The sequence below is a fragment of the Parasteatoda tepidariorum genome, chromosome 10, assembly GCF_982258835.1.
Source record: "Parasteatoda tepidariorum strain Cologne lab strain chromosome 10, Ptep-v5.0, whole genome shotgun sequence".
NCBI classification, from domain to species: Eukaryota; Metazoa; Arthropoda; class Arachnida; order Araneae; family Theridiidae; genus Parasteatoda; species Parasteatoda tepidariorum.
In genome coordinates, this window is record NC_141764.1 from 74,966,705 (window position 1) to 75,028,707 (window position 62,003).

Sequence of the window (62,003 nt, forward strand, 5' to 3'; positions counted from 1 at the left end):
TTGCTCAAAAAATCTCCTACTCAATTTTTAAATGGGATAATTTTATTTTAATAAAATTAAACTGATTCGCTTTACGTACCTAGTCGTGAACTTAAAATTATTTCAGTAAGTATAAATTTTTATTCTGAAGTATGGGTACGCCGAAAGTAACTTTTTTTTTAAAAAAAATAAATAAATTTCACTATTTATTTTTTGAAAATTTTGCTTAAATTTGTTTAAAAAAATTTTTTTAACAGTGCGCAAAAAAAAACTCCTATTCGATTTTTAAGCGTCATATTTTTTTAAAAATAAAATTAAACTGATTTGCTATACATATTTAGTCATGAACTTACGATGTCAGAATTTTAAACATTACATTTTATTTTTTTATTAAATTATTGTTACTTAGTGAAATACCATTTTTTTGTCGAAACAGTATTCGTAATGAAAAGTAAACATAATGCTATTTCAATCTCGTATTAGACAAATGAGCAGATTTTTTTTCTTTTTTTCTTTATTGTTGTCAATTGAATTATTTGTCCTATTTTTGATTCCTTTTTTCCTTTTTTTAAAAAAATACTTATTTCTAAACCTCTAATGCACAGTGCCCAAATAAGTAAACTAAAACACCTAAATAAGTGTTGATCTAATGATCGGATTTTTACATGCTAGGACTCAATCTTAATGTTTTAAAGGGGTGACCTCAGTTATGCTAATTAGTTAGTCTAAAATATAGGGATAGGCATTGTTTGGGATGTATGATCCCATTAGTTCCCAAAGGCAGGGATCGGAAATTTGGACGCCTTAGTTTTCCTTTTGCTTTTTGCGTATTTTGACATATTTCGCGAACTTTTTAAGCTTGTTAAAAATTCCTTGCACCAGAAAAATAAATGCCAAGGCAATGCCATGCAAAAAGTAGTTTTTAATAACTATTTATAATTATTTTCTTAAATAATCGAAAAAGTTTTGAATTATGAGGTTTAAAATCTTTAGCAACATTTTAAAGAGGGTAATTCCCGAGAGATGGAATTTTAGAAAAGTCAGAAATTTAAAATTTGATTTCTCTGGAACCATTTTACTGATTTTGCTCTAACTTTGCAATTCTATTTTACAATATAAAATTGCATCCTTCAAAATAATTAAACATTATTATATACATTACAATTCAAGATTTTGTCTACCATTATTAAATACAATATTAAAAAATAATAAATTATAATTAAAAATTATTTTTAGCTTGCAAATAATGTTCGGATAAATGACTTTCATAACTTCGCGCAAAAAGTTTTTAAATCGCCTAAAAAGTTCTGGAGATATGGCAAAATACGCAAAAAGTAAAATTAACATTGAGGAGTCACAACTTAAGACCTTTTCTTGACCAAACCATTGGGACCATATTTCCTAGATTGTGGCTATTCCCAATAATTTAGGGATCAGATATGCGTCAGAAAAAAGGTATGCTTATTCAAAAAAAGTACGCTTTTGTGTCTGATTTCGTAATTTAAAATATCGTTTGCATAAATTAATTAGCACATTTGAGGTCTCCCCTAAAAGTCATTAAGTCCGAGAACGTAAAGATCCGATCATTAAAATCATAAGTTATTCAGGATGGTCCGTTTATTTTTTGCTCACTGCACTTATTTGTTTAAGCATACGAAGTATACATGCAATATTGTGAGCTGATAGGGAAAATTTTGACTCTTCCTTCATTTTATGCAATTACCAGAACAACCAGATTGGTGGTCGCTTTGAGACAGACTTGCGAAAAAGTAAAAATTGTTCTTTTTATTGCTACAAAAAATATTTATTCGCTTGTGATGACAAGCATGTGTTTGCTTATTACACATATAATGCTTAAAATATCAAATTTATCCTAAATGTCTAATTTTAATATCAAACTTTTTGTAAGAAATGTAAACCACTTACTCACCTCTTACTTTACGAACATATACGCCATTGCGCGTTGACGAGGCTCTAAACACCTCACGTTATTTTTTATGTTGCACACATTTTATGCGTACAACTTAATAAATATGATAATTACCATGTTTACAGCATATATATATTTAATTCCAAGATTGTAATTTGAGATAAGATTGATAATATGATGAATGATTGTATTTTGGTGATAGATATTATTCAAATGACAGATATTATTCTGATTGTTGATTTTATTCTGATGGATGATTGATTGATTTTTCTCCTTTGAACCAACAGGATTTTGATAATGATCCGAAGCTTCTCCAACTCACAACCGATTTCCTTGAAGAGCTTGTACATAATAACACTTTACTTCCCGCAGAGACTAAAGCCGCTTCTCAACTGCTTCAGATGATTTCTAAACAAGACCAAGAAAAACAGACAGTGGACCTTGATTTACTTCTAGCAACTCCCATGGTACTCCATTCTTTCTTTTAACATTTGAAATTTCAATTTTACATTTTCCTATTTTAACATAACTATTATACTTAAAAAAACATAGTAAAAAATAACAGAGTATGTACCAAGTTTTTGACTCTGTGAGAACACAAAAGCATGGCAAACAAAAGCATGGCAATTTTTAACGAAGTGATTTGGTAATGACCTTTGATAAGATCTGTAATAAAATAGAGTTTTAATACCACGCTGTTCGGTAGTTAATATGGTAAATTTTGGTTTTATCTTGATACCCTAAAGCAGCGGTAACAAATTTCTTTCGATTATGGGACCTCTGAAGATTTAACTTCTTCTGGTAGTTAATATAGTAACATTTGGTTTTATCATGATACCCTAGAGCAGTGGTTACAAATTTCTTCCGACTATGGAACCCCTAAAGATTTAACTTCTTCTGGTAGTTAATATGGTAACATTTGGTTTTATCATGATACTCTAGAGCAGTGGTTACAAATTTCTTTCAACTGTGGAACTTCAGAAGATTTAACTTCCTCTGGTAGTTAATATAGTAACATTTGGTTTCATCATGATACCTTGGAGCAGTGGTTACAAATTTCTTCCGACTATGGAACCCCTAAAGATTTAACTTCTTTTGGTAGCTTATATAGTAACATTTGGTTATATTATGATACTCTAGAGCAGCGGCTCCTAATTTATTTCGACTGTGGAACCGCAGAAGATTCAACTTCCTCTGGCGGAAACTCGACATTATGAAAAAAGAAGCTCATTAGAAGCTGTGAATAAATGTGAAAAAAAAAAGAAATACCAATTATTTTAAAAATTAATGTGAGGAAAGAAAATAATTGTGAAAATAAATGTGTAGAATGAAAATTAGCGGAATTATGGTTTTTGAAAAAGAACTGTTATAAACGTTGAGAATAGTTAACTGAGAAACATTTACCTAAATTTAGTTATTTTATTTCGAATTTTTGCTCGATGATTTATTGAATTTTTTTTTATATAAATGCATATTCTTTTAATATTTTATTCAATATGTCATTGATTTTTTTTTTTTTTTTGAATTTTGTAATTTTATATAAATAAGATCATAGTAACAGCAGAAACATTAATTAAATGAAGGGTTATTGATTGGCTATAAATATTCAATCAACAATCCATAATTTGATTTGTTTGAATGCTTGACCTAGAGTCGCGGTGGCTCAGGGGATAAAGCGTCCATCTTCCAATGAGGTCACCTACGTTCGAAACAGAGTGATGGCTTATTCAGCTCTCGAAAACAGAATTATTATAATAAAAATTCTGCTCCCGGCTGGGACCGACCACAGTGCTGACGTAAAAGTATCCTCAGTGGTGGAGCGATCATGGATTAAAATCCCCATCCCGTCGCACAGTGGGCCAGCATCCAAGGTTTCGTGGCCGAAATTAGTATTTCGATAACATTTGTTTCAAAATTTGGAGGTTTTTATGTGCAGGTAAATTGAATTGATAGTTGAAATTTCGAAATACACTAAAAATTCCAAAAAAAAACAAACAAAATGGAGGCTGAAATATGGCGAGCAAAAATAAAAAAAAAATAATATAGTACGTTTAAATAATTAAATATAGCTTTGAAAATATAATAAATTTCGTAATTTTATATTAAAAATGAAAAGCAAATTATATTTCCGAAGTAATATTACAAAATAAATTGAATTAATTACAAAATAACGCAGAAACATGAAAAAAAGCATAAATTTTGCTTTTTGGTACATTTAGTTCACCTTTGCAATATAGGTAAAATGAGACAGATTTTTTCGAAAGAAGAAACATCAAAGAAGACAGCAAAAAAAATAATTACCTAGTGAAACTTTCTGGAGATAAGTTTCGAAAGTTATTCAAACATTATAAAATGTCAAATGATAAGATATAAACTACAAGTTTGTCTAGAGTACCAACTAATCCAACAAATTGAAAAATTGTACGATAATTTCAGACTAATTACTCTGATAAAAATGCATGAGTAAGGGAAAATCCCTATATATATTTCTGAAATATAAATTTAAAGGTTACATTTAAAAAAAAAATTTTTAACATATTTTTCACTACATTAGACTCTTGTCGGTCCAAAAAGTAAATTCTAATGTGTGGAATGATTATGAATACTTAATTTGGGCGATATTAAAACTGCCTACACATGTTTCAGTTGAAAATTTAATTTTGACTTTTGACCAAAGATCATGGTCTTCTGGCCCACTGTGCGTCGGGATAAATGTGGGAGGTTTTAATGATTTCCCTGCCCATCTAATATAAATGTGGGTTTATTCCATCAAAAAGTTCTTCGTGAAAGCTAGTTTGTACCAATTCTTGATTCAAAAGTTCCCTTGTCCTCTGGGTTGGATTCAAAATTACAAGGCTACGGAGCTAAATGTTGACAGTGGTAAACTTGAACATGTTTGGCTTGAGCTGTTCCACACCTGTTAAAAAATCTAAAGTAAAATAAATGATATAAAGTGATTATCAGTGCTTAATGATAAAAACAGAAATATAATTCAACTGCATCATGATCATAAAAATTGAAATATTAGCTTTATTTACTGTATGATATATTAACTTGAAGTAATGTATGAATTATTGATTTCTATTATTGTACTTTAATTTAATTATTGTGATTAGACTTTCGTTAAATTAAAGATAGGTGGAAGTCTTAGAAATAATAGAAATAAATGAATAATTTTTAAACATGGAGATAAATAAATAGATCAAGCCTACAAAATTTTCAACAAATTTTAGCGTAAATATTTCTAATGCTACACAGGTTAGTGGAAGCCGATGAGCAAATTCTACTAATAGAAGTCTGTCTTCAAAAATGTCACTTAATTTGATCTCGAAAATTAATCTGACTGTTGTAAAAATATATATAATCCTGCAGTGTTTTACATAATTTAGAGATTTTTCCAGAGCAGAGAATTATATAAACAATAGGGGAGAGTGGGGTCAATTGTAACAGGGTACGATTGTAACAGAGCAAAAATTTCGAGTGTCGGGTTCTAGATTTGGTTCCTAGGTGGTGGACAAGGTGTATTTAACAAATCTACATGTACACCCCTGATGGCAACCATTTTTATGTACTTTTGAAAGAGTTACATCACAAAAGATATTTTCACGTCACATAAGTATTTTTTTTGGTATTAGAATATTTTATTGCAACAAAGTAATTTTGTTTAAACAAATAAAAATTAGTAACCGAATATGTAAGTGGACACCTTAATTAACATTTCAATAAAAAAAGATTAGTTTTGCTAATTAACTAGCATTGTTTTTAACAAATGAAGCTGAAATGGCGTCTTGGGGACAATTGTAACAATAAGTAAAGGGACGATTGTAACAGCTGAAAATAAATAATCTTATGTTTACAAACCATTACTTAACTCTTTAAGAACCACCAATAGTTTCCTATAGCATTTATATTATGTTGAATGTGCATTATTTTATTTGTCACCTTTCACAGCATAAATTAAAATTTTTAACCCCTTAAAGTTAAAAGTTTAACCCTTTAGGTCTCTGCTCATTATTATTTTTATTCCTAAAATATCACTACTATTTTGATCAATAAAAAAATATATCACAACTATGATAATATGGATAATTAACTATGTTTTAGTTGAATTTATGAACTGTTACAATTGACCCCGTAAGTGGGGACAATTGTATCAAGTGCACGACTGTCAAAAATTGTTATTAACTAATATAATAACATTTAAAATAAGGTATTTAATTTTTTTTTCTAGTAGAGGATAGTCTACTTTACTCGTCTGTCAATTAATACTAATAATATATTGGATTTTTTGTTAGTTAAAAATAGTTAAGTAAAAAATGTTACAATTGACACCATTCTCCCCTACAGATAGCGCATTTGAATAGGAGATGACGTGATTTACGATGATATTTAAAAAGAGATTTGCGTAACTAACATGAGATTATGATGATATTTAAGTAAATTTAAATATTTGAGTGAACATGATTATATAAAGTTAAGTATTATGAATTATTTCCTAATAACATATGAGATATTGGGCTCTATTATTATACTTTAACTTAATTGTTGTACTTAGACTTCCGTTAAGTTAAAGTTAGGCGAGAGTCTTAGAAATAATAGAAATAATTGAATGATTTATTAAACAATAAGATAAATAAGTAGATCAAGAAAATATAAATAAATAGATCAAGCCTACAAAATGTTTAGCAAATTTTAGTGTAAATATATTTCTAAAGGTACACAGCTTAGTGGAAGCCGAAGAGCAATTCTTATAACAAATTCTTACATTTAAAAATGTCACTTAATTTAATCTCTAAAATTGATCTGATTGTTGTAAAAATCTATAATCCTGCACTGTTTTACATAATTTAGAGATTTTTCAAGAGCAGAGAATTATATAAACAATACAGATAGCGCATTTGAATAGGAGATGACGCGATTCACGATGATATTTAAAAAGAGATTTAAGTAACTAACATGAGATTATGATGATATTTAAGTAAATTTAAATATTTGAGTGAACTTGATTATTATTATTGATTATGATTGATATACTGATATTATGATTGATATATGGAACATGATTATGAATTATTTGCTACAAAAAAAAAATAAGTACGTTGCTTTCATGGGAGAATTTAGTTGAATCAAAAAGAATTAGGCACTGCTTCCTATTTCTCCTTGACAAAGCATTTTTAAAACAATTTCAGCACTTTCTGTCCAAAATTTTGTTTAAAACTCTATTCTGTGATAATTTTAAAGGAAATATTCAAATAAAATGATTACTTTTTTTAAAAATTTAGACTGCTAGTAAAGAAAATATAGAATCACTATCAGCTTTAGAAATTGCTGAAGGAATGACATATCTGGATCATAAAATTTTTATTTCCATTCGAAGCGAGTAAGTTGTCTTGAAATTTTATATTTTTCTTTACGATGTTTTTTTTAAAATTTATATAGTATTGATTTCTTTTCTTTCCTTAATAGACACATTTTATTTGGAGTTTTTAAGTAACACTTAGCTAGTTCTAAAATAAGCATTTTAGTTGTTTTCATAATGTATTTTGTTTGTTGTTGTCCGTACTCTTTTTATTAAAAATAAATTTTGTTGATTGTTTTTTTTTTTTAAATTTCCTCTGTAAAAGTTATATTAGATTGGTTTTTTATTAATTGAGTCATTCAAAGCTATTTGTTCTTTTTAATTTGAATTTCAAGATTTTCTTAGATGTTTTAATAAATGCATTTTTGTTTTTTGATGTTTTTAAATGATACTTACTCTGTAAAAAATGTTGGTGCATCATTGCCATCATTTTTGGTGCCAATGACAAGCTGAATATATATTTTTAAGTAGAGATTTGTGGATTAATTATATAAAAACTAAACAAATTGAAAAATTTATAGTGTTTTTATTATTGGTAGAAGAACTATATAGATTGGATACTTTCAACAATTATTTGAAAGAATAAGTGCGAATATATTACTAAAAATGCGTCTTTTTATTAAACAAAATGTTTTTGCAATGAAACTATTAAACTTATTCTAATACTCGTGAAAATATATGTTATCGTTAAACAAATGCACAAAAATTGAGAAAAAATAAATAAATTAAAGCAGTTAAAAATTAAATAAAATTATAACTACATAGTAAAATTTTTCATTTCGTCTGAACACCAAAAGTGAGGGGAACTGCAAACCAAAATACATCACAGTAAGGTTATAATAAATCTACAATATTCAATGTTTGTACTTATTTTTGCAAAAAAAAAAATCCAAGGGTTTTTAATATTGCATTTTGTGGGTTCTTTTACTTTTTTTTAAAATAAAAAATACGTTTTGTTGTTTGTTTTTCAATTATTTTCTCCTTTAAAATTTATATTTGGTTGATTTTTTTAAATTTTCATACAGTTAAAATTTAATTTATAACTGTTACAATAGGTCATTATTGAAATTATTTATTGTTGCTAACTGCTTTTGTGCATTATCATTTTTACATAGTTATAATAATTATTTGCTTATATCCATTATTATTAAATAATTCCTACTATTAAAGCGATGATTGAGTAGAACTGTTATTATCGCTGGATTAATTGATTTTTTTTAATGATACACACTGACATTTCAATATTTTTTTGCAAATTAAATATTTAAATTTATGTATATTTTTAATTTAGTTTTATAATTTTTTTTATACATTACAAACTTTTTAAGTTTGGAATTTTTCTAAAATTCTTAGTGTTCGTAAGTATCTATTCTAAACTACTTAATCCTTTGAGACAGAATTTTTATTACACATGTTTTTCACTTTCTTTTTCATTCTTTTGCATTAATTTAGATCAAACTAAGTACAAAATATTATATTTAGCTTCAGTTTATTATTATGAAATTCAGCATAAAACACCGAGGTTCTTTTCCGCTTTTCAGACAAAATCTTTTAATCATGACTGACTTCCAAACCATAATGTTTTAAATTTGAACTTGTTATAACTGAAACATTTAGTTATAACTGAAAGAAAAAATGATTAATCATTGAAATTCTTTAATTTACGAAATCAATAATTGATAAAAAAAATTTTAACGTTATAAAACATGAAATTAAAACGTGAAATAAAGAAAATTGAACTACTTATTTCTGGATTTCATATTTAAGTACAAATGCAATTTTGATAACTTTCAGACTGTTTTTTTAAATTTCAAAAATTCAGAAATATATTTTTGCTTGTAATTTGAGTGTCAGAAGAGAATATGTACAAATAATACAAATGGGACACCTGTGTCATTAATTTACAAACTAACTGTGTCATTAACTACAAATTTACAATAAATTTCAAATTAATTTGCGGGAAAATTCATTTCAGAAGTCGACTTACAAAAAAAGGTAATTGGATTTATTTTCTGAAAGCTTTAATCTACAATATTTCGGTGTAATCTAAAATATTTTTAAGTAGATTTTTAACGTTTTTTTAGTCAAAATTAAAGATGTTTTTCTATTCGAAACGTGATCCTAACATTTTTTAAAAAAAAGCTTAAAATGGAGTTGAAATTACATTTTAGTCTAAAAATGTAGTGACGCTAGACGAAGATAAAGAAAACAAAATAAATATACACCGAAGAGCCATTACATTATGACCACCCTTCATCTATAACAATGGGCTCGCCCAGGTTTTCATGGTTTCTCGCCCAGGAACAATGTTTTCATGGGGCACATTAGGACCGATCATCCTCATAGAACAATCCCTGACGTCTGTAAGCTGCTTGAACGTAGTTACTGACCAGGTTCACCCATTAATGCAACAGTTCTTCCTGCGGGGGATGGTGTTTACCAACAGAATAATGCACCATGTCATAAGGATCGAATCGTCATGGATTAGTTCGAGGAATATTCCAGCTACTTTCAAGTCATATCTTGACCCCAAATTCACCTGACCTTAATCCAATCGAGCATTTGTGGTCCTACTTGGAAAACCAAATTCATGCTTCCACGCTACCCCCTCGCAATGTGAGAGAATTGCATGACCAGTTGGTGAGCGCTTGGTACCAGATACCTTTGACTACCTATCAGCCCCTTGTGGAATCAATGCTACGGTGGGTGCTAGCAGTTTTGAGGGCTGAAGGTGGTTCTACATGTTATTAGCAGTGTGGTCATAATGTAATGGCTCTTCGGTGTATATAGCACCATCTTTACCTTCGCTCCATAATAATTTTTACGAATCAAAATCTTCCTTTTTTCATTTCTGAGCCCTCTGCCATCTTTTTTTATATCATACTGATACCATTTTAAGTTATATTGGGAGAATACAATTCTTTGAAAAAAGGTAGGTGTTGCCAGTTTAAAATTCTAAAATTCTGCCTGTATTTCCGTAAAAGGAAAATTTGTAAGTTTTGAGCACATATTTGGCAATATACCTAAACATAAAATTACATCTATTCCTTGCCGAAGACCCGGGACACCATCAAATTTATTTTATAATTTTCTTACGAATTTTTTCATATTAATAATTTATCTTAATGATAATTTTGCAATAATAAATCTTTCGTAAAATAGCATTTGAAAAATGAAAAAAACATTTCCTAGATATTTTTCTTAACATTTTATACGGATTTTTAAATTATGATGTGTTTTCTTATATATTAACTTTATAACTAATAATTTTTATTGTGGTCAAATTTTATTTAAAAAAAATTAAAATTACTCAACTCATCCTTGTTGCTCTTCTATTTTTAGAGAATTCCTTGGTCAAGCATGGATGAAAGACAGTAAAACTACAAAAGCCCCGAATATTTTATTAATGACTCGGAGGTTCAACGACGTGAGCATTAAACATTCTTCCATCTGAATTATCAAAAATCAGTGATATTTTTTTGATCTGTTCTATTTTTGTTGTGTTATTTTCTTTTCTGCATTTTTATGAATTATTGCACATAAAAAACTTCGACTAGAACACGGAAAATTTCTGACAGTAAAGTTTCCAGAGAGTTTCCGTATGCTACGGAAAAAGGACGATGTCAGAAATTTACGCTTCACAGAAAATATTTGTATGCGCCAGATATTTTCCATAAGTCTGGCTATGGTGGAGAAATTTGGAATAAAATGGCTGTTTATAGTCATGCTTTAAAAAAGTGTTTATATAAAATTCATTGAAATCAAAAGTACTTGAAATAAAAAAAGTAACTTATGCGCTGAGAGATTAAAAAAAGCAAGAAGATAAAAAATCGTCATACTATTACTGAGATGAATTCTGTTTGATTAAATGTGGTACTAGGTACTAAATAAAATAAAATTGTAAAACATAAGCTAAGTGCTAAAAAGAATTAATGGGAAAAGGATAAGTTATTTAGGAGAAGAGAAAAAATTCACTGTACTATTATTGACGCCAATGATGCTTAATAAATTTTGGTAATAGGTTCTAATGAAATACAAAAAACAACCCATGTGCATAAAAGCACTGTTAATAAAGAAAAGATATTTATTAGTTTAGGAGAAACGTAGGAAATCGCCGTACCGTTATTGACCCCAATACTTCTAAATTAATTTTAATAATAGTTACCGATTGAAGTGAAAAAAAAAGCTATGTACCAAAAGCAAAAGTAATTTAGAAATGGTACTAATCTGTTTAAGAAAAGGGTGAAAGTTCACCAAATTTATATTGACTTCAATGATGCTTAGTTAATTTTGGCAGTAGGCACTTTTGGTTATTGTTAATTGATGCCAAATTTATTAATATTAATATATTTGGTATATGAATTAAAACTGCATCGATACTTTGCAGTTTTAACATCGATACTGAGGGAAACTCTTTTCTTACTGAACTGTGGGAAAGGTCGAATGATATAAGTACCAGGAAAAATCACGTGATTGTGGCATATTTTACCACGTGACTATGATGAGTCAACAGCATGTAATCATCATGGCCTCGAACTACAACATCATGCCAAATGATGCTTAATGATAATGATAAATGATAATGACAGTTAATCTTTACTTTTATAGGATGAACAATTAAAAACATGTTTTGCTTAAGTTAATAACGTAAAATCACCGGTATGAGAAAAAAACACTAGTGCATAAAAAATGCAGTTTTTTTAGATTTATTGTTGGCACATGTCTTTCAGTTTTCTATTTGATTTTGTAGTGTTACTCGCTATTGATTTATTGATAGTTTACTTTTTTTTCACCCTGTACAGAGAACGGTTATTCTAATAGTTTATTAAAGCTGAATTAAGTCCATTTTAAATTAATACTATATTAAAACACATTAATGAAAAGACAATAGGGGGTAACATTTTTCAAGCTCATCTACACTTAGTTTTAAAATGATATACTATATGGACCTCATTATCATAATATGCAACTGATTTGTCACAAATATACTAAAAAAATGACACTCTAATTTTTTACTACTCACTAATCCTTATTTTTCTTTTCTTACACGAAAAACACAAAAATGAAATGCATTCATTCTATATTATATCAATATTTTCTCACATTGTTAAATAATAATATAACTGTGCGTTTTATGACTTATATTCGTTTGTTCTTTAGGTTAGTCGCCTTGTCGTATCCGAAATTATGCGTGCAGCAATGATGTCTTCTCGAGTCACAATAATCGAGAAATGGGCAGCTGTAGCCGACATCTGCCGCTGTCTGCACAATTTCAACGGCGTCCTGCAGATTTGTGCCGCTTTCATGAATAGTTCAGTCTTTAGGCTGAAAAAGACTTGGGAAAAAGTTTCTAAAACAGTAAATAGATTATTTTTTATATATTTTATAGACAGTGTGTTCTCTAACCATCACCCTTATTACTAATTTTTAATTTTTAGTACGCAAAGAAAATGTTGACTCCATCTGATCTTACATTATTTCAAGTTGGACTAATATTGATAATAGAAGTTAATAGAAGTTTTAGAAGTTATAATAGTTTATAGAGAGCCGCGATGACTCAGGGGATAGATCGTTCGTCTTCCAATAAGGTGAACCGGGTTCGAATCCCAGTCGATACGAATTCCGCATCCGGCTTGCACCGTGACCACAGTGCTGACGTGAAATATCCTCAGTGGTTGACGAATCAAGGGTTAGACTTCCCTTGTTAGCCAGGCTGACCATGGAAGGTTCTCATAGTCTTCCTCTCCATGTAACGCAAATGCCGGTTAGCTCTATCAAAAAGTCCTCCACAAAAGCAAATTTCTCCCAATACTCGATCCAGGAGTTCCCTTGTCTTCTGGAATGGGTTTAAAATTGCAAGGCTGCGTAGGTGTTCAGCGACGGTTATAATACAAAATAAAATAGTTTATAGAAGTTAAATTAAAATCCTGAAAGGGATTTTTTTGGTTTAAAATTAAAGGGTGACTTCATTAATAACTTGAAGTAAATTTTCATTTGCCATTTATTTTTTAAGCACCGTAGTATTTCTTTGATATTGTGACGTAAGACTCCATCATTCATATTGATTAAAACTGGGCACGTAAATTTATACGTAATTATCATTCGCTCTGCATGTTAAAGCTAAGAAAGAAAAAATAAGCTGCTTTACTTTTAATGGATATAAACATACTTTATAATTAAGTTGCATTGATAATTTGAACTTCAATTTCCATAAAATAATTTAATGTTTTATGGTCGCCGCAAGTAAAACTTTTTTATACCTGGTGTTGTATTACTATAAGCAGCAATATAAGCCACACCGTGTAAATTGGTATACACTAGATTATTGTGCTTTTATTTCAAGAGATACTTAAAGACATGATCTTCACTTCTTTTCTTTTTTAGGAAATAATTAGTTTCTTCTTTTTCTTTATTTCCTCTTAGGAGTTTAAATGATAATTCTTATAAATAATTTCTGTTACTTTCAGTATTTTATTATACGAAATTTAAGGAATCATGACTGCAGAAATCGAGAGTACAATCATCAAAACATACATTATTACCTCAGAGCCTTATAGATATTATTTTAAAAACAATTCGTATTAACTCCACCAAGTTTCATTAGATAATCAAACTGGTTGTGATATTTTACATCTCATTATACTCACAAATTTCAATGGTGTTTATTCTTAACTTAAATATTTATTTTCAAATCCTAAATATGCCTACTTTTTGTATTGATCTTAGATAAAGATTTTAAATACATGTATTAGCTTTGGCGATCGGTCAGGACCAGACACCCTGCATATTTCGAGTTAAACTTGCGTTTATTGCTCGCAAAACCACTTAGTGATACATTTATGGAAACTATTAAAGAATGTTAACGTTGATTTCTAATTTTTCAGACAAAGCAAAGCATTGACAAACTTCAAGCCTTGGTTTCAGCCGACGGAAGATTTCGAAATATGAGAGATGCGTTGCACAGGTAAATGCAATTTAAATATCTGACTATAGTTTAAATGTCAAGAAGTGATTGATTTTGGAAAATACGACAATAAAAATTGTTTCTAAATTTATTAAAACATAAAAAATTTAAAATTTTTAAATATAAGAGAGTTATAATAGAAATTATATATATATATATATATATATATATATAAACTTTTTAAAACCGTGAGCTGGTCAGGTACGTTGGTAATATTAAACAGCTCTGCTCGTATTAATCCAGATGGTTAGTCAAACACAGATAAATGAAAATTGATGCGGTCAGTTTTGAAAGTGGGTATGTAACATTTTTTTCGCAAATAAATGTTTTGTTGGCTTCGGAATATCAATCACTGTTTATCAAACACCGAGTAATTTTCTAAACTGCTTAAAGAAGATAATACAACAATTTGAAAGCAATTAAAAAGAAATTTCCACAATTGACACAGTATTTTTGGATTTTTCTGGAAAGTGCAGATTCGTAGCATAGCCCCTCTTAACATTGACAGCTTCAATTATACTTCACTTTTCGTAAAATTTCTTATAAACTGCACTTTTTTCTTGTGAAGAACTAGTGACTTATTTTATTTGTAAAAAATATCACCTGATTGTGAGGAAATAAATATTAACATTAAAGTCTGATGAAAAATAAACTTATTTACTTATTAAAAGACATTCTAAGATAAGGTTTGACAGATCGTATGAGGACAATATGCTTTTCTATAAAAATAAGTTAACGAATTAAAATAACCCTTTACTATCACAAATTTTACTTTATTTTCACTAATACAATGAAACGTTATTGTACAGTAAATTGTTATTACAATAATAGTGACACTTTGCCCTCATAAAATTTATGATATACACTTTTATCCCGTGAATCTACCAATCTGTGGATTTATACTTAGGTTACTACAAATTATTAGAACTCTCGTACTCTTTTCTTAAGGTATAAATTTTGACTTCGATTTAAAAATTTGTATATAGCTAATAATCAAAAATGATTGCACAGCAATTGTGAAGAATTTTGAGTCAGGCTAACAACTTACAGAATCTCCTAGTACTTAATAAATACTTAATATTTCAAATACTTTGCGATATTTCGCTAATGCATAAGGTGATTATCTGAAGAATTTACTCTGCTATACGGTATTATAATCCCGCACTAATATTATTATTAAAACATAAACTGTAAGTGGGACTCAAATCAAATAGAAACGAATGTGAATACTCACTCATAAAAAATATTCTTAGCCAAAATTGACAACACTGTTCTTTCATGTAGATACAACCATCTTTACTATAGGAAATTAGGATAATGAAAGCAAGATAGGTCAACACAATCTTTTCTTCATTGCTCTGGAGTTCAGCATAGTTAAAGTATGTTCATTCTACTGTGGAAATAGAGTCAAGTAAAGAAGCGAAGAGCTAGGCTATTCTCGGTAGCTGAAAGTGTTGGAACATACGAAATTTGCCGTTACTGTCGTTAGATCGTTTCGTACGGCAAACACTGCATGTTCCTAGAAAGTGTGTACAATCGTTGAACGATGCTGAAATTCGTCATAAAATCAAATTGCTGGGGAATACTGTCAGGATTATCCTTTTGCAAGATAATGATCGTCCCCATACGGTTGATTGATGAGGAATGAGACTCACAGATCTGACTGGGAAACACTTTTACATCATCCGTACAGTTCAGATTTTACTTTTTGCAGCTTCCACACTTTTTGAGACCTTTAGTGAAACATTCTTGGAAGTTGTTTTCATTCGGGAAACTAAGTTCAAGGGCGGACGAGGTTGTGAAATTGATGTCGACGTAATTCTTCTTTAAGATCTGAATTGTTTACTCCATCTTTCAGTGGCATAAATTTGTTATTGATTTTAGCAATTACTTTGCGACCTTAAGTAATATTTTCGTGAGATTTGGTTTCAATCGGGTAATGAAATGCAAGAGCGGACGATGTTGTAAATCTGACATCGACTTACTACTTCTAAAAGACTGGAATTGCATTTCGCAGAAGAATGAACTTGCTAAAGTTTTTAGCAATTACTTTGCGACCTTAAGTAAGATATTCGTGGGAGTTGGTTTCAATCGGGCAAAAATTACAATAGTGGACGAGGTTGTGAATCTGCCATCGATTTACTTCTTTAAGACCTGAATTGATCCCCCTTCTCCCATTGGCATAAATTTGTTATATACTTAAGCAATTACATTGGGACCTTAAATAAGACATTCGTTTGTGTTGATTTCAATCGGGCAAAAAATTACAATAGTGGAAGAGGTTGTGAATCTGCAATCGACTTACTTCTTCTTCAAGACCTGAATTGATCACCCTATCGCCCATTGGCATAAACTTGTTATAAACTTTAGCAATTACATTGGGACCTTAAATAAGACATTCGTGGGCGTTGGTTTCAATCGGGCAAAAATTACAAGAGTGAACGAGGTTGTGAATCTGCCAACTATTTACTTCTTTAAGACCTGAATTGATCCCCCTATCTCCCATTGGCATAAATTTGTTATATACTTTAGCAATTACATTGGGACCTTAAGTAAGACATTCGTGGGCGTTGTTTTCAATAGGACAAAAAATTACAAGAGTGGACGAGGTTGTGAATCTGCCATCGACTTACTTCTTCTTTAAGATCTGAGCTGATCACCCTATTGCCAATTGGCATAAATTTGTTATATACTTTAGCAATTACATTGGGACCTTAAGTAAGAAATTTGTGGCTGTTTGTTTCATTCGTGTAATGAGGAGCAAGAATGGACTAGGTTGTGAGTCTGCCATCGACTTACTTCTTTCTCTGGAACTGTATTTCCCAATGGAATAAACTTGTTAAATTTTTTAGCAATTGTTTCTGAATGGAAAAAATCTTATAATTCCATTTCTTTGTCTGATCATTTGAACGTGCCTTATAGGAACTGGAATTTGGAAATAGTATTTAATAAAATTGCTTACCTTAATTGTTTGACTTCCTCTAATGTTCTGTGATTTATTTAGATGTGATCCTCCTTGCATACCTTATTTGGGTATGTATTTAACAGATCTATCCTTTATTGAAGAAGGTACACCAAATTTTACCGATGAAGGATTGCTCAATTTTTCAAAAATGAGAATGGTAAGTAAATTTCAGAAATTTAAAAAATTAAAGCATTCGCAACTTTCATATAACATCGCTTTACAACAATGCTTTGCTTGCTTGCCTTTTCTGGAATGCTTATTAATTGTTGGACATAGGTTCTTTTTACATTTCGTTTGTAGTTTTTAATGAATTAAATGACAAATTTATAAGGTCATTTTTAGTATTTTATGCTAGATTGTTTAAAAAAAAATTCTTTTTAAAGCAACGAGTGCAACGGTAACTGATTTTGGAGAGTAGGATTTGCTGACATTAGTATTAAATTAGTTTTCTACTCATAATGTTCACCACAGTTAACAATTAAGTCCAGTATGTATCACTACTGCTAAACCATCTAAGAGAGCCAGGTGAGCTCAAGCAATGTGGAACTCAGCTCCTAATGAGGCAACCTAGGTACAAGTCCCGAGAATGACTGATCAATTCTTAAATTGCGCTCGGAACATACCCACAACAGTAATTACGAAAACTATTTCCATTAAAAGTGGAATAAGAAGTTAGAATTCTCACTTTGTTGAGAAAACCATTGAATGTTTTTTTGAGGTTTTCCTTTAATTGTATCGAAAATGTGGGTTAGTTTCATCAAAAAGAACTCCATGAAGGTGAGATTTTCCCAATGTTTGACTCAGGAGTTTTTTTGCCACTTAGATTGGATTCAAAATTAGGAAGTTATGAAAATGAACACTGATATCAACAAATTCAAAAGAAAAAGCTCTTCAAACGTCGGTGATTAGATAAAATTTTATCATTATTATGGGAGTGTTAATTATCATTATTATGAGCTTTTTAATTTCGTTAAAAATTCGGAAACTGTTTCTGTTCAAGTTTTTAATTTTTTATTATTTTTTTAACCTAAATAAATGCAACTTTTTATTGTAATTGTTTTACTAGCTACTAATCTGTCAACAATGTAGTTTCAATAGGTGGGTCTAGCTGTTAATTTCGGGTCCATAACCGTATTACGTGAAGGCAGTTAATAAACGGTTTTCCTCACAGTTAACAGTTTGAATACGTTTTCATTTATGGTTATTTAACAGTTTTAATTGAATATGGTAAACTAACAATTAAGCAAATTGCTATTTAGCAATTTTTTCCAAGTAATTTCTAACAGTGTACGAGTATTAGCTTTCTAGCAGTAGCCGGAGTATCAACTTCCTGTTTCTTATTCCAACTTCTCACTGAAACACGAGATAAAGCAATATTTGTTGATACCATGGTAACGGGGAGGGGTTAAATGAAGAGAAAGGGCAATTTACATAACCTTGAAATGCATATTCTATTTACAAAGACTATAGTAGGCGACAAACATTCAAATCTATTATATTATGTCAACTTTGAAATTTTATTATGCTTACAAAAAACAGAAAAATATTTTTTTTAAAGTTAGTCAAACCTTTCACGCTTATCCCTTATAGCCTATTTAGTTTTATTAATGAATGTTTTTTTTATACAGATTGCTCATGTTATCCGAGAAATTCGGCACTTCCAACAAACACCATACAAAATAGAAATGAGTCCAAAAGTAAGTAAAAAAAATATTTTATTAGAGAGATTTCGCAAATTAACGTTAGCTTCCTTACGTAAGATTTCAAGTAATTGCGCTTGCATTCTTCTAGTGCGCATGCGTCCGTTCTGGTAAACTGCGCTTTTGCCCGTGAAAAAATATCAAACTTACGTGAGTGAAAATAAAAGATTTTGAAAAATTCCGTTTATTTAAAAACGCTAACTTAGTGAAATATCATTTTAACTTTGACCGCAAAATCAAAACAAACATTTATAATGGACGTAGACTATCTCTTTAAAGCTGCGGCATACAATGCAAGATGCCTTGCTCTGAAGAAAACTGCGGTTCTGTGAGCAGAACAATTTGGTAGACTATAAATTTTGATGAATTCAGTGATAAAGAATGAAGCTTATCATTATTATTAATAACAATATTTAAAAACATATTATTGAACTTCTATTGATTATATAATTTCTATTGATTATATAATTTCTTTTAACTGAATTGTATAATTAAAATAAATATTACTTAAAATTTTAAAATAGCAAAAATATATCTAATTTCTTAAGAAACTACCTCAATTAGACAACAATAGTGTTAAACAAAAAATAAATAAAATTATTTTTTTTATTGAATAAACTAGTTGTTGTAAGACTACACGATTCCCTTCTCAATTTCATCAATGCACTTCTTTAAATTTGCATTCCACGTCCATGTTCTTAGTTCGAATGTAGATTTAGACAGAAAACAACATTTATCAGCTATAAATAGAGTGCTTGTAGCTTTGTTCTTGTAGCGTAAATCAAGTCAACATTACGTGAAGATATGTAGTATCTAAAATAAACACGAGCATGCGCAGTTGCTTCAATCTTATGAGCAGGAGTGTACGAAAGATAACGTAAAAGTGCGAAATCTCTGTATTACTTAGCTTTTGCAAGCCGCTTTGCCCACTAATTTTTCTCGTAATTAATGCACTATTTAAAAACGATAATAGATAACGAAAAGGAACGATAGGAAAGATAACGAAAAGCTAAAACAAGTAAAAAAAATTCACGAGGAAGAGTTGAAAGTTTATAAGTGAATAGTGCAAACAAAGTGTTCTATATTATATTTTATAGCAAACAAAGAATATCATAGAATATCATATATAAAGGAAACAAAGAATATCATATGTAGAATATCAGCAAACAAAGTGTTCTGTCTATATTATATTTTAATTTCATTAATGCGGGTTCAATAATAATAATTTTATTCATTGTTAGTGTTTTTTAATGAAAAAAGTATGAATCGTGCTGTTACGCTTTTTAAGGGTCTTAAAGACGTGCTCGAAGAGCAAAAGAAAGCACTGATGACAGTTATGAAAGACGTAATATTGGAAGGCGCAAAACGTGCCGTCATTCATGCTGTTTTTCAAAAAGCATAATTATTCTTTCGTTTCTTCAGGTTTTTCTATTGCATGCCATTTATTTCAATTTAATTTGTTTCAATAACTTATTATTTCCTAAAATATTTAATTTTTAATAGTGGAATTAGTTTTAAGAATTTAAATTATTTATTAAAATCTTTAAGATTTTACGCACGAACACATTTCAAATGGATGTAACTTAGTAGCGAGCGAAGCTACCATGGTTTGCAAAGCAGACCATATAAGAATGCATAGCAATTAGGATCATATGCGCATTAGCATTAGATGCAATCTTAATTGCATAGCAGTTAAGATTGCATAGCAATTAGGAAGTTTCAGTCAGCAGGGGAAGATCCCCGCAAGTTACATATATTATTGAATCTAGTTTATTTGGCATTTATGTATCAAAAGCATATGAATACTAGCATTATATGATGTATAAATGCTTTATTGTACTGTGTTTTCTCAATTACACTCTTCATACTCATTGTTTCATTCATCGGCATATAAATACGCTAATTAGGAGGCGATATTGAAGTGTATTATCCAAAAAGTTTTTGAGCAATATGTTATCCAAAATGCTTCTGTACAATGTATTATTTAAAATGTTTCAGCTATAAAATTTTAAATGAAGCTATTGCGAGATTTGAACTGTGAAATGTTTGAGCTTCTTTTTCAAATTATTATTTTTTTAAAAACGGCTAAAAAATAATCTAGCTTAAAAATTTTTAGCTTTATTATAAACATGCAAACTTTTATTACAATTCAACGTTTAATATTAAAGGAATCATTTAATCATAGTTATAACCGAAATCACTTCGAATACGAAGTAATTTTGGTTCATTATTTGATATGATTTAATATATATATTGAATTCGCATTAAATCATTTATATATCTGCAAAAAACATATCTGTTTTTCTGTCTTCTTGACAAAGCAAACTAAAAATTCAAGACAAAAAGTTCTTGTTATTAGTCATTACTGTATTTGTCAGCTTTTTAATAAATAGAGGGCGCCATATATTATGCACCATCTATAGTGAATCCGATACTTTTTCAAATACTTTATTCTGATTTGAATGGAGAAATCAGAATATAGTTTGGCAACAAAAAGATTCGAACTATATGTCAAAAGGGTCCTCTTGAATACATTATGTATCTAATAAATGTTAGTTACTTAAACGGCTGTTTTCATTGTTGAAAAAATAAGTAATATTTCTTTAACAAATAGGTAGCAGTATTTGAAATAAACAAAGAATAATTTCATTTACGGTGTTTTGAGGAAATTTTCAAGGTTAAAGGTTTGATAAGAAGATTCGATTCATGTTATAAATTGATATTAGTACAGTTTTTATAGACTGAAAAATAATATTTCAATTTTCAGTAATTTTAAATGTTACAAAAGTTATGTTTAAGAAATGGTTTTCTAAACATTTGTGCAATGAGGGTAGTAATAAATATTCGATGTATCTGTCACCTCTGAAGTGTAGTAATCAGTTAAACTACAGATCACCTGGACACTTTAACGGATCATCCTAGTCATCCGTTAATTACTATTTTTCCTTTTTTTAATTCCTATTAAGTCATGTTATTATTTGATCATTTTCTTAGCATTTATTTAAGCTACTTTTCGTTTTTACGGCATCTTTACATGATCTAAATTACGGTATTTTTAATACAATGTTATTTACACAAGAGAATTTTGAATTTAAATAATCACTTTCTGACTTCACTATGCCGTCGTAAAATAACGTCGATTTTTAATCGTTTTCTCAACAATTGTTGCAGTTAAAATCTCGATTATTTAAGCACGATATTATTACTACCGACGAGCAAGCAATGGAGCTTTTAAATATTTAAACTTTCATGCCAGTATAAATATTTTAATATTCGCTATTTGTTAAACTGTTCTACCGTAAATTACTCGACCTCCCTCGCACGTCGTCGGGTTACCAATGCGGAGGAGCCACCCCCTTTGCGAAGAATCAAATTTGTGATGTCATGTCTTCGGATCATCCTCAGGAATGTTTCCCTGATCGTCGCCGATAGCTGATTGTGCAGAGCTAGTGCGACGTAAATAAAGTACCTACCTATCATTCAGTGATCATTTTACTGCAATCAGTCACACAACAATGATTATTTTGAATTCTCTGCATCACATAATGTATTGCGATGGCACTTTAAATAAAAGCTTGCATGAACCCTGATTTTGCTAGTAGTAATATTAGCACTAGCTGTAGTAACTTTGCTACTCATTTTGAAAAATGAAAACATGCCCTTGGCACTCCCCTATCACAAATTAAACGGAACTGATTTTGAATATTTCTTGTCCCAGGTCACGCACTATCTTCTGGACCCTAGTCGTTTAATGCCTGATGAAGAGCTTTATCAGTTGTCACTTTGCCTGGAACCTAGATTGTCACGACTGAGCACCAAAATTACGACGCCTGGAACTGGATTCATGGGGTTCTCTTCATCAACGGCCACTGGTGGACAAGGGTCGTGAGCAGTTCTCACCCAATTAATTCTCACTCATCCTTCCCTCTCACGTTAAAAAGAAAAATATACAAAAAAGAGAAGTCAGATATTAAAAACCCGCTTTATTCACGTGATATTTAATATCAGCATTCCCTGGAGAAAAAAAATTGCCTTCGTATATCATCCCTTTTGGAGTTTTTAAATGTGTCAAAAAGTTTGGACTCTGACCAAGGGGTGGAGATGACCTGCCAGAGGAGATTCGTCTGTAGATGACAAAGAAGGTTACAGTTAAAACTAGAAGAAGGTAGGGCGTTTATTGTTTTTGTTCTTTTTTTTAAAAAAAAAGCCCAAGTGGATTTTTTTAATTGTTACATCAATGTACTAATTTCATTACCTGTTTGAATTTCTTTGTTATTTTGTGTCTGGCATGATCTGAAGGTTCTAGAACATATTTTTGGTTGTTACGGGCAGAGAACTCACCTTGAAGTTTAAATTTGAAGTATCATTGCGAAAACTTTGGTTCTGGTATTACTGTAAGCTGTTCAGAGTATATATGTTAACTATGTGTCAATGAAAAGTATCAGTTTCGAGAAATTACAACAGAGCTGTTAACCTGAAAAAGTCATATCCTTGAAGCTTTCCCAATATGACTGAATACTCTATGTAATATAGTGCTATATCTACTATCTGATATCAAGTCAGATATGTTGTACATATATATATTAAATACGTCAGTACCTTCCTATGTCTTCTGAAAAATCTCATATATATGTTTGAATGGTTTATTAATTTTTTTTATTTCATTGAGCGTTAACCGCTCGCTAAAATGATACGGTAAATGTTATGAAAGTATAATCATGATAAGATTAAGTTATTTTTAATTACTAAACTAATCATTTCAAAAATAAACGAGGTAGTGCAATATCTTTCAAATCATCATTTCCATTAAATAAAATAATTATACTTGAAAAGATTTTCCTCGTGCGAAAAACGCATGAAAAGGAGAAAATTGTTTTTGTTTAGGGAATTCTTTAAATCCAATTTAACAAAGAGCAAATTAAAAAGAGAAATTGACGTAAAAGGAGAAATTAATGTAAAAGGTATTTAAATAGAAAAATAAGATTCCCGAAGCGTGTGTACCGTTTCTCCTTAAAATAAAAGTAGATTTTTTTTAAAGGTGTGTATTAGCTAAAATAAACCTTGTTATTAGAGAGATAATGCACTCTCATGTATCATTACGTACGCTCACTTGCGTAGGCAGTGCAGTAACCACAAAACATCCTCTGCAGAGCTTCTGTGGAAGATGCGTGGTGAGATGCTAAGAATGCAGGAAATCTCTCTGTAATTTACATTAATGGAAAACGCAAATTCGTATCTAAACCTGTGACGCATGCGTAATGGGATGGTAGAATCCAATTGGACAAACACAAAGCACCAAGCAGCCAATGGTCTAAACACATTTCTTAAAGCACTAGAGTTCACCTCTTAGAATAAAAACGGGTAATTTGCGTCAACGCCCGTGTGGTTTATTATTCACTGCAGAAAGCTTTTACGGATGACGTTCTTGCACACCTTCCACGCCTAGAATCCTCTATGTAACCAGCAAAGGATCCTCATTTCATTGTTAGTGCAACCGATGAAAAATTCTTATATTCCACATGCATCTTACAAAAATACTCTAGGTACAGTCTCTAGCATTACCATCAGCTGATTTGTACTTGAGATGAGACAGACTCAGACAAAGCTCGTAATTTTAATCAACTTCGAGTTTCATTCAGTTCTGGGCCAGACATTGAATGTCGTTTCCTGACGGGTCGACATGAGAGAAAGGCAAATATAGGTAGTGTGGCAACCTTACGTTCAAATGACACAGTGTGGAGTCTAGTAGTAAAAAGTAATATTTGCTGTACCGTGAATGATCTGCAAAAATACGTTCTAACAACGACAGTATTCGTTAAATGTATTTTTTCCGCCGTACAGGGTGTCTCAGTTTAACGTTTCAGAACTCCTAAGAGGGTCAGGGTGCATCCTGACGACTCGAAATCATATAGCAATCCGGGGTCGGAAATGCTTGCCTGAAGCGGTGATGTACACAGAAGCACCATAAAGAAAAGAGACCGTAAGTGAAAAATCGTCTTAATACATTGAAAAAATTATATGGTACATGGGTCAAAGTAAGTGTTCGAAGTTTCTGCCACTGTCTACAATGTACACCACACATCTCGGCGTATGGACATTCGAACATTCTGCAATACTCCAGGCATATCTCGAATTTCTCCGGCAGCTACTGAGATTCCAGCAACCAGCTCCTCAGCACTGTCAAAAGGGGTGTCATAAACCAGTGTTTTCATATGACCCTAAAAATCCAGACATGATAGGTCGGGTGACCGAGGAGGCCATATAATTTTTTCAATGTATTATTAAAACGATTTTTCACTTACTGTCTCTTTTCTTTAAGGTGCTTCTGTGTACATCCCCGTTTCAGGAAGGCATTTCCGACCCCGCATTGCTATATGATTTCGAATCGTCAGGATGCACCCTACCTCTCTCAGGAGTTCTGAAACGTTTAACTGAGACACCCTGTATATTTCGATCTCGGGCTTTCAGGGATCCTATATATCTCTGGCTCAGGTGAACTCTAATCAGAATTCTTCTGGCTCGGGATGTCGCGGACCTCAAAAACTGAGCCCAAATGCATCTCGAATCCGTACATGTAGTGCGTCGCAATCATTTCGTAGTTTGCACACATGTAGGCTAATTGGTAAATCCTGCGCATTGCTGATGTCATTGTCCTTTCGCAAAGCGTTCTGCTAATTGTAAAAGTTGCCAGCATTTTCTATTTAGTTTGATAATTTTATGCTCTTATGATCTTATTGGCTCTTATGATTATAACACGCTTACCTTCAGAATAATTAGAAAATTTGCAAAATTTGCTTAATTATACTAAATTTGCTTAGGCTCATTGTAATAAACATAAATGGCAAGTGTCTTAAAATAGGCCAGATTAATTGAGCTATCGCTGATAGGACGTACTATAAGCATGATTCTTTGATAATTATTGAAATTGACGCGGGGAAGTGAGTTCATTGTAAAAAGCTTAAAAGCTGAAGAGGCAGATTTGTAAATGTTGGATAAGTCCCAATTTGCCTGAGGTAATGCAAAATAGCATCGGCATTTGCAAAGTGTCAAAATTTTAAATTAGCTTACAATATATCAATCTCATCTCGGGTTCGGTTCATTTCATCGACAAGCTGTTTCAACAAAACCACTTCGTCTACAGATCATTTTATAGACAGTGTCATTTGCCTACGGGCCATTTCGTCGACAAGAAATTTTGTCGACAAGGTCGTTTCGTCCACAGATGCGTTTTGTCAAGAAACTATTTAGTCGACCATTGCGTCGAAAAGGTCGTTACGTCATCTGCATTTCTTCGTAATGTGGTATATTTTTTAGAGTCTAAATTGTTTTAAACTTTGCCTAAAGCAAACTTTGTGACCTATATTGCAATTTCTAGAGAAGTTTTTTTTTAATTTGAAATTATTTATTCCTTTTGTTGAATTACGTTACGTTGCAAAAACTGCTCAATTTGTATTTTTAGTAGTATATTGTTAGTATATCTTTCTAAGATTCTTTGTTTATGTATAGTTTTTGAAGATTATAAATTATACATTATCAATTAGACCCGCAAAGTGATTACTATAATTACTTAATGCAGTAAGTAAAACAAAGCAGACAAGTACAGGAGAAAAAATACTGATTTTTTCATTTTTCGGAAGTTTTTCTTTTCAATGAAATATTGAATCTGTTATTACTTGATTTTGAAATAATTTTCAAACTGAAATGGCTTTTTAATTTCGTTTTCTTTTTTAAAAAGTTGATAGTTGGGTAGAGCTTAACCGAGATCGGTTAATGTTCTAGCATTTGCTTTTTTAATATCTAAATTGCAGTAAAGCAATGCGCGAGGAATGTCCTCAGATCATTACTGTAAGCATGATTCTTTGAAAGTTGTCAACATCGTTGTCATTTCGCTGTCTGCGAAATGAATTGTCAACGAACTTACCCAGTCGACGAAACAACCCTGTCGACCAAATGGATTGTCGATGAAATGACCTTGTCGACGAAATAATCTGTCGATGAAACGACCTGTCGATGAAGTGATTGTCACCGAAATGAATGGATCCCATAAATCTCCTGACTAATCTACTTCATGAATAAGCACCATTTAATTTTTACTATGTCAGCTAGAGGCGTCTTCTAACGTTTTTAATAATTTGTTCGAACCATTAGATTGCATGGTGTTTTGTACTCTTGCTCAATTGCATTTTTTCACATTCTAATAAATACAAAGAGTTTAGAAACACCCTACATATAACGATTAAATATAATAAATAAAATAAAAACTGTATAAAAATTTCTTTATTTATTCAGCATAGATTAAAAAATTTATGATTTTATTTTCTTTAATCACACTATGCTATTAAAACTCTTTGTCAGCATAAAATGTCGATAAAATTACAATTTCTTGAAGGTTGAAACCAATTTTACAGTAATTGTGTAAAAGTTTTGGTGGTACTGAAATATATTTATATTTTGTAAATGTGCTATTATATATTAATATATATATACATATGTCTATGCAGATATCTTCCTTGTACATAATGAACATTTGTATATCAACAAATGCAAAATATTTATGTTGTATGTGATTCACTGGTCTCATTAAAAATGTCATTTTATATTAGTATTTTGGTGCCAAAGCCCTTTACAAAACATTTGCAGTTTGCTTAATTTATTTATTGAGAAAAATGTTCTTGATCCGATATTTGGAGAAAATGGTGAAAAAATCCCTTTTTTTCAATTTTTGTTCCTTTTTATTTTTGTACTCTAAGGCATTTAAGGAACTTTTAACCTATATAATCATAAGTAAAATTACTTGATTAAGTTATACTTAATATCTCTCAAAAAGTAATTCTGATAAATTTATGCTTGTGCTATTCATAACAAATTATATATGGTTAAATTTATCGTTCCATTCATAGCAAAATAGCTCATGTTAAGTTTATTATCAATAAGCATAGAATTTAAATAAAACTTATTAAACTATTAAAATTATTAAATCATGTGAAATAAAACTTATTTAAATAAAACTAATAAAACTTATTAAAAACTTATTAACTACTTAAACAAAATTTAAAAATTACGTAAATTAACAGAAATTAAAGATCAATCTTGTTGAGATGGCTTGTATGCAAGCTATCATGACGATTAGCGACAAATTAAATATATACATGCAATAGTTCTTTAAAAGAATTTATGTAAGTATTGAATGATTAAACGAATACAATAGATACTTTTTTTATTTTGAATAGTTTAACTGATGTTTAAAATCATTGTAAAGCAAAATCCCAGAAGGAAACATCGGACAGTTTTATTACTATTTAACAAACGAAGGTCAATTGCTATTAAATATCACGACACATATTATCACACTGTGGAAAAAGATAATAACTTTTCTCGGAACTTTCAGATTTAAAAATGAAAATTCCCGATTTAAAAATAGTAGTTGTAGCAGTTTATTTGTGTCGCACTGATTCGGTTCAATAAGTTTTTGGTGGAGGATGGGGAAACATCCCTGAAGATGATCCGAAGACATGACATTAGAGTTTCAATCTCCCGCTTTTTTAGCCCGACGAAGTTGAGCAGTTTATGGCAGAGCAGTTTAACTAGGACTGATACCGTGCACCATCTGTCCCTTCACAGGCTGATCTAAGTAATCCCCCCTCCACTCACTGACCTCATCCAACAATACTTGACTTCGGTGATCATCTGGGAACCATGTCTTAAGATCAGTCAATTGTGGAACCGAACTAAAGGGAAATTACTCGAATAAACGCACTCTGGAAAATGTAGCTGTAATAAAGTTGGTTACAATGCTTCATAAAACATTACATTTAGTGCTATTATTGCAGTTTTAGCTGTCGTGCTGCAGGTCCCTGGTTCGATCATCGGGCCGCTCAAGGTTGGCTCAGCCTTTCATCCTTTAAGTGGGTCGATAAATGAGTATCAAGCATGCTTGGGAACTATACACTGGGGTTTCCGCGTTCGGCTGACTCCCTGACCGGAACATCTGCTCCAACACCCCAGAGCCCAAAGTCAAGAAAACTGAGATTGGTACAGTAGGCTTTGGCCCTCTATGGGCTGTCACGTAACTGAGTTTAGTTCAGTTTACTGCAGTTTTAAAGAGAATGATTCTAGGCTGTTTCACTCAAAAGCGAAAAGCGAAAAAACAGGGGGATATTAGGATAAGCTTTACAGAAATAGTCGCGCCTTCTGTCTGCTAGCGAGATACCATTTCCTCGGCAACCGTCTTCACCGCATAGGCAATTAATTTTACCGAGCCTGTTAGTACACTAAGCGATTCGCGAGAAAAATTGGATTTTGAGCCCTTCGCGGATCTACACAGATGTCGAAATCTTGAGAAGGGAAAACATTCATTAGGCAACAACTCCAGCTTTCTGTTTTTCTTTCCAATTTTCTGTATTAAGATAAGTTTAGGGTCAAAATTTAAAACTCAAAATTTACAAAACTTAAAGTTATATTATTTATTTCCAAAAAATAATTTCAAAATACTTGAATTTTCTGAACAATATAGGATTTTCTTGATGAAGGTAGCTTGCTCGATTATTATTATCGTTCTCGTTCTATGACCCTATTGTTCTACATTAGAATTTTTTCTTTTCATTAGAATAAGTTTAAGGGAAAAATTAAAAACCGAAAAGCTACAAAACATAAAATTTTATTATTTGTTTTAAGATGTGATTTTTAAAATGCTTGAATTTTCAGAACAAGAAAAGGTTATCCTGATAGAAGCAGTCTGTTTTATTGTTATCATTTTATGATTCTATGACTCTATTGTTCTACATTAATAAAAAACAATTTATGTTCGTATACGTCTAGGGGGAAATTTTAACTTAATAAAACTTTACAAATATAAAATTATATGCTTTTAAAAAGCAATTTTAAACTACTTGAATTTTCTTAACAAGAAAAGGTTATACCGATAAAAGTAGTCTCTTTTATTGTTCTATGACTCTATTTCATTATATTGTTCTATGACTCTATTTTTTTATATTAGAGAAATTTTCTTACATTAGGATAAGTTTAGGGGAACAATTAAATCCCGAAACTTTACGAAACTTAAAATCATATTGTTTGTTTCCAAAAAGTATTTTTAAAATGCTTTAATTTTTTGAACAAGAAAACGTTATCCTGATAAAAGTAGTCTTTTCAATTGTTGTCATCGTTCTTGTTCTATGACTCTATTATTCGATATTAGGGGGAGAAAATTTGCATTAGGATGAATTTAGGAGAAAAATTTAAAACCATAACTTTACAAAACTTAAATGATATTATTTTCAATAAATTAAAATTCAAATATTTGAATTTTTCTTAAAAGTTTACCCGATAGAAGTAATGTGTCCCATTATTGTCTTCATTCCACTGTTCGCTGTCTTTATTGTTTTACATATGGATAAGTTTTAACATCAGGATAAGTGGAAAAAATTTAAACCTTGATCTTTAAACAATATTATTTGTTTCTTTTATAGCAACTTTTAAATTTTTAACTAAAGAACTTTTGAATTTTCGAAATAATAACTTTTTGAATTTTCTGAACATAAAAAGTTTAGATCGAAGCAATTTGCTTTATTGTTGTCTTCGTTCTATTGTTGACATCATTCTATTGTTCTATGACCTTATTGTTCTATTTTACTTTTTAACTTAAGTTATATCATGATAAGTTTAGTAAAAAAGCTAAATCCAAAACTTTTCAAAATTGAAAATTGCATTACTTGTTTTCAAAAAGGCTACCTTAAAATATTTTAATTTTCTGACCCAGCCATTATCTTCGAGGATCAGTTCAAGAACATTTTTCAGAATCTTACCAGCATTAGAATTTACAATGTTCTATGTACAAAAGCTACTCATCAGACGTACAATCCTAATTATAAATAGTTAAAAAAAAACTATATATTTATCACCACAGCTGTGCCTTTAATAGTTAGATGGAAAAAAAATATGCAAATATATCAAAATATGTTTAGGTAAAATATAGGCCAGCTATTATTTGATTTGTGAATTGCATTTTTGCTAACAATCAAATCATTATGAATTATGCATGATTTCGAATCAATATTATATGTTTCTGGTTTCTGTTAGCGGATTCTTTAAGCAGAAAAGTACTTTGAAAATATCATACATGTGATAAAGCTCAATGAATACTTTAGCATGACAAAAAATGTGTTTGATGAAGTTATGTTCTTATAAATGTAATATTTTAAGTGATTGAATTTCAAACCATTACAAAAAATGTATTTTAAAAATATAACAAACTTGTATTTATTATATTATAAGCATTATGTTTTTAGCATTATGTTGAAAGAATTATATTATAAGCATCATATCATACAACAATTATGTACACTGGTATAAGACTGATGAGTTATTTAATTAATTCCTCTGTACAAAATATGATTTTTTTACGTCTTGTTTGAAACTCGATGAAAATTTCAAATTTTTATGTGATAAATTAATTACCTTTCCATAAAGTTTCATTGCATTTTTCAAGGAAAACTTGTAATCTTAGCATTTTAAATTCAATCATACATATAAAGCTCAATCATTGTAAAATTATATTAACGAATTGAAGAAGACATTGATATAAGTATAATCATATATTTTCCTTAATGCAATTAATTCATTTAAATATTAAATCATGCTGTTGCAAAAGTATTTTTTAAAAATACTTGATAAATTTAATAGCATTAAACTCAGTTTTTCTATTATTAAAGTTTAGTTGCTAAAGTAAAAATTACAATGAAAACATTTAGCATTCAAAGTGCATTTACAGTAAAATATAATCTATTATAAAAACTGTTTAAAATCCATGTATTGTGCAAAATATATCGTGCCAATTATATTTAATAATTAAGAAAATAATTTTATTGTTTTAATTTATATTTCACAAAACATGAAATATTTTAACTACTATCTAGAATAGAGTCATATAATTTACAAAAATCTTCAATGAATATAATTGAAAAGGAAATGTCTTGATTATAATACCTCATTTTGATTTAGAAAGGGTCAGTTTCACTAAAAAATGAATTTAACACGACCCAGTAAGTATTTTATTCCAAATTAAATGGCAGATATTTTTTTATTATTAAAAATGTTATATAAATTTGTGATTAGCTATCATAAAATAATTCACCGAATATTTAATGTCCGAATTACAATCTAAAAATAAGGAAGAATTAAGGGAAACTATTGAATTTTTTAGAAAAAAGCTGAAATGTTCTAGTGATCAACCAAACAAAATTAGATATTTCATCCCAAAAATAAGAAGCATTTATAATTATAAGGATGCAGTTTTGCAATCTTATACAAATTAAATATTTTCCTCACACATGATTTCTGCCCATAAACCGTCTACGATTCTTAAAAAAATAATTAACATAAACGTAGTAAATACTTAAAATGTGTGTGAGCTATATTAGCTATTCCAAATTTTTTTACGAAATATGTCTTTGTACAATAAAATTAATTTAAAAAAAAATAAAAAACGCAGTATTTTTGAAACATTCTTGAAGATTTCTCAGTTTGAAGTGATTTACAAAAAAATAAATACAAAAGTTTTCAATTTAATTTCAATAATTTTTATTGAATGGTATTAAAAATTGCAGCAAGCAATTCAGAATTCAAAAAGTTAATCTGAACACTTTCGAAAATGATCTGAATATTTTCGATAATTTTTATAACGCACTTTATGTGTTATTTGTATAATATAACTTAACTGAATGAAACTGTGTGTTTCAAAAATTATTCAAAATTGCTGTCTAAATATTGTAGTGAAGTTGAAATTTAGACCCATAAGGCTACCTAAAAAATTAAGAAAATTCTACGACTAAATATCGACGTTTACAACTACAACTTGAAATTTAAGACTTGCAACTACAATTTAATTCTACAACCTTATGTTGACGCATGGCAACTTAAGATTAAAAACACAATGTAAAATACGTTATCTCCTTGTTAAACAGTCAAGGCAAGATAATTTTTATATTCTATACTTTTCGTTTTTACCATGTCAAAATTTTGGTAAAAAATCATCTTTACCCTTGAAGTTTTAATAATCTTGTAAAGGATCTTTTTTCCAGAAAAAATATATTTTCTAATATATTATTTGCATTGACATTGTTAAGATATTTTGTGCCGGCAAGAAGAATCCTCACACGTATTGACATTGTTAAGGATTTTCATGGGCGCAAAAATATCTCTTTACTTTTATTCACCCTATAAAGAGTTTTGTACCTGCGAAATATTTACGCTTAGAGATATGTTGATCTTGTTAGGATATTTTTTACGGGCGCAAAAATGTCTTCACTCCTTATAATTATATTGATTTTGTCAAGAATTTTTATGCTAGAATAAAGAATGTTTAGACTTCTAACTTGTTAACATTGTTAAGGATATTTAAATGAACGATAAAATATCGTTGCAATCGTATTGAACTTGTCAAAATTTTCTGTGCAGGCGAAGGAAATATTTTCATTCCGAAAAGGGCTAATTTTGTTTGGAATTTTTTCTGCTCACTAAAATAATTTATACTTTGAATTTATACTTTTCTTGTTAAGATTTTTTGTGCTATCAAAACGAACTTTCATATTTGTATTGATATTGTCAATGTTTTTTCTTTCTCTTTGACAAAAATACTGTGTCAAAAATTCATTTGTAAGGACAAAAAAAATCTTTACGAAAGAATACATTGCGATTGTATTGCCGGCACTGTTAAATTGAAATGAGTCTTATATAGAGCAGAAAGAAAATAATATATTGAACTTGAAGTATGCAAACTATTGAGGATCAACTTTGATGAACATGTTTGCTTATTTATAATGGATGATGAACTGTGTCACTGTTCTACAGTATGTACTAAAACAAATATAATATACATACATATATATATATATATATATATATATATATATATATATATATATATTTGTTTTGGTACATACTGCATGTTTGCATATTTTGTTTTATGCTTTTATCGGTTTATATCATCTTTCTGTACAAACAAGATAAGCTCAATTAAACTTAATTCTCCTTTAATTCAAAAATTATTTTACAATAGGCTTAAAAAACTTTTTTATTAAATATCAGAAACAAAATTTGATTTTTAATTAATGCTTTTAAAAACTTAGTTATTGAAAAATCATATTTTAAATTCAGATTTAAAGCAAAACTCCTTAAAAATATACATAACTTTCATATTGCTAAATAAGTGAGCTTAATTTTGGGAAAGAGATTGAATTTTTTTTTTTTTTTACATAAATCATATAATTTATAACTGAAATAAAATTTATACACTGTTGTTAACATTGAGCTATTGTTGATATTGAATATTTTAAAAAAAATTATCTAATTAAAAAAATTCAAATCGTACGCGCCTTTAAAAGAACTTTTGAAAATGAGTTAGAATATATGTGAAAATGTATTACTATTTTTGGTTGGTGTAATAATAATTTTTGTTATCGCAAGATTGTATATTATAAAAATTTAAAAACATGAAAAAGATCATGTCAGAAAGAATATTATTTATTTTCGCAAAATATTTCCTAAGCATTTAAATAAAAATAAATTATTTTTATCTGTAATATTGTAAAATTTGCCTGTAAAAAATTTGCCTGTAAAGAGGAATCAAGATACTCTACATATAGGCTGTAAAAGCTTATTTGTTTATTATACAGACGTTTTAAAAATGATTTTATTTTTGGTCAATTTTTAATCTTTAAATCTTTATAAATTTGTTTTTGTTTTTTTACGTTAATGTAAGCTTAACATTTAATCTTACACTTTTTTATTGTTCATGTACAAAAAAAATTTCTCAATTTGTTCTGTAGCATGAATTTTTTTTTAAAAATTTAACATGTTTATTAAAAAAAGAATTTATTGTATGTATGAAACTCTGTTATTATATATTTGGTGTTAAAAATTACTTTTCAGTTAAAATTAAAAATAGTTCTATCTGTCTAAATATTATGACACTTCAACTAAAAATAAGGAAAATACGAACTTAAATGGAAAAAAAAATTTAAATTCAGAACTTCGATTCTTAATATAGTTTTATGAAAATTTAAATGATCAATCAGGAACTTAAAAAGAGAAAAAAATTCCTGTGAAATTACTGCACTGTACTGTTATAAAATTTCCTTTTCAGTTTTGTATTTTTTACTAAGTATGTACTAATACGAATTACAAAATCAGAATTAAATGTTTACGTTACCATATCAGCGGAAAAATTACCAAAAAGAGTTATTTTCTGTAACTGTTTCATTTATCAGAATTATGTTTTTTATTTAACCAAAAGGTGTCCGACTAGTTTCTATTAAAAATGTTGATACAAATTTTAAAAAACTAGTTTATTTGTTTTATTATGTGTAAAAACTTATAAAATTAGCAACAAAAATTTATTATTATTTGTTCTATTTAATATTTTAATCGGCCATTTTTTAGATATTTATTTGCATGTACGCTAAACATTGTAAAAACCTTTCTAAAACCTAAAACAAAAAAATACTTTCAGGATTTTATTTAGAAGGCTATCAACTATGTTTTAAACCATTATCTTAAAATATTGAATTTGATAAATGTATTAAAGTAATTAAAAAAGCAAATTTTGAAAACTTTCCGCCTTGTTTTTCCGAAAAAAACCCCAAGCATAAAAAATGAAATTCTGCTTTTTTTCCTTAGTCTGTAATACAAAACATGCGTATTATAATCATAAACACTCGTGCACAATTGTAGACAATTATTTTAAAAACAACATGAGATGTTTAAGGATGTGTAAAATGCGAAAAAAATCTGATTTTAACGAAAACGCATTTTAGGACTTTAAATCAATAATCTATACTCTGTTATCACCGTATGCAAAAACTGCTATAACTTTGTAAATAATTGGAGTACAAACAATAGTAAAGTATTTGTAGAAAGCTAAGAGTACAGAGATTTGAAATTTATAATAAAATCAGCTTCGGAAATTTTTCCCAAAATTATGTTTTTACACTAGGACCTTAGATACCTTAAGGACTACTTTTAAATTTATATGTTTGATTAAATTTATATGTTTGATTAATTGAAGACCTACTTTTAAATTTATATATCTGTACAGAATTGACATGATCTTTTTCTGCCTGTATCTAGTCATATGAGGCATTATGTGATTTTTGTTATCTATGCATACCTACCAGGGACAATCACATAAGCGTAACGAGCAGCTCTGTGACGCTTCATGTAACACGCATTGTCAGATCACTCCTTTGTAACACATGCAAGAATGATTGCACATGTTTTTTGATAACTCTTATTTCAAGTGCTCAATTTGATAACATAGTATTCATCTAAAATATTTATTCTGAAAACATAACATTTACTTTAAATGCTTACTTTGAAACAAATGAACTTTATTTAAAATGCTCACTTTGGTAACATAGCATTTGAAATAAAAGCTTATCCTTATAACATAGCATTTATTTCAAATGCTTACTTTAATAACATGAATGTTATTTAAAATTCTTACTTTAATTTAACGGTTATTTTATAATTGTTTACTTTATGATTTTGGCGATACAAAAATTAAAGTTAACTGTAAAAATTCTTTGGTATTTAGTTGTCAAGATGTTTGGTGTTGATGTAAGCCGAAGACATTTTTGGGAGCAGAATTGTAATTGTCATGCGAAAAATTGTCAAAAATTGACAAAATACCAATTAGTTTAAAGAATTAGAGTGATTAAAGTACTAAATTCTTACTAATATATCCTAATAGGGTAAAATTGAAATAGTTAATATTTTTCAAACCAAATATTGGGCATAAAATATTTTAGCATGCTTGAACACAAGTGTGCATGAAGATATAATCCAAAACAAGCAGTTGGTGCTTCTAAAACTCAAAACTGTTTTATATATATATATTTTAAACATATTCAGCAATGTATATTTAAACGTGAAACAGTTTATTGATATGTTTAACTCCATTCCCTCATTGAACCCTTTCAGGTGAAATAAATTCCTATTCTTTGTCCCCAAAGCGCAATTTTCCTGCAGATATTATGATTTTTCTGTGTATTGTCCTGTTATTCGGATAGAAATTTCAGAACCTCAAAATAACTATCTGGAAACAATGCTGAATAGCAACTTGTGTAAAAATTTCACCTTCAAAAATGTGCGACTTATTACAACTGGAAATGTTATCTAATACTAGAGGAAGTTTAAAAACATTGCTCATCTAAGAATGACAGAAACAAGAGAGCAAAAAAGGATTTCAAGTGAATAATTTTAATCACACTGGGGCGCTATTTTCTTTCTTTTTGTGTTGTGTAGTTTGGAAACTTCAGCTACATTTATTTTTTACAATTTTTTACTAGATATCCTTTAATTAGAGTATTAAATTTCTAGAACTCATATTGTTGTCTAGCAGATCTCCTTTGGCTCATTTTTTTTACTTACCCTCTTTTTCTGTGCATAATAAGAAAATGGGATTAACAACAAAACTTCATAAATATAAATATATTAATATAAGCACGGTTTTTCCTTAAAGCAAATATTGATACGTAAATAAGTATAACTTAAGTCAAATGCATAACATTGTGCTTAGATTTATTTCAAAACTTTACCGTGTTTTATCAATTGAACAAAAATAAAATGTTTTTTTATATCACTGAAAGTGCATAAATTGGTATATCTGGTGTTAGATAATTATTGTAAATTAGTTTTTGATGCTTACGAATTATACATCCGTAATGATTGATAAGCGTGTGACAGATATTTGTTTAAAAAATCTTATTTCTTAATGTATTAGATTGAAAGGAAATGAAATTTTAAGCAATTTACACAATCTGGGGATCTTAATAAATTAAGTTGTCTCAAATGTTAAAGAATGAGCTTAATTATTCTAATACTTTTTGTAAATATATTCTTCTATCTTTTCGTACTAAAAGAAATTGTACTTTTTTTAGAAATTTTCTAAACTGAATATTATAAATTTAAATGCATATTGTGTTAAGTAATTTACATGAGTATCCTGAATAAACTTTATAAAAGAAACACAACAGCTATTTAAAAAGTAAAAAATTCCATATAAAATCTAAAAAATTATTCTGATAAAAACTATAAAAATTATGTCAAAAAATTCACATAAATTACGAAAAGTAATTAATGCATTCATTTTAACCTATGTAATACCTATAAATCTGTTCTAATAAGTTTAAAAATAAATAACAAGTGTAAGCAAATTACATAAATAAGCATAAGATATCTAATTTGTTGAGTTGTATAAATGAATACCCTAATAAAATCTACAAATTGATAACACCTTAAGTAATCTATAATATAAGAAAAAAAGTTATTTAGTATGTTAAGTCTACTACATAAATCTACATAATTTTCTATATAATCTTATCTACACAATCTACATAAATGGTCTAAAAGCGATCTGCAAACAAAATTTCTCAGAGAACATGCGTTAAGTACATTCTTGTTAACAAAAGAATCTAATGTGTTAATAGCCAAAAAATCTATAAACTGACAGTTTATGGATCTTTAGAGTTTAGAAAGTTTATGAACTATAGTTTTTCTGATGTTTTAGAAAATACACATAAGCAAAGACAGCCTGCAATCATTCTTACATGTCTTTTCTTGTCATATCTTAATTTGTCCTAATGAATATTGCATCTTGTTCTATAGAATTTTCATATGTGGATGGAAAAATAAATGATTCTATACAAAGCAGGAAAAAAAAGAAAATTGTATCGCTCTTTAACTTCCCTAACCTGTTTGTCTATTAGTAAACCTACTGTGGCCACATTTGGTTGTTGTTGTTGTTGTTTACTGTTGTTTAATGGTGACTTCAATGAAGAAGCGCTCCAGTGTCTTTCAAATGATGAATAAAATTTTGATTCATATTTTCAGTGAAAACAATTGCTTCTTTAATTACTTATAACACACATAACTTTAACTTGAATGAATCATAGAGACAAACGTGCCTTATTATCTAAAAGTAACTAAAAATTAACTCATTCTATGCTACTACATAAATATATTTTTTTGTTGGAATATCAGCTTGAGTATTCTTAGTAAATATGCGTTATAATTCTTTAAAAAAATTAGATAAAACTACGTAATTCAGTGATACACACATACTTTCTATACATTGTTAAAAAAAAAAAGTCCGTAGCCACATTACATCTTTATCCGCAATCTGCGCTTAAACTATTATATATTTCCATAAAACATATTTCATGTAAGGAATATTTTTTTTATTTCTACAATACAATAACTTTAGAAAAAGAATTTTGCTAAAGAAGAGAGGAGATATATAAAAACCAGTTTGATTGTTTGATGAAACTTAGAGGTGCTCCTCATATTCCTCTCTCAAGTCAATATTCTTCCATCAATCAAACAGGTCATATCAAGCCACCTTTATTTAATTTTGTTTTCCCCAGTTAAAGTATTAGCACAAACAATGGCTCTGACAAAAATTTAAAAGCTATTGTGCGTATTATGATCAAATTTAATCTAAAGCTTTAATGGCGAACTGTGAAAAATATCCAAGAAGCCATGTTTAGCAAATTTAAATATCTAGTTAATTTAATTCCGACAAAATTAGCTTTTAGAGTATCATTAAAGCTTATAAATTTAAAAATATGATGCTTAAAAAAATTCTAAAATACAGTGCAAAGAACATTGCATTTTTTTTTATCGGAAATTAAGTGAAGAATTTCTATTTAAAAACTGGCAGATATCATGAACCAGGTTAAAAAATGTTTTCTTAGAAATGGAGATTGAACTTTATGGTTAGTTTATGTTGACATTATATAAGATGTCTGCTTTTAGAAACAGCTTTATTAAATTTGCAAACAATCAACTGCTTCCAAAGAAAAATTGAAACTTCGTCTACATTTTCCTTACTAGTTAAGGGTGATTTATTTTCAACCACTCTTTACCTTCATAAGGCGCTAGAAGTTGTACTTTGCACGACTGTTAACACCTTAAGCTTCAAAAATATAAAATGACAGTAATATCGTAATTTAAAAAAACGCCTAAAATAATTTGGTATTAACTAAAATAATTTGTTTCTACATTGTTCCCTTGTTTTGAGAATTCGAATTTATCTTTTGGTTGACTTTTCTTAGGTTATATCGTACTTTTCAAAATTTAGCTTTAGGTCCCTCAAGGATAGGTGTTTTATGTTTGTTTCAGTTTCTTCTGCCATAACTTCAAGTTGCATGCCCACAGCATGATTATGTGAAGTTGTGGCAGAAGCTTAACACAAGCTTCATCCCATAAAATATGCTTTAAAAAAATATCGCTTTAATAGTACGCTATACCGCAGAAGAAACTTTTCATTGCAAATGCTCTTTTACCTCCATAATTAATTTAAAATTTAAAGACTGAGCAAAGTGAGTACAGACAAACCTAGACAAGATTATGAAGTTTCAGTTGCTGAAAAAAATATTTCTTTGCATGAAAATGCAAACAAATTATTGTAGGATAACTTCCCCGTTGCGCAATTCTGAATCATCTGCTCATGATTTGTTCTCATTTTGAAATTTTGAAAATTTCTTTTCAGTATTTAAAACCTCATGATTTATTCTAGGTTTGTCTAAGCTCACTTCTTCCATACTTTAAATTTTACATTCATAATAAAAGTGAAAGAAAATTTGCAATCGAAAGTTTCTTCCTTTGTATAGCGTTCTCTTAAGGCAAAAATAAAAATTACAGCATGTCTTCAAAGCAGGGCTCGAAATAACTCAGAAATTTTACCCGTCCCCGAGGACGGCTTGTCCAACAATGTACCCGTCCTCCTTTGAAACTAACCCGTCGCTTCTAAATACATAAAAACATAATTTTCTCATATTTATTACAAACATTTATATAAAGTGCACAATGAATTAGTAGTTACTAGGATTACATTATACAGTAATAAAAGAAATACTAGGTTACTAATAGTAACCTAGTATTTCTCTTATGAAATAATTTAAATGACAAAGGTCAAGTTATCTGGAATGTCAATTTATCTGAGGGTACTGCGTTTTTTTAAATGAATCAAATATGACGTTTGCCAGTTCCACAATCAAGCCAATGATTTAAGGAGGTTTCTGCACAGAAATCTGAAAGGAGTTTTCCATTTAGGTAGATGTTCATAATTGCGTTTAACGCTTCTCGTTTAAGACCAGTATGATATGTGTTTTTTTGTAAGTTCATTGCTGAAAAGCCCCTTTCAACAGCTGCTGCACTCCCAGACAGAGAAAACATCAATTCCACCATACGCAGTATGTTGCTGTATTTCAAGATTAAAGGGTCATTTTAGAAGTGAGGCTCTAGACTCTTGTAAGATAACAAAAATTGAAAATGTATCACGAACATTAACGAGAAAATGGCCGTCCGCGCGGACGACGGATTCGAAAAATTCGTAGCCCGTGGGGAATTTTTGACCGCCGAGGACGGGCGGACGGGCAGTTCGAGCCCTGCTTCAAAGTATGGTGTTCATCTTCAAATAGGCAGGCTCAAGGCATAAAACTAAGCTCAGTTGTATCTTACTTTGTTTTTTGATTTGATTAATAATTATTAAAATATTTTAGTTGTTGCCAGATTGTGAAGTTGTGAATTGAGTAAATAACTCTCGGCTACGAACATGATTATTTTTATTTTTTAAGACTAAATAATAAAAAGTTTATGTTCCGTAATATTATGTAAAAGTAATGTAAAAGTAAAAGTTTAGTTTCCTTTTTTAAAAAATGAACACTACCATCAACGTAAACTACTCAGCATATTTGATTGTAGAAAAAGAATAATAAAATAAACAAAATACTAACATTGACAATCTTTTTCACAATGGATCATGATCTTAATAGCAGCTCCAGAATGAGCAATCTCAAAGTCTTTTTCACTTTCCTCTAATAAGAATTTATGGGCAATCAAAGGCTTCATGTCCACCGCTCCACTGGCAATTAGCTCTAAGGCTGCTGGATAACAGTTTGCATGGCGTAAACTTCCACGCATATCAATTTCTCAAACTGTGGCTTCTATAATAGGTATTTTTATATCACATAACCCTATTCCTACTGACCTCCTGGTGCAGTAGCCTCGAATAATGAAGAAATTGAAATTAATGTAACAGATATTCTCAAAATGAAAAAATAAACCCGCTTTGCTTAATTCATAGTTAATCGTATACTAAATCTCCCAGATGTGAGATATGCATTTGATCGATGTACCTTTGGTGGGGGTATAACAGGAAAAATATTGAAAACAAAATAATTCCAAAAATTGGTGATAGCAGAAATTTCAGCGTGACAACATAAAACGAAACTGATATTTCAAAACTAAAATGCATAGTATCCGGACACTACTAGATATCTGGATTAGAGCCGCGGTGGATAGAGCGTTCTCCTTTCAATCAGGTAAACTGGGTTCGAATCCTACTGATGACTGGTCAATACGAATTCTGCATCCGGATCGCGTCAACCACAGTGCGGACGTAAAATAGCCTCAGTTGTAGATGGATCATGGGTCAGAGTTCCCTTGCCGTCAGGATAACCGTGGGAGGTTTTCGTGTTTTTCCTTACCATGTAAAGCGAATGCGGGTTAGTTCCATCAACAAGTCTCCCAAGAAGGCAAATTTCTTCCAATTCTCATGTCGTCTGGATTGAGTTCAAGCTTACAAGGTTACGAAATTGGGTCAGCTGTTCAACGACGGTTTTAAGATATCTGGATTGCTGATTCAATTTTGCCTATTTTAGCGGGGGGTTGTTGCTTTTAATGACATTCGGACAAGCCAAGCTCGCTAGCTACTAGTTTTGAAAATTAATTCAGGAAGGAGTGCCTTTGAAAAAAGCGATGATCAGAATTTCCCAGATAGGAGGCAGCACCACTCATTTGTGAGGCCACTTTCGCATTTTAGACATAGATCTGACTGAGGTTGAAATTTTCTAGAAATCTCTGTACTCATGGTTCTGCTCAGTGACGTACCGCAAGTTTCGATTTCTCACATTTCACGAACACGTACTTTGCAAATACTCGACGAGTCTTTAGCTGCTTGGTTTGCTATTTTATTACCGATTATACCTGTATGAGCTGCCACTCAATGTATTTGAGACACACCACACCAATGCAACACACAAAAGAAACAGCAGACCAAGCAGTTAAAGATGCAGCTGCGGATACCCCCAGTAATGTGAAACTCTTACCTTCGAGTCTTAAAAATCCGATGCTCTAATCACAAGGTTACCGTTATTCTATCTTCCTTCCAAACGCCTGTACACTTACTTGATTTCTAGCGCTGACCAGGAAGGACGCGCCCCTCCGGAGCAAACAAGGATCATGGAATGACCCAAAACCAAATTTATTCATACGCTACTTAAAAACGTTTTGGTTTTTATTGGAAACTTAACATTTCTGAGCCTTAGACAAATAATACATATTGCTTAACTATTCCAATCTTTCTGCAATTTTATGAGCGATAAGATTTATTAAAACTTGATATTTACTTACACCGAAGAGCCATTACATTATGACCACCCTCCATCTATAACAATGTGCTCGCCCAGGTTATCATTGTTTCTCACCCAGGAACAATGTTTTCATGGGGCACATTAGGACCCATAATCCTCATAGAACAATCCCAGACGTCTGTAAGCTACTTGAACATAGTTCATCCATTCATGGCAACAGTTTTTCCTGCGGGGGATGGTGTTTACCAACAGAATAATGCACCTTGTCATAAGGGTCGAATTGTCATGGATTGGTTTGAGGAATATTCCAGTGACTTTCAAGTCATGTCTTGGTCCCCAAATTTACCTGGCCTTAATCCAATAGAGCATTTGTGGACCTACCTGGAAAACCAAACTCGTGCTGCCGCGCTATCCCCTCGCAATGTGAGGGAATTGCGGGACCAGTTGCTGAGCGATTGGTACCAGCTGCCTCAGACTATCTATCAGCACCTTGTGGAATCAATGCCACGGCGGGTGCTATCAGTTTTGAGGCTAAATGTGGTCCTACGTGTTATTAGCAGGGTGGTCATGATGTAATGGCTCTTCGGTGCATATAATAATTAGTATATAAATTAATATATTATATACGATATGATTGTTTTAATACAAACATATAATGATTGCTATTTATATTTCGTTTTCTTGGAGACAATTATTTTTAACAGAATCTATATTTTCCATGCAAAAGCAATGTGAGCACAAATTGCTAGTTTCACCAGTTCTAGATTTCTCGAGTGAAATTTTATTTTAAAGAAGTTTGAAATTTATATTTTGGTGATTCCAGGACGCAACTGTTTCATATCTGAACTTTCAGTTTATGATTCATACCAGGATTAACCTCACGTTTGCTTGCGTTGATTTCTAATAAGTGAAATAGCAAGGTATTTGATTTTCATACAACGTTCGAGACCGTCGTCGGGTTTTTGTACACAGTTAGCAGTAAATATTTTATTTTATTTTATAGCAAGGCAGTTCTTATACTTAAGCAGCAAAAGTTTCGTGAACGTTGTTAAAAAAAAGTAGAAAATACTTAACACACTGAACTCGTGGAATAAAATGGTTTTTAAAATAAATGGAAAGACACGTGGTATCAGTCTATGACTCCCAGTAGCGGATTATTGAGTAAGAAAAATGTTGGAATAGTGTTCTATTTATTCACAAAAGGCAAATAAAGATGAATAACTCAGCTACTTTTAAAAAAAAGGGTGAACAGAAGTCTAGTTTTCTAGGTACAAGAACTTATCGACTGTATGGGGTCATAAAATCATCCTCACAGCCAAAATTAAGTTGGTATAAAAACTGAAAATGAAACATAACATCTCTTAAGCGGACGCCATACCACGAGAGAAAATTTTCATCCCAAATTTTCTTTCACCTCCTTTACTAATTTAAAATTTTAAAAAAAGAAAAAGTGAGTGTAGGCAAACCTGGAATAAGCCATTAAGTTTCCGTTGCTGAAAAAAAAATTATACTATCAAAATACAAACAACTTACTAATAAAGAACTTCATCCATTGCGTAATCCTAAGTTATTTTCTAATAATTTATTTTCATTTTGATATTTCAAAAATTTCTTTTTAGTATTTGAAATTTCATGGTGTACTCTAGGTTTGTCTGAACTCACGTTTTCTACACTTTCAATTTTAAATTAGTTATGAAGGTGAAAAATGGTGATGGAGGTGATGTTTCCCTTGTGGTATGCCGTCCTCTTAACAGTGTAAATATTCGAAATCATAAATAATTACCTAAACACTCTTTTTTCCTTTTCTTTTTTTATCAAAAGAATTCGGTAACATTAGAATAATTTTTTAGGAGTGCATACTAAAAAAAATGGTCAAAACGAGAGTGTGGTCAAATTTGGCTTTGTGTGAACACCAAAAAGAACGATACTTTTTACCGTAGTGCTTTGTCAATGGCCTTCGAAAAATTAAAAGTAAAATATTGCAATATAGTATGCGTTCAAATATATTAAATGTGGTAATGTTATCATGATGCCATAGAGTATAACATAAAACCTATTTATTCACTTAAATTTACTTTTCAGTTTTTTATCTTGACCAAATGAGTGGTATTAAGATCTAAAATTAAAAAAAAAGTAAACAGGATTTCGGGGTAAAAACTTCACTATCTGAACAGAAAAACAACAAAATGAATGGTTTAAATACCGCATAATATGATTTTATAGCTATTTTTTTTACCAAAAATGTCTTTACTATAAGTTACCGTAATTGAACAAGAATTTCATTCTCTGTGTAGAACTGAATTATTTTAATTTTTACAAATGCCCATTGAATGCCCTTTTGCAGAAAAAAATATTAAAAGCTTGAACATCAAATAGCAGAGTTAACATTCTGATTAAACGTTCTTGAACCTTTAATACATTTATTTTAATGTATTTCCTTGAATACTTTTAACTTAAATATTTATTGATTTATTGACTATTCATTAATAAATATTAATAGATAACTATACATAAATAACTATTAATAAATAACTATTTAAAAGAACCGATATATCATTTTCTAAATAAAATTGTTTTCACTTTGAAAAAAAAATATGAATTGCAACTATGCTTAAAGTCAAACGTTTATTTTAAGTAAACAACATTTAAAGAAATACAATTTCCAAAATGTTACAAAAATTACTCTGAAATTATCCTAGGACATTACAGTTCCTATTACAAATTCGTATCTCAAAATTTATTATAAAATATTACCAAACATACATAAACATACATAATATTACCTTTACATTACATAATATTACCAAACATACATAATGTTACCTTTAAAACTCTTCATTTCTTTTAAAATAACATTTAGCATTATGGATTTAAAAACTGGAAATTGCAATCAATCAGTAATCGAGTTATAGGTTTTTGTTGAATTTTCACTGAATGAAAATCATTTTTCCATTAATGACAGTAACATAAGTTTAAATATGCTGACAATACGCCTTTAATGCAACGTTTAAAAGGACATTTTTGCAAATAATTAAATGGTGATTTGTAATAACTTAAACTGCCTACAGCTGTAACTAATCATGTCCGCAAGTTTCAAATAAAATTTTATAAATAATGCTTGAAATTCAATACTTACATATGCATGTTTAAATGTGCAAACTGCAAATAAATTAAAATAATTGAAAATATCATTCAAAAAATATTTTATTAAGCATTAATTAACAACGAGACAAATACAATATAGCTTACACTACAAAAATAGTACTTATGAAACTGAATTTAATATGATTAAGCTCATTTATGATTTAACATTCTTTTTGAACTTGATTGTAAATGCATTTATTTTCCACAATGAATCATGACTTTTATGGCACCTCCAGCACCTGTATGTGCTGTTTCAAATGCTTTGATGCTTTCTTCAAGTGTAAAATGGTGCGTGATTAGAGGTTTCAAATTTATAGCACCACTGGAAACTAGTTCCAAGGCAGTGGGATAACAATTGACGTAGCGAAAGATTCCACGAATGTCAACTTCTCGAATTGTTGCTTCAATTATGGGGATTTTAATTTCGGGGGCTCCAAGTCCAATTAACATTAGTACACCACCAGGTTTTGTCACCTATAAGAAGATACATTTTACTAAAAATATGAACAGAAAAAAATTTGAAGAATTCAATCAGACAATATTTTAAAGATTTAATTTCATAAGTTTGTGAATTAATCAGGTATTTTGAAAGTTCAAAACCTAATAAAATAGAAAAAGCTTGTTATGTTCTGCTTAGGAAACTGAAAAATTTATTCTCGCTCTTATTAGTTTAAAAATTGTTAACAGATGGAGCTGCCAAATGAAACAAATTTTAAAAATTAATTTTCTAAATAAACATTTTTGGCAGAAAAAGTATAGAGCAGTGCAAGAAAAATTTTCAACATTATCTGTAACTGCAGGGTTTAAATATACAGAGAAAGTATTTCATCTAGAATTGTCAGATAAGCAACGGATGACAATACTTTATTTTTGTTGAACGACGTTGCTATGTGTTGATAAATTTTATGAAACTAATTTTTATACGCTAATAAATAAAAATTGAATGACTCATTTAAATATAAATTTATGCAGGTTCAATAATAATAGCTTTATTCAATCTTATTGCTATTTAATGAAAAATGATTATTAGCTTTTTTTGAATGCATAAATAGTGTTTAGTTTCTACAAGTTTTTCTCTTGCATGTCATTTATTTTAATTTAAGTTCCTTTGAGTTTGGTCATTTTAAGACATCACAGTGATAGCTCGAAGTTCTGAAATTTACAATTATGTTCTTAACAAAGTTGAGAATCTTCAATAGCAGTTTGTTTCTTTTTAAACCATAATTATTGCTTTGTTTATGAAAGTTCTTCTATTGCCTATCATTTATTTCAATTTAAAAGTTTTTATTTCAATAACTTATTTAGCAGTAAAAATTTTACTTTTTTAGAGTGGAGTTAATTTTCGTGATTTAATAATGGATTTAATTTCCTAAGACACACTTCAAATTGCCTTAACTAACGCTGATAAAATTTATGGTCAAAACTACCAGAAAAATATTTACCATGTTTCTGGCTCCATAAAAACACAAAAAAGTTCGGTAACTTTTACCGAAGCGCTTTAGTTATAAATGATGTTAATAAAATATGGTTTGATAATTAGTGATAAAATTTGATAAATTTTATAAAAATTATTAATTTTTTCATAATACCTCAGAACATGGCATAAAATCCACTTCGGTTAAATTCACTGTTCAGTTTTGTATTCTTCACTAAATGTGTGGTCATCAGAACTTTGAAATTTTAAAAACCAGAATTTGCGGTTAACAGTTACCATATGAACGTAACACTTACATGAGGAATGATTTAAAAACCGTATATTTTGGCTTTTATTTTGATTTTTTTTAACCAGAAATATCTCCATACAGCACGGTAATTTCGCCAGCATTTTTTGTGTGTGTAGTAATGAGCGAAGCTAGTATGGTTTGCATAGCAAACCATATAAGCAATCCTCAAGGCAAGTATAGCATAGATAATCAAGCATAATTAAATAATTATAATCAAGCATAATCTCAAGCTTAGTACTATTCAAGGGTAAGGAAGCCTCAGCGAACAGAGGGTGGAGGCCGCTAGTTTTGATTAATTTTGTTGTTTGTTTCCTTTTATAAATGTATTGATTAAATTTACTATAAAGGAAGAAACTGCATTCCACATTGAATCAAAACTAAACATAACTATGATGTTTATTGTAGTTTAATAAAATTTCACTGTTTTTGAAATTATTGTTTTAGAAAACTCACCTTCATACCAAGTTTTACACTCGGTTCTGCTCCACTGCATTCAAGGGTTATATCTGGTTGCCCACCAAGCCTGGCAATCACTTCTTTCATAACGGCTTCGATTTCCATATTTTTCACACAAACAGTATTTTTTGCACCAAGGGTTTGGGCATTAGAAAGACGGTTTTCCAAAATATCTATCGAATGAAACAAATATCGAATATTATTGATAATGGTTGGGATAAAATATTAATAAATTTATATTATTTGACACAAAAACAAAATATATAGCCATCATGTCTTCAAAGTTTAATTTATTTTTATTATTTAATTATATTAACTAATGATATTAATTATATTAATTATTTACAATTATTAATATTCTATTTTAATCATAATTACTTATAATAATTAATTATTATTTATTAATTTATTTTCGTATTGAGATGTATGAAGAATAGCACTAATAATAAGTAGCATCACTTACTAAAATAATACATTAGTAATATAGGATTCAGAAAAATACTAAATTTTACTCACCAGTGACACATATTTTTGAAACACCCATGGCTTTACATGCTAGAATATTTAGTAAGCCTATCGGTCCTAAAAGGAAAACAGATATTAAAATAAAAAAGATTACAAAATTTTAATCAGATAAAATTTAAAAAATTATCACTCTTCAAAATTGAGAAAAAAGAATAAGATTGAGAATAGTATCTCAATAGAGGATGGTAGGCTTTAGGGTACATGTCTGTACGCTATAGTGAGTTGATATTCATTCCCACTCAAATTAAAACTTGCAAATTAAAAAATTTAGCTACTATTACCTGCTTATGAGATGTGAATTTTACATTTTAACCATTTTTGTAATAAATCATAAAAAATGGTCAATAATTTGGGATACACTCTGTGAAATATACTAAAAATGGTTCAAACATTGAGATATTTGAATCTAAGACAATTGGGCAGCGATTTTAGCTAAAATGACGGTTAAAATTAATCGATAATGAATAAGCTAATGAATTTTCGTCTTTCAGGTTTGCAAAAAAAAATTTAAAAAATCCTAAAATTAAACTTTAAAATTTTATAACGGTAAAACCTTTTAATGCGACACTCTAATAAAAATAGTGATATAAAGACATTTAAAAGTGAACATGAAATAAAGCAAGAGCTGAAGGATTTTCAAAACAGCAACAGCAAATTGCACAAAAATAAAGCAAGAGTTTAACAATTTTCAAAACAACAACAGCAAATTCTACAAACCAGCTCCGCAAATGAGGACAGACTTGCCAGCAATAACACCAGACCTTTTACAACCATATACAGCAACAGAAAGTGGTTCAATCATGGCACCTTCATCATAGCTTACATTGTCGGGAAGCCTAATTAAGATTAAAGCATTGTTGAAATAAATGTTTCTTGTCTAAACTTTTAAAAAGCAACCAAGTCGTAATCTTTCAGTAAATTTTATGTTTTCAAAAACTACTGTGTATTTGTAAAACTTATTAAAGTCCTAAAATGATCCCTCGCAGTTTTTGTACAATTTCAGATCAATTTCAAAATTTTGCAGTAATATGAGAAACATATACACTGGCAAACTTTTCATTTTATTAAATTGTTATTTTTTAAGAATTTACAATATTTAAAGTGTCCGACATGCAAACTAGTTTGGTCGCAATTATTTAAATTTAACTTATTTTTCTAGCATTTTGGTACTAAACTAATTCAAAATTGTGTGTATGATATCGTTTAATTTTTTTTTATTTATTTATTTATTTTATTGTTAACTTCGTTGCTGGATAATTTTTGTCTAGTACATTTAACATAATCTCTCATGCGTAAATATCTTGAAAGCAGAATATTATTTTTTCCAAATTATAAAATACCCATAAAAGTTAGGCTGCATTCATGTTTAAATTCTTGAGATAGAGATACATATTTATTAGTCAATGATAAATATATATTTTTATTACGTTATTTTTATTTTAGGGTCAAAAGTCTAATTCAGTGATAGAATCTAGTCTAAGTACAAAAACTATGCATGCATTAAATACCATGAGTAACTTTGATCTATATTTCGGATATTCTCCCACTACTGCTCAATATTTACGTTAACCTAAGAAACTAAAATGAAATAGGCTAACTTGTTAGTTCAGACGATATGAAGTTACAAAATAAGACACAAAAATATTCTTTTTTCCTTAATTGATATGCTTTTCTTTTCGACGGATTTGGAATATTTAAGCTAAAAATGCAAGAGGGGAAGCCACCTTGCAAAAAACGGCTCCAATCGAGGTAAGAGTGCAGTTAAAAATTAATACGCATAATCGATTGAGTTCAAATTTTGGGGTTTGCGTTCAAATTTATACTACTTAGATGAGATGAGATACTACGTAGATTTAAGAACAATAAATTTATTTGCTCATCATTGAAATAAATAATAAATAACTAATTTATGCTAAATATTACCGTTATTCACCATCTTTCCAAAAATACAAGCAAACCCTACCGGAAGTCTTAAGGTCCTCTTCTGACGTCATAGCATTGACGTGACTATTTTTTTTGACGTTCCTGATTTGTTTGTATACTCATGGAGTACTCAGTTGCTCTGAATTTAATATTTGAGTCGTGTTTTTGAGAAAAAAACGTGTTTTTCATATTGTAAAATTTCCGATGAGGTTATGAAGAAACTTCCTTTGGAAATTTATTCTATATTGATATGTTATTACCTTAACGTTGAGATGAGGCTGTACGTAATTTAGTTTACACCAGCAAAAATTCTTCTACCAACAAAACTCTTCTGCATGCAATGAAAAGTATTTGTATGCCAAGTGAATCTTCTATTGAAAGTTAAAACAATCTCTACAAATACTGCCACCTTCCGTGGAGAACATGAAACACGATCGAGAATAAAGCGAATAAAAGCACGTTTTAAATTCATATAAAAAAAAAATTTTATTCGCTTCATCAATTCCGATGATATGACAAAATACGCAAAAACTGAGATTAACAGTAACGGAACGGAATTTTAATCGATCCTGCTAACAGTTCAATTTCTCTTTTCTATTCGACTATTTTCTTCAGATTTCAGCAGCCTCCCATTTTCGAGAGAATCAAGAATCTATGTCTTACTTAAAAAAAAAATTATGTTCAAAAAATTACGCTTATTTATTTATTTTTTTTTGCTGATTTTTTAACATGATATATCGTCTGCCCTAATTAATTAGGTTATTTATGATTAGGCACATCAACAATTGAAATTGGGTCCTTTCATAGAAATTCGATGTTCCGTTCGTTTTTTTCCTTTCTTCGCTGCACATTTAAATCAATTTTTCCTCTAAAAGAAAATGACAACTTCACTAAAAGAAGTTTATACAAATCGTCACACTGTAGTACAAATTTCTTGTACTCGTATTTTGACTTGTAAACGAGTAAACTTTTAAATGAGTAATACTTGTACTCATGAAAAAGAACGAAATTTGTACAAATCGTCGCATTAAAGTGCAAAATACTTGTACTCATATAGTCACAGAAAATGTATCTCAAAATAGCTTACTTGAAACAATAATCCGCATCATGACAGTAATAACGGCACAGTGATCCATCGTGTGGTGGTGTAGCACAAAATTTTATGTCAGGACAAATATTGTAACTTCCTTTCTTACAAAACTCACATTTTCCACAAGGTACACCTGGCTCAATAGCTACCCTGTCACCTAAATATGTAAAAAGCACACTAGCTTATCAAGACGTCTCAAATCGAAAGGAAGAAATTAAATGAATTAGAACAAAAATGAATTAGAACAGTTTTTACTTTATTTATTATTTAGAAAGTCCAATTTTTATGTCTGTAATAAAAAATATTCTGAGGCAAAAAGTAAAAATGAAAAAATATGTAACGAGAAATTATAAGATCTGAGACAAGTAAAATTGAAAAATAGAACACTCTTGAAAGAACTTAAGCCTTTCTCATCAAAAATTATTTTTATTTTTTTTAAACAATTTTTGGGTAAAAAAGAATATATTTCCCGATATATTTTCTCCTTTTTATTTATTTACTTATTTTTGTTCATTTTCTTCTTTTTATTATTTATTTTGTAAGAATAAAAATTTTACAAAATTCACCAGGCACCGCGAATCACTCATGTTTGCTTGAATATAAAAAATATCATTAATTTATTTATATTTCTTCTTATTAATCACGGACCATTACTTATAATTGCTATGAATAATTTTGCTCATAACAAATTAATTAACGAAAAAAAATAAAGGAAGAAAGTAAGCGAATCAGTGAACAAGAGTGCGTATTAATACCTAAAAGCCTATACGTTAATATTTGAATTAATTTTTAAGCAAATAAAAAATATAAAAATCTAGATTTTTTGGCTGTCTCGATTATAATATCTTATGTTTTATTGATCTATGTTTTAATTATATCAAAAAATGGTGTACTTTAGTATTAAATTGTGCTTATATATATATATATATATATATATATATATATATATATATATATATATATATATATATATATATATATATATATATATATTTATTTAAGCGACTTAAAACCACAAAGTATAGCATGAGGCTTACAGTTGTAAGTAGAAAACAAAAAGAAGAAAACTTTACAAATTTACATTAAAAACAAAATTCCGCAAGGCCGCAAGACTTTCAATACTTTTGACCAGTTCTGATAAACGTGCTATATTAGCAGCAAGAAAAAGCGATGTACATGACATCACATTCTAAATGAAATTCCAGGTTATGCAAGAACATATAAATCCATTGATAATGTAATAGATCAAAACGAGGTTGTAAACTACCCAACTGAATTTCTGAATTCACTTGATTTGCCAGATGTGCTGCTGCACGTTTTATCATTGAAAACGGGAGTACCTATCATTCTCTTCCGAAACATCAACCCACCCAGACCTTGTAATGGTACCCGTCTTTCAGTGAAAAGAATAATGATAATATATCCTCGAAACTAATATTCTAAACCGCAAATTTAAAGAAGATATTCTGATACCGTGTATTCCAATGGCCCCCACAGATATGCCATTTGAATTTAAACGTTTGCAGATTATAGTGCGACTTGCTTTTGCCATGACCGTCAACAAAGCCCAAAAAATCCCTGCTTCTCCCACGGACAGCTATCTGACCTGGTCACGTGTCGGACGACCTTCTAATTTATTCGCGTACACTCCAAGTGGTAAAACAAAAAACATTACTTATTCAAACGCCCTTGAATAAGCTTGATAACAACGAACCGGGAAATTGCCAAATACTTTTCATCAATTAAATACATCTCTGACCATAATTAAATGCAAAATCTGAAGCATCTGAGCAACAGTAATCAAAACTGGTTATCGATCAATTGCACAACTCTCAAGCCCATTCCTCTGAAACATCTGAGCAACAGCAAGGAAGACAGGTTACCGATTTAAAATGCATTGCTCAAGCCCGTTTGTCTGAAACATCAAAACAATGGAAAGTAAGAATATAAAACGATAGAACACTCACTTCTCTATTCAAACGCCGCCAATATGCTGGTTTAAATCTTAGTGTATTTCACTATTTTCCAATTACTATTTATAGTCTCTATCCAAGTTATCATAGGAAAAATAAATCATTTATGTGTGTTTTGTAGTGCTCTTAAATTTAAGAATGAAACAGCTGAAATTTGCTGTTCTGGTGGAAAAGTGAAACTACCAGATTTATAGTCGCCAACCGACACATTATCAACAATGGTTTGGTGATAATATAAGTTGTAAAGTTGTGCGGTTGAGTTTACTTGTATTCGGACTAACCATTGGAAATTTACGCGGCTTTTCTTTCAGGTTAATGGAACTGAGCGGGCTAAGAATTTCATGAAATAAATTTTAGTTTAACGTTAAGTTTCAAAGTTCTTTAATTTTTCTGTTTTTTTTTATCCAAATAATAGCGGCAGAGGAGTTGTTTTATAAATATTACAGTTAATTACTTAATATTCCATTTCACACGATTATTCTCTCCCTTTAATCAAGCGTTAAAGGCTTAAGAATTGCACATTTAGAAATCTTAAAATAGTCTTAACTCTCTGTACTTTTATGGTATGAGCACGTGATTCTTTATCATGATTGCTTTGAAGAAACGACTTTGGTTAAAGATAAAAAGTGGATTGATAAAAGTTTTTGATATTTGAAAAAAATTATGAAGAGAGTATTCCTTCAATCTTAATCTCTTTCATTTGAAGAACCAGATTTCAAAGTACTGATACACGTGATAAAGACTTGTCACATTTATCTCTAGAATTACTATTATTTTACTATTATTTTACTGAAAATAATAGTAACAATAGTAGTCATGTAGAAGCTATTCATAGAAATTCTAATGAAGTAATCATGAAAGTTACTGAATAATTAGATTTTTTTTTTCATTTTTCATAATACTGTGTAATAAGCTTCCAGTAATTCAAAATAATCAGTAACTCTAGAGAGATGAGATAGTGAGTTCGATCTTGATTATTTAGCCTAATTACTGTCGATGATAAACAATGTGTTAGACTTATAAACTATTAATAGTTAATACTCATTAAATTTGTATCATTTCTTAAAAACACTGAAACAGTTTAAAATAAGACTATATTATTAGCTTCAAAAAATTTTTTTACATTAACACATTTTTTTACAAACTACTGAAACGCATTATATTTATAGTAGTTTATAACTTTAAATACGATTTTTATTATAAAGACTTTATTTATATTTTATTATAAAGACTTATTATTGGATGCATAAAATAATATAACTAATTTTAGAACATCAAAATGAGCACTTATAGAACAACTGAATTTACCTTTCAGTCAAAAATTAAAGTTAACTAAATAGAATGAACCTTATTTTAAAAAATTTAACCAAAGTGCAACCTATATATTTCTTTAAAAATTAAATGCAAGTTGAAAGAAAACTTTAAATCAAAATGTCAAATTAAATCGAAAGCATACCTTCTTTTAAGTGTTGCACATTTTTACCAATTTTTACAACTTTGCCACTTGATTCGTGACCAACGATCATAGGTTCTTTAACAATAAAATCGCCGATTCGACCATTTTTCCAATAGTGAATATCAGATCCACAGATTCCAACACTTTGCATTTCAAGTAAGACCTCTAAAAAACAAGATAAATATTTGTATGATGGTTCATGGTTGATGTGAAATCCAAATAAAATAATGTCTACGCTCAGTAGTACGATCCCCATTACATTGACCTTTCCATTATAAGGACAGATGCATTGAGAGCCGTTTTGTATTCCATAGACTCAATGTTATTTCAGTCTCCATTTGATGGACCACTCTTAACCTTTCATTCCAGTATACCGACCAAAAGTTAGACTTAAAAAATTCTAGATCAAATTGTGGCAAAATATACCGGCACCCAGAGTGCCAGTTCTTTTTACCGTAAAGTGCATTTCTACCGTTAAATGTTGAAAAATAAAAACTCTGATGTACCATAATTGTTACAGCAATATTTATTGCGAATCACTGTATCACTGTAGTTTAATAATCATTTCTGTAATATATATTGTACAAAATATTACGGTAATAAAAAATTGCGGAAGATGCTGTCAAAGTGCAAGTACTTTTTACCGCAATTTGATCCAAAAAAATTTTACATAGTCATTTGATACTGAAAAATTGTTAAAGAAATTATTTAAACCATTATTTCTTTTGATGTTACCCTCAAAATATATGTAAAACACCTTGAATTCTCCTTTAATAAAAGAAAAATGGCATAACTTCCTAGTTTCTTACCTTTAGTGGTCGTAATTTAAGGTCAAATCATTGGTTATTTCGCATTTATAATTGAAGAATGGAGAACCCTAACCACTCAATTATTGGTTGAAAGGATGCATTCACAACCTATGTAATATTCTTTGCAAAGGATACAATAAATGTGTTTATCACATTTTTTATTGATAATTTGATTCTCTATTTCTGTGAAATATTTATCTCTTGTGCAGTCTATTTTCGAATTAATATGTTCGGTGTTACGTTTGTTCTCAGTTATCCTAACGTATGTTATTTATCAAAAATGGCAGCCAGAATCAGCTGATTATTTTCGACGCACTTATAAAGTATTATTTCAAATGTTACTTTTACCTATATATTAGCATAGAAAAATAAAGTCGCATTATTACAACTTTTCTCTATTTGTATCTAAATTGAAACTAAAGTCGAACATTGCTTTATTAGAATTAATTTTCTTAAGGGAGTTAATAATTACGGTATTTTTATACACTCAGGATCGAACGACCTCACGTTATAGTGTCCGATTTCACAAGGGTCGTTCTATTGAGCGTCGATTGTTAAACAAAACAAACAAAAAGAAGATTATCAATATCATGCTGCTTATCATTTTCCATAATTACCTGCAACACGATTTTAAATTCACTTTTGAAAGTGGTTTATCTTGAAAAGAAGCCTGTAGAAGGATTTTAAATTTCTAAGATATTGTTCTTTCCGTGAATTTAATATAGAAAAATCTCAATTAAAAATGGCGCATGCAAAAAATTTCACTTTATTGTGTCTCAAGGTTTCACAATGTGATTTGAGTGAAGAGAGGTGGAAAAAAAGGATGCCTTTCTGAAAATTATACCGTAATTATTTGGAGTAATACAATATTTCTACTCATTTCTCCACAATCTTATGCAGAAATAAAAAAATTTCTCTCATGACTCAGATCGGGCTTAAACTTTTATATTCATCTGATAATTTTAGGCTGCTGAAAACTCAACATATACAAATCTTTGCATTTATTCAAAGATGAAAAAAAAATTTCAAATTAGTATACTATAATTTAAAATTTCATAAAAATTTAACATTCTTACTTTAAGGGTTTTCTATGAAAGTACATAGCTCGAATTTTCTTAATCTTCTCTGGGAAAAAAAGTATTGTCAAAATTACCACAATATTGTTAAATTTACCGTATGCCTGGCCTTATAGAACACCGAAAATCTCGTTAGTTTTAACCGAAGCATTTTGGTATAATTCACTATAATATATGGTTTTTGAGTTTGTGATAAAGTTTGATAAATGCGGTAAAATTTAGTAGTTTTATCATGGTACCAGTGAACATGGCCTAAAATCCATTTACACACTTTACTTTTCAATTCTCTAATTTTTGCTAAATGTGTGGAAATAAGAACATTAATCTAAAAACCAGAATTTTCAGCAAACCGTTACCATATGAACAGGAATTTTTCTTTTTTTCTTTTTTTTTTTCTCTTTACCAAAGAATTCATTACTATAGCAGTGCAGCAATTTTACCAGAACGATTTTCTCCGTGCAAGAACTCGGTTTTATAGACTTCTCATTCGAAAAACACAGACAGATCTTAACTACACGATCTGTTTCAGTCTTACCTTTTTAGGAGAACACATAAAATAAATGTCGAAAACTGAAGTAGGTTGCTTGCACTTTTTGTGTCATTCTTACATAAGATACATTTCTTTATTCAGTTGAAGTCTGTCTCCAATAACATAATAACATTCCTAAATTTGAAAAAGAAAAAAAGCGGAGGATTTTCTATTTCCTTTTCAGTGAAAAGTACAAATCTATTGAAGAAATCAGTAGCCGATGATGAAAAAATTTTTGAGTTTAACTATTGCGTTTCTTTTTCTTTCACTTTTTTTTTATTTTTCTAAACTGAACTGTGACTGTGTGAACTGAAACTGTGACAGAAATATCGCAGGAAATATTTTTAATTTAATAGAACCATCTCAAAAGTTTTAATTTCTTTTGCAGTTTATGAATGACATCAAGTATCAAGTATTTCAATTGTAATATAGTCCTTTTTTTAAAGTGATACAAAAGTTCTTTTTTTAATATTATTATTGTTGTTGTTTATTTATTTATCTTAGTAACTTTAAAAAATTAAGTGTTAATCATAGTTAGAAATTATCAACTACTTACTTAAATTCATAAACAGTTTAGTTGATACAATTGCAGGAATACTTATTTTACATAATTCAAGAATTTTGAAAAATGTAGTCAATTTTGAACTTTTTACTTATAATACATGAAAAAATTGCAAAATACTATTCAAGGTCAATTCCATTGGGGAAAATATATCTATATTTAATAAATTTCCTTAATAGGAAATCACTTTTTCAATCAGGAGAGATAATTACTTTTCTAAAGTTATATTTTACTCAAAAGGGTGCTCAATTAAATTATTAATTGTATTTAACTGTGCAATATCGGAAAAATAAATTTAGAAAATTACATACCATTTGGTTGAGGTTCAGGAACTTTTCTATTTTCCTGAAATTTAAATAATACTAATTATGATGTGGTAAAGTATAAAAAACAATATGTTACAAAATTCAGTTGTTAAAAAAATTACTATTAAGATTATTTTAAGAAGAAAAGTAAGGATTTAAATAATAAATGATATATCTTAAGCAGAAAGTTAGTTTGCTCAAAAACTGCAATGCGGTTATTTTGCAAATACAAATATGAATTTATTATAATACTTTCATTATGAATATTTAAAGAATTCAGTTAGGTATACGTTAAAGACTTTTAATTTGAATATTATAAAGGTTTATTAACAGTTAACTTCCCCAATATATCTAAAACTCAAAAGTTTTATTCAGTTTTAAAATAAAATACAAAAAAAAGTTGCATATGTCATTCACCATTATATTATTAACGTATGTTAACTCAGCCAAAAATTCTTATTGAATTTTCAACAAAATTCAACTACAGAGGTTTAAAAAGTTTGAAAAGTAAGTATAAGACAAATGGTATAATGACAAAAGACTTTAAATAGAGTGTGCAGCAACTTATAATATAAAATTAATAATAAATAAATGAAATAATTGTTCGTAAACAAAATATTTAAAAATTAAGTAAATGAATAAGAACAATTTATAAAAGTACTTACCAAACGCAAATCATCAATTTTATTTAAAACCGCACACAAATTATCCTCAATCATTTTTCATAATACTCACCTACAGAATGTCGAATACTATAAAAATGTCACTGCAAATAAAGTGTAACGGACTATAAATAGAGTAAATATTGACTGCTGACAATTACTTTAAATATAGACAGCTCTTTGTAAAAGTGCAATCTTAGAAAGTTGAAACTATGCCAGCAATTTCTATGACCAACTAAAAACCGATATAGGAGCCAAGCCTTCAGAGATAAGCCAATCAGGCACAAAAGTAGATGACCTTGCAGACACTATACAACCTGTCTGACCCTACCTCACCTGTGAAAATCTGCTGACGTATTTTGTTTACTCCTAGCCGGGTGAATTTAATATGTCATAAGAGCATAAACGGAATGGAATAACAATTTATGAAATATGTCAGACGACTTAAGTTAAAAGGTTTGCTTACAACTTCAATGTTCGTTTGCTAATAAAAGAAAACGATTTTATTTAATGTCGATAGTTCTTTATATAAGTAAAAAAATATTTTTTAGGAGTTTCTTTCATCTCTTTTTTCTTTTTTTCTGAGTGCCTAGTGTCTTTTGTTGAGGAATTTCAGATGAATGAAATCATTTTATACCCTTTATAAATGTAAGTCAGAGTAATATAAAATTTATCTTGAGTTTTTAAAACTAGAAAATAATTTGGTTTCACTTTCTCAAAATCACCAATGTTGTCTTAATTAAAATTTTCATTAACTTTTAAAAATATTAAGAGTTTTAAAAAGTTCACAAAATATTATTTTTCTTCAGAAAATCGCCATAATAAGCGATTTTCTTATCGCAAAAAAATAGTTTCACAATAAAAATCACTTTATTAAATGCTATTTTTAATGAAGTTATTATAAATAAGCTGAACTAATTCTAAAAAATCTGTAGCCAGAATGTATTTTCTTATACATTTATTGCTCAAGGATTTTTAGACATCTAGAGATTCAAGAGACACTATTTTTAATAATTATAAAAACGACTTGCTTCTTAAAAGGAAAAAAAGAAAGGAAGAAAGAAAATTGACTTTGTATTTTATCTAAACCTACGCTCATAAAATACACTGGTTCTCATAAATTAATGATAAACCACATAAATCAGCATAACTCAAAAATTTGAGCACAGAATTTAATGATACTGGCATACATTATAGTACACGTAATAATGTATAAAACAACATAAGAAGTGTTAACCAGTCAATTATAATTATACCGAAATTAACATATGTATGAATTGAATAAATCAGATAAGTCAGTTCGTAATAAAGAAAGTATCTTCGGTATGGAGTACGATTAACTCTAGCACGAAACCTCAACACATGCATGGATGTGTTATGCTCTCAATTACGCGGTCAACCAGTTCCATTGGAGATGCGAGCCCTTTTTCTTGAAAAGTAGTTGCAAGCGTGGCAAGGGTCTAAGGAGGATTAAGATCAACTACACGTCTTCTTAAAGCATCCCAACCATGATCGATAGGTTTCAAGTCTGGTGATTGAACTGGCCACCCGATGCATTGAATTGTTTGCTACTAAAGATAATTATATACTAAGCGGACTCTGTGGGGAGTCGCGTATCATCTTGTAGCACAAAATCATCACCTATTGCACCAGTATAAGGACGCATATAAATATCAAAAACTTCATCTCCACACACGTGTCATCTCTATAAGCATAGTATTCATTTAACCTGTTATAAAATATCAATTTGAAATTTAGATAAAAACGAAATAAAAGAAAGAATATGATCTTCAATAGAATAATAAGTCCAACGAGATCCAATCTGAGAAACTAAACAATTAAATAAGAAATTTAAGGGGCATGATGGATTATAATCTTCTTGCCCGAGTTCTAATCTAAAATACGTGCTGATTTTAAAGGTTACTTAACAATAATGGTTTTTTTTTCTAGAGCAACTGTGGAATAAGTAAAACAATAACAATAATTTATTAAAAATTTGTTGGCATTTTTCTTAAAAATTTCTTGATATGGTTATTTCCTAGAAAAATCATTCATTAATGTAGTTCCTCTTCAGTTAAGAACAAATTCTCTTAGCCTAATGAGCAGTAATAGTAAAATTACTAGGGCGTATATAACTTACAACCTAAGTCCCACCAATATCGTAATCCGGTTGCTAGAGTTTTTCAAAGTTTTAATATTGACCACTAATAAAAATCTTACATGGCATGTGTGAGCAAAGTGTTAAAGGCAAAGATTCCCAAGCATTTTTAAACATAACAATGAACCATCACGTGGAAATAGAACTTTAAAAAATTTCTTCATACCTTTTTTTCATACAAAATAATGAGTGAGTAATGACAGAATAATTAAATATTTTTTATAGAGTACAATAACAAAGTTTATTTAAGACTTCGTAAAATAAAAAAGAAACTGATTCTTAA

The 62,003-nt window shown here is 29.4% G+C and overlaps 2 protein-coding genes across 9 annotated transcripts in view; one reads left to right on the forward strand and one right to left on the reverse strand.

Annotated features, from left to right (window-relative positions):
* The window catches only part of LOC107448889 (ras-specific guanine nucleotide-releasing factor 2), a 366,035-nt gene extending 342,213 nt beyond the window's left edge, over positions 1-23,822 (forward strand). For all 8 annotated transcript variants that reach the window (XM_071184120.2, XM_087153033.1, XM_087153034.1 and 5 more), the window contains exons 24-31: positions 2,197-2,376; positions 7,192-7,289; positions 10,611-10,695; positions 12,429-12,626; positions 14,153-14,232; positions 17,237-17,354; positions 18,826-18,894; positions 22,616-23,822. In XM_071184120.2, the coding sequence (XP_071040221.2) occupies positions 2,197-2,376; positions 7,192-7,289; positions 10,611-10,695; positions 12,429-12,626; positions 14,153-14,232; positions 17,237-17,354; positions 18,826-18,894; positions 22,616-22,786 (999 nt within the window). In that variant the 3' untranslated portion in view covers positions 22,787-23,822. The remainder of the gene's footprint in view (positions 1-2,196; positions 2,377-7,191; positions 7,290-10,610; positions 10,696-12,428; positions 12,627-14,152; positions 14,233-17,236; positions 17,355-18,825; positions 18,895-22,615) is intronic.
* A 22,692-nt stretch (positions 23,823-46,514) lies between these two features.
* LOC107448906 (sorbitol dehydrogenase) lies at positions 46,515-59,979 on the reverse strand. Its single transcript, XM_043043787.3, has 8 exons — positions 59,566-59,979; positions 58,907-58,940; positions 55,620-55,784; positions 52,188-52,347; positions 49,895-50,013; positions 49,169-49,234; positions 48,650-48,825; positions 46,515-46,946 (listed from the first exon to the last, which is right to left on the reverse strand). The coding sequence occupies exons 1-8, from the start codon at positions 59,617-59,619 to the stop codon at positions 46,668-46,670; spliced, it is 1,053 nt and encodes a 350-aa protein (XP_042899721.2). The 5' UTR covers positions 59,620-59,979; the 3' UTR covers positions 46,515-46,667.
* Positions 59,980-62,003: the final 2,024 nt, after the last annotated feature.

What these genes read in the sequence shown, in the direction of transcription:
- LOC107448906 (XM_043043787.3), bottom strand. Translation starts at nt 59,619, where the DNA reads ATGATTGAGGATAATTTGTGTGCGGTTTTAAATAAAATTGATGATTTG. An exon ending in TGTGCAACACTTAAAAGAAG is followed by an intron (nt 52,348 to 55,619) that starts GTATGCTTTCGA and finishes TTACATATTTAG; the next exon opens with GTGACAGGGTAGCTATTGAG. An exon ending in TTCAAAAATATGTGTCACTG is followed by an intron (nt 48,826 to 49,168) that starts GTGAGTAAAATT and finishes TTCATTCGATAG; the next exon opens with ATATTTTGGAAAACCGTCTT.